The sequence below is a fragment of the Mytilus galloprovincialis genome, chromosome 8, assembly GCF_965363235.1.
Source record: "Mytilus galloprovincialis chromosome 8, xbMytGall1.hap1.1, whole genome shotgun sequence".
NCBI classification, from domain to species: domain Eukaryota; kingdom Metazoa; phylum Mollusca; class Bivalvia; order Mytilida; family Mytilidae; genus Mytilus; species Mytilus galloprovincialis.
This window is the reverse complement of record NC_134845.1, coordinates 49,642,052-49,704,586: the sequence shown is the minus strand read 5'-3', so window position 1 is coordinate 49,704,586 and position 62,535 is coordinate 49,642,052. Positions and strand designations below refer to the sequence as shown.

General features: G+C 31.9%; 1 protein-coding gene and 1 long non-coding RNA gene across 2 annotated transcripts; both read left to right on the top strand.

Annotated features, from left to right (window-relative positions):
* The first annotated feature begins 2,196 nt into the window (after positions 1-2,196).
* LOC143043349 (uncharacterized) lies at positions 2,197-17,704 on the top strand. The gene is made up of 5 exons (XR_012968328.1): positions 2,197-2,273; positions 2,868-2,989; positions 12,558-12,803; positions 15,595-15,631; positions 17,517-17,704. It is a non-coding gene; the product is annotated as an uncharacterized LOC143043349 (long non-coding RNA).
* A 3,138-nt stretch (positions 17,705-20,842) lies between these two features.
* On the top strand, positions 20,843-32,106 carry LOC143043348 (anoctamin-7-like). The gene is made up of 5 exons (XM_076215702.1): positions 20,843-20,988; positions 22,964-23,132; positions 28,074-28,203; positions 29,744-29,877; positions 31,921-32,106. The coding sequence occupies exons 1-5, from the start codon at positions 20,909-20,911 to the stop codon at positions 32,011-32,013; spliced, it is 606 nt and encodes a 201-aa protein (XP_076071817.1). The 5' UTR covers positions 20,843-20,908; the 3' UTR covers positions 32,014-32,106.
* The last annotated feature ends 30,429 nt before the right edge of the window (positions 32,107-62,535 follow it).

The window sequence follows — 62,535 nt, the reverse complement described above, 5'->3', positions numbered from 1 at the left end:
TTAAAGTTAATTAACTGTGTCATATCACATTTATTTGTTCAGTCTATATTCACTATATTCAGTTAAACCATTTCAATTGATATTTTATAGTATTTCTTTCTATCTTGTGATGTTAAATACTGTTATCACTAAGGATAAAAGTTGTTACCTTTTAAACATTTAAACCCGCTGCATTTGTTTTCATATCTCCTTCGGAACTTGATTTTCATTTGTCGTTCGTTGATGTGGTTTATAGGTGTTTCTGGTTATGTTTTTTCATAGATCAGACCTTTGTAAGTTTTGTCTTCATCATACGGAATCAAGCATAATACCTTCCGTCATGGCTTTAGTATCATACAATACATGAGAATAACATAACTATGCACTGCGTAGATACATGTACCAATGTTTTATTGATTAGATAAAAGAATAATGTTTGTGAAATGTTTTTATCAGAGAAACTGTTAATGTTAGTGGGTGTTGTTAATTCAATACTTTTCAGACTATTTGATTGTAGCAAGTAAAGCCCCGGTTACAACAGATCGTAAGATTTTTTGTCATGGAAGATCTATAAAATAGTTGTCATGGCACTGTCGTGCAAAAAGTCAAAATACTATTTCGAGTAGTCACATCAGCTACGTCATGTCCACGATGGTTCCATGAGACATTAAAAATATGTTATTGTACTGTTGTGTGATTGTCACAAGTCGTTAGGACGACAGTCGTGCAACAGTCGTGCAACAGTCGTGCGATAATCGTACGACAATCGTGAGTTGTTTTTTTTTCAAGTTTTCATGTATTGGGATGCGCTTGTTACTGTCGTACCACTGTCGTACGACTGTTGTGCAAATATGATGCGTGTGGCGACTCTCAGGAAAAGCTCTTGAAACATGCCAGGCTTCATCCGCATGAATCCAACAAAATCACCGGCAGATTCCTGTTCCAACTCTTGCATCAGTGTACTATACTGCCCCCAAACATCAGACGCCGTTCGATCCATGGCTTAACCCACCAACGTCGGGTGTTCCTATATTATTAACGGGCTCGAATCAACGCTAACATGACTCTGTTTTGCTCTTTTTAGAGTCCGGCAAGGCACCTATTCAACAGGGTCAAACATAATCGTTCTGAAGGAAAAGCCGTTTTCTTTAAACGGTAAACGGTATGTTCTTCCAAACATGCATTACCGCTGAATTGTATTCTTCTAAATAAAACGTAAATATGCTGCACGACGGAGGTACCACTGTCGTACGACAGACAATCAATGTTGTGCGGGCATCGTACGGAATTTGGTAATCATGAAAAAATCGTGCGATTGTATCACGAGTGTCTTCCGACAGTCGTGAGATATTCGTACGATTCTTCTGCGACGATTGTTTTATTTAAATTATTTATGTTGGTACCCACGACAATGTGTTTAGCGCACATTTGTCGCACGACTGTTGTAAGACTCTCTCACGACAGCAGTAATACGACAACAAATTGTAGAGAAAAAAAGGTGCATCTCCAATCGTATCACGACACAAAATTTCGTGCAATTGTCGTACGACGATCACAAATGACGCGGGATTTGAACAAATTTCATGTCGTAGAGCTGCATAGATGTGTCGTGGGTTCGTTGTAGCTAGGGTTTTTATGTTTCGTAGATTTTTTAGATAATTTAGTATTTACAAAGGTCTGTCGTTTCTGTAATATTTAAAAAAAATATATTCTAAAGCAATTTTCACATTTTACGAATGCCAAGATGTTTCCTAACAGTTGTTGTTCATTACTTTGATGTGTTTGAGCTATTTTGTGATTTTACTTTTTGCATAAAGCTATTTTGAATTGACTCGTAAAGAATTTTTACCACCTATTATTGCAATTCCGCAAGTAGAAAAATTAGATATACTATAGGTAAAGGGATTATCATACGCACTGGTCAATTACTATGTGACATTTTAAGTGAAAAAATAAAACAGTAAAAACGACCAAATCCAAAAAAAAAAAAAAAAACAGCGCGTAAAAAAGAACAGCTTAAAAATGACTCAGCAAACGCATATACACCAGGGGAATTTCAAAATAGCATGGAAAACAGCTATGATACTGGAAGTATTTCTCCTGTATAATAACTTCATGAATTAAATAAGATGATTCTTTTTCACATTGAAATAATTTAATTTTGTAAAGTTTAGTCAGTCATTTAACTTATTTTTCTTATTTATTAACTAGGGTAACACCATTCTTGACAGTCGTCTACGAAGCGTGTGACAATGTAATCACACCATTTTATGCTTTCATTATATGTGTCTGGGGTAAGTTTAATAATTGAATCTTTTTGCAAAGGCTGTTTGATTTAATGTTTTTATGAAGTAACTCCAGTACGTCGACTCAAAGATGAGATCAATATTCTTTTCGTTCTATCCAATAATATCGAGCATACAGTACCTGACTTATGATACTGTACTGTATGCAAGTACTTTTCTCAAATTGCTCAAAATATACAGAGACTTTGATAACAGTGATCTTACAACGCTCGAGTGAAAACCAAAATCAACAGTTAACTTTACAGTGTTTATATTATTGGTAATTACAGCTTGCGTACATTCAAACATTCAAAGAAAACCTATATAAAATATTTTGTCAAATAGTCAGTAGTGTAGTAATAAACGGAAAGAACAACGTGAGCTTTACTTAAGTAAACAAATCTACATGATGTTGATGCAGAATGTCTAATTAATTAAACTTAAACAAGATACGGCTGTCCTCGCGACAAATGACAAATTGTGTTGTACATTCAACATGTTCAAGAAAATTAGAAAAAAATAAGCAAACAAGTATTTCAATAAAATCAACCAAACAATCAATTAATTAATGAAAATAAAAGTCAGAAATGTCTTTTTCTTCAGGAACAATATTTCTTAATGTATGGAAGAGAAAAACTGCTTTATTAGCCTATAAATGGGCAGTGGATGGATTCGAAGTGACAGAAACAAACAGACCAGAGTTTAACGGAACAGAACGAAAAGAAGTAAGAGATATTTGTTTTACTCTGTTTACGTAATTAGTATGGAAATAAAACATAAATTCGACTATTGTCAGTTAGGCTTTTATTCCATATAAATTATACATCCAAAAGTCACTTATTTGCACTACAATAGTCAAAAAGTCTGAAAAGACCAGTTTTTGTCTGAATTTGCATGAATTTTTACTCGACATTCTTAATTTTTCTGAATAATTTTAAAAATTCTTGATATAGTATGAATTTGTCTAGTAAGGTTCTTGATTTTTCTTGACAAGTGTCTTGACAGTATGAACATTGTCTTAAAATTTCTCGACACTCCTGTTTCATCTGATAAGAGTCTGGATTAGTCTCGACCAAATCTTGACTATCTTAAATTTGTCTCGGTCTGTCTTGACATATTCTTGACATTCTTAATGATGACTGAATATGTCTTGACATATTCTTGACATTCTTAATAATGTCTGAATATGTCTCGACACATTCTTGACAGTCTTAAATATGTCTTGACACTATCTAAACAGTATAAATTTCGCCTGAAACGTGTACAGACTTATTCTGCACTGTTTATGACAATCTATTGCTATCATATACTCCTTTTTAATATGGCTAAACTAAACTTTGAAGAATCAAGGATTAAATTGGTATAGTAAGATACCCTTTTGGTGCAACTAAGTTGGAATACCCTGACTAATCCCCCATGAAGTTTAATTTTGATTTATTTTTATTAGACGTTTAATTAATTGTTTTCACATGGAATAATAAGTCGAAATGACTGACAAACAGCATTTAGATTTTTGCCATTCATAAAACTGCCAGTCAAATTTGCTCTACTAAAATAGGCAGTTTTAAAATGTGACCAGTTGTCTCTTTTGGACCCCATATTCATCTTTAGGGTTTGTGTGGGTACATTAAGAAGGGGGGGGGCTTTCGTGTATGTCAAAGAATTTGTTCTCATCTTGGTTCAAAAACCTTATTAATTTTTTAGAACAACCCAGAAACATTTTTTATTCAAATTTGAGTGTTGGAGTGTTGAGTGTTGAATTTTATAATTTTTAAACAAAAATAAATATTTGTGATAACTCCTTTCTAAAAAGAAAAAAAATGTTAAAATCTATATTATGCATGTCTGATTGAACCCATTATAAATACATTTTTGTTTTATTATTCCTGGAGTAGATAATCATTTTCTTTGAATCTTTGGGAATTGTTGAATTTATTTTTTTGTTAAAATAATTAACTTTTTAATTTTGATGAAAAAAATCCATTTTAATTCTATTTTTTTCATCAAAATGATGATTTTCATAATTTTCATCTATCAACAAATTTTTTAAATTATAGTGGCATGGTTGGTTAACTAATAAGTTATATGGCTGATTACATGTAAATCAGTAATTTTTATTTGATTGTTGCGTGTACTCTGGGTAGTGGAATACCTTAATTTTATGGGGAACATCCTGTCCATGTGTAATACTTAACATATATTCCAACAGATGTCATTACACAAATTCTTCTTCTCAGTGGTGTAGCTTACCTCCTGTTTATACCGAGGCAGGGGGTCAGCCCCGTAAGCTATCGAGGTTTTTACAATTTGAACAAGAAAAAATCGTTAAAAATAGTTGCTGTTCAATGTTATTTCATCATAATAATGTTAATTATATGCCTTACTATCTATACTCAAAGCTATGAAAATAACAAAATACGTGAAGTATCACATTAGACAACCAATGAAAAGTCAGTTTCCTGCTAGCAGTTACAGAAAGCAGGAACATATATATTGACATACTGTTCCCAGCAGAAAGCCAGCGCAAATGCCAAATGGCTCCCAATATATTTCCAAGCCGTAGTACACTCTAATATAGTTGGCTGTACCTAACTGTGACATGAGTTAACGTCATATCACAAGAAATCATGACCTTGCTCGGTGGATAGAAGAAATCTGTACAAAATGTTCAATACAGAAAAAACAAACGCAAATATTAAGGTTTATTTGTAATAAGTTTTGTGATGATCATTTATTTTGTCGTAGGTCACGAATCAACAAATTATAGATAATCACCACAAAATGACAGCTCGATTTAACAAACGAATTTTAGGATAAACTAGGAGAAAAACATATGCTTCATGTAAAGTGTAGCACGGCACTTGTTTTAGTGGTGTATTCCTTCGAAGGTCTTGAAATTATATATTGAATGATTTTTTACTTTTTTTATCATTCACGATGAACATGACAACCGGCGAATAACTAAGTAACATTTACTTGATTCTGAAGTCTTCATTATAAATGAACAGTATTTGGTTGATTTTTTTATATATAAAATGACATTATGTATTAACTAACAGACATATTTCTCTGGAATTAGTGATTCCTTTAAATATTTTAAATACTGCTTGTGAAAACGTACTATGAACTTAAAATAGCGAGAACAAAACTTGAGAACCACAACATATAAATTATTTTCTGTGCACTATGATATATAGATGCATATTTTGTTTTGTTTGTTACCAGAGTCAATGAACATAGTCGTAGGGGAACATGTCAACGGTTATATAAATGAGGGTTTGAATGCTTAGAATGGGATTATCAAATATTTATTTTTTAATCATTGTCGCCCATAATTTGATTTTCCTTTATTTTATAACTTTTTTAAATCCATATTCTTTTAAATTTAAATTAATTTCAGGGCCGATTTTTCTGTTTTCTTAAAACCTCACTCAGGCCCTCATATACTAGAAATTATTCTGACACAAATTTAAATAATATACCTAATTCAATGGTAAAGTGATTTGATCGGGTGACTCGTGAGTTGGATCCTCATCTATTCTATTCACTGTTTTCGCTTGCAATGGGGACAAAATAAATCTGTTGTCGATTTCCTTTATCTCAGACAAACTTGAATAACAGAAAACTACCGTAAAGGGGTTTTCCAAGTAGAGGAGGGAAAATTAATTCAAATGTTCCCATCAGTCTTGAATAATTCGTAAAGGGTATGAATCAATAACCGCGCCAACAAGACATAACAAGTTGCTATATTATTGTTTAGTAGCCAGTTTGCTGCAATAATCATTTAACAGAAAATACAGTGAAGGATTTCTTTCTTTTTTTTTTACCGGTTAGTTTCCTCGGTTGCCTCAACGTAAGCTACGCCCCTGCTTCTGTTAAATGAATGATTGTATATCATCATAATTTGCTATTTATATAATCCACATATTTGTATAATAATTATATACCGTATTAACATTGAATATTATGAATGTAGAATGAACTTTGTCTACAGTATGATTGGTTTTAATCATTTAATTTATAAGATTTAGGAACCAAAATAGGTAATTGTTTAAAAACCTACATTTAAATTGTTTTATATCAACACATCCACATTTAAATTATTTCATACATTAGATTTCATATATATAGCCATTTTTGCCTTTGTAAAAATATTTTAAGATACCCAAATTCTCAATTATTTTATATGCCCAACTTTCATACAACAGTATTTTATATAAAGAGAAATTAAGATTAAAGTTATATTATGAATATTGGTCATGATTTGTAAAACTCAGAACTGTCAAGTAAATTTAAGACACAATTGAAAATGTTCAGAATATGTCAAGCCATACTGAGAAAAAATAAGAATGTCAAGAATATGTCGAGAAATTTCAAGACAGTATTCAAATGTCAAGAATTTGTCAAGAAATTTTAAGACCAAATTCAGAATGTCGAGAATATGTCGAGTGAATTTCATACAAATTTAAAATAAATGAGAATTTGTCAAGAAAAATTAAGACACAAGTCATACTTTTGGAGAATGTCGAGTAAAAGTTCATGCAAATCAAGACAAAAACTGGTCTTTTCAGACTTCTAGACTTTTGTAGTGTTGCTACATAGGTGTTTATTTTTTCCCGTGTTTGTCCTAATGAGTTATCTAAATAGCATATACAGGCACTGTGAATATGGGTGTATACCCTCAATATGTCACTCAAATGTTTTGTTGACAAAATACAATAGCAATACAGGAATGGTACTGAAACTAGCGACAGCAGTTTCCAACATTTTGAAGTTAGATGAACAACTAAAGACGTTTAAATTGTTGGAATATGCACGCTCAGAATTTACGGGAAATGTTTTTTTTCAACATGTTTTGCCTTTATCTCACATTCATGATGATATTTTTTCCAAGGGATAGTTAGGAATGCTTTCCTTAAACAAAGAGAGTTCCAGTGTGAATGCAAATAAAACGAATTTTTAGATATAAATGAAGTATTTTATAGATGCATATTTTAAGATTTACTGACACGTTCAGAATACGTGTTTTTACTTATTTAATGAATTGTTCAGTACTTTAATTATTTCAATATGCTATAAGGCATATAACTCTGTCTCTATATATATAGCTAGCATACAGGTAAAACTATAAAATAAAACTGTTAAAACATGTAAAATTTAATGCATTCCATATATTAGTTTAAAATATAAATTAAAATTTATATTACACTCGTAAGTTATTTTGTTGCTCTTAATTGTAATAAGTGCATGGAAGATTCTACTGCGCCATAATTTGATCATCTAAACAGAATCACATGTATATACCACTATAATGATTTATTTATTGTTGTTTACACACGTAAAAAGTAGCAAAAAAGAACTAAACGTTATTCCGAGAGAGGCACAGTGTTTAAGAGCAACTTCAACCTGAGGCCTTCATTTAACAGTGTAATAACCTGATGGAATGAATTGCATACAGTACTTATATATTTTTCCGTACATAAACTAAAAAAAATGAAGTATAAAAAAATATGCCAACCTTTTATTTTAATTTTCACAACGCGTTTATTTTAAAAGTTTTCCAAATCCAATATATCCAATATATCCAAGAAAATGCCGGATTAAATGATTTCTGTTACACATTTTTTAAACAGAATCGATCACCTTTGTTTTACCAGCCAATTAATCTGCCACAGATAAAGGCAACAGTAGTATACCGATGTTCAAAACTCATCAATCGATAGGAAAAAAACCAAATCCGGGTTACAAACCAAAACCGAGGAAAACGCATTAAATATAAGAGAATGACGACACAACATTAAAATGTAACACACAGAGAAACGAACTAAGCATTAGACAAAATCCGATGAGAATAACACATATAACTCCAAAACTAAATACACGAATTTGGGATAGAAAAGTACCGTGACACGTCTTATAATAATGTGAATTCACACTCAAATATAACAGGAAACAAACGACACAAAAGAAACACAACGTTTAAATATAACACACACATAAACGAACTATAATATAACAATGACCATAGCCCTGACTTGGTACAGGACATTTTTTTAAAGAAAAAAATGGTGGGTTGAACCTGGTTATGTGGCTTGTTAAACCTCCCGCTTTAAGGGCAATGTTAAATATAACATTAAAATGACAACATAACATTACAGGACTAAAATACAAATTAATAGGAAAACATATTAGACAAAGCAACACACGAATAATAGCTAACAAAAGGCACTAGGTTTGAAATTCAATACGCCAGAAGCGCGCCTCGTCCACACAAGACTCAAATACCAGTTACAAAAGTTCGAAAGTCAAAACAAGGTCAAAGTTGTACAGCACCGAGGATCAACAGTTCAAAAAGGTTGTGCCAAATACGACTAGAGTTTCTGCTTGGGATAAGAACATCATTAGTATTTAAAACAATTTATGCTTTTGCAGTAAATTTTATAAAATGATAATATAAAAGATATACATGATAAAACTTAAGTATTAACTAATAACAGAAAACAAATAAAATTGAGAATTGAATGGAGAATGATCCAAAGAGACAACAACCCGAACAAAGAGCAGACAACAGCAGAAGGTCACAAACAGGTCTTCAATGCAACGAGAAATTCTTGCACCCGGAGGCGTCCTTCAGCTGGCCCCTTGACAAATATATACTAGTTCAGTGATAATGAACGCCTCACTAAACTCAAAATTATACACAAGAAACTAAAAGTAAAAATAATACAAGACTTACAAAGGTCAGAGATTCCTGACCTGGGACAGGCGCAAAAATGCGGCGGGGTTAAACATGTTTGTGAGATCTCAACCCTCCCCCTATACCCCTAGCCAATGCAGAAAAGTAAACGCATAACAATACGCACATTACAATTCAGGTCTAGAGAAGTCCGAGTCTGATGTTAGAAGATGTAACCAAAGAAAATAAACAAAATGATAATAATACATAAGTTACATCAGACAACTAGCAGTTAACTGACATGCCAGCTCCAGACTTCAATTAAACTGATTAAAAAATAATGTCTTCATCATATGAATATCAGGCACAATCCTACCGTGAGGGGTTTAGTATCATACAATCATAACATATGAGAACAACATAACCCGTGTCATGCCAACAACTGGTTTTTAAATAAATGTGCTTAGTTCAGATGCAAAGACCCTATTATTAAGTGAATCAATATTAACGGCAAAATATGCAATCTTTAATGACCTGACAACAGTATCGTAACTATATCCCTTCTTAATAAGTATTGTTAGCCCCTGAGGTGAATATTGACATTTTTGTGCTTTATAAAGAATATTTCCATAAAATATTGGATGTGGAATACCTGAACGTATAATAAGTATTGTTAGCTTCTGAGGTGAATATTGACATTTTTGTGCTTTATAAAGAATATTTCCATAAAATATTGGATGTGGAATACCTGAACGTATAAGAAGTCTGCATGTTGAGCTATATTTACGAATGATGTCCTTATACCGATGGTAAAATTAAGTAAATGTTTTGACTAGTTTGTGATATCGAAAACCTTGGTGTAATAATTTTTCAGTAGTAAATAAATTTCTCTCGTTAAAATGTAAAACATTTTACATACACGAGCGAATCGTACAAGTTGAGATATATAAACACTGTAAGATGGTGACAAGGGAACATCTTCATATAAACATGATAAAAAGGGATAAATACCGATAGGAAATGAAAAGTCATCTATTTTATCATAAATTTTAGTATTAAGCTTTCCGTTAATGATATATATATCACGATCGAGGAAAGAGCAGTGGTCATTGTTAGTATTAGCTTTATTTAAAGTAAGTTCAACAGGATAAATGTCTTAAGCATACAAGTCGTCATTTTTGAGAGCCAAAAATCATCCAAATATCTAAAAGTATTATTACATTTGTGTATCAGATGTTGTTTCGACGGGTCTATGCTGATTTTTGTCATAAATTGTAACTCATAGCAATACAAAAACAGGTCCGCAATCAGTGGCGCACGGTTAGTTCCCATTGGAATTCCGATAACCTGACGATATACGGAATCTCCAAAGCGAACACAAATGTTATCTAGTAAAAATTCAAATGCAAATATAGTATTAAAGCATGTCCAATTGACATAGTTTTTTTTGTTTATTACTAATAAAAAATGACCCAAAAGAGTTTGAACATATATATTCACATTCTGACTTTTTAAATGCCCATTTAATTAGGTGTGTGAATTTTTTCTTAATGAGAATGTGAGGCAATGTGGTATATATGATAGAAAAATCAAAACGTTGAACAGATTCAAAATCTCCAATATAAGCATGCAATTTATCAAGTACTTCCAACGAGTTTTTGACACTCCAAAAGTAAGTAATTCCACTATTTTCGCAGGCTTTGTGTGAACAATTTATTATTAGGTTTTTTATTGTACCAAGTGTACTGGTAAGAAGAATAGATAATTTAGTAGTGGAACAATTGCTTGAAGACAAAATAAATCTATATTTGTAAGGTGTTTTGTGTAGCTTGGGAAGCCAATACATAGTTGTGACTTTCATTGTTTTTGGTTATGCTTGTAAAGCGGTAGCTAAAAGTTTATGTTTGTTACAGATGTCGTTTTTGTCGAGCCTGCAACTTTTGTTGCAGAAAGCTCGACATAGGGATAGTGATCCGGCGGCGGCGGCTACGGCGGCGGCGTTAGCTCATTTCTTAAAAGCTTTATATTTTAAAAGGTGGAAGACCTGGATGCTTCATACTTTGTATATAGATGCTTCATGTTACGAAGTTTCCGTCAGTCACATGTCCAATGTCCTTGACCTCATTTTCATGGTTCAGTGACCACTTGAAAAAAAAGTTCAAATTTTTTGTAATGTTGAATTCTCTCTGTCATTATAAGTAATAGGATAACTATATTTGATATGTGCGTACCTTGCAAGGTCCTCGTGTCTGTCAGACAATTTTCACTTGACCTCAACCTCATTTCATGGATCAGTGAACAAGGTTAAGTTTTGGTGGTCAAGTCCATATCTCAGATACTATAAGCAATAGGGCTAGTATATTCGGTGTATGGAAGGACTGTAAGGTGTACATGTCCAACTGGCAGGTGTCATCTGACCTTGACCTCATTTTCATGGTTCAGTGGTTATAGTTAAATTTTTGTGTTTTGGTCTGTTTTTCTCATACCATATGCAATAGGTCTACTATATTTGTTGTATGGAATGATTGTTAAGTGTACATGTCTAGCGGGCAGATGTCATGTGACCTTGACCTCATTTTCATGGTTCAGTGGTCAAAGTTAAGTTTTTGAGTTTTGGTCTTTTTATCTAATGCTATATATGCCATAGGTCAACTATATTTGGTGTATGGAAATATTTTATGATCTTTATGTCAGTCGAGCAGGTTTTATTTAACCATGACCTCATTTTCACGGTTCATTGCACAGTGTTAAGTTTTTGTGTTTTGGTCTATTTTTCTTAAACTATAAGTAATGTGTCAACTATATATGTTGTATAGAAGCATTGTTAGCAGTACCTGTCTGCCTGGCATGGTTCATCTGACCTGGACCTCTTTTTCAAGGTTCATTGGTCTTTGTTTAGTTATCTTGGTTAATGTTAAGTTTATGTGACAGTTGTAATAAAGCTTAGCTTTATACTTAGGACTATCAACATAATATCAATGATTAGTATAGAAGGCGAGACATTTCAGCGTGTGCACTCTTGTCTGAAAATGAAGTCAGTTGGAATGTTGAGGAATTGGTGATTTCTTTTTATAGAACCTCAATGTAAAATGTACGTCAAACAATTATGTTATAACATGGTAAACCAATAAACCAACACAAAAAAGACACACCTGACTTCTTCAAGGCTTCAACGCAAAACAAAAATGGTAAAACACAGCAGAAAAAGCACAGAACAACATAGACACTTAACAGGGAAAAAATATACGTAGACTAAACTCATCATATTTAACATGATTGAAATTTATATTTGCACTAGACGCGCTTTTCGTCTATAAAAGATCCATCAGGGACCCTCGAATAAGAAGCACCAGATAAAGTACGAAGTTGAAGAAGAGCATTCTGGACGTTTCATATTAATAAACTCATCATAGGTACCAGGACTAACTGTCATATTCCTGACGTGGTACTGGACTATTTTTAGAAAACAATTGTGGTTATAACAAAGTGTTTTTGCTACAAATTAGTAATTCATTGTATTTCACTGCAGCAGATTGTTTTTTGTAATGTATCTATTCATTTATTCAATACTTTGATAATTCTTGTCTGTCTGTATTGCAAACTTTTTTTCTTTTTAGCATCCAGTGACGGGGAATGACCACTGGTATTATCCAATGAAGAAACGGCTTACAAAGTTCCTGCTGTCTGGGTTGATTTTATTCTTCATATTATGTATTGTTTTGGCAAGTGTGATTGGTATCCTTATTGGCAAGGCGTTTGTTCGTTTGAAATACTGTTCAAACGACACTGACCAATGCTGTGTGCTTGTTACAAAACTTGGTTCATTTCTGCTTAACCTGATATCAATTTTAATATTTGATAAGGTAAGTAAAATGGATAACAGAAAAAAAAAGACAGTGCATCGCATTTAACAGCACTTCGGTGTTGATTTGATTATTATTATGTTGTCATTTTAATAAATTCCCTGTATACAAAACTTTGAATACTTAGAAAAACTAAGAAGTGTCTTATTTAAGGAAGAGATTACCTAAGCCGTATTTGGCACAACTTTTTGGACTTTTTGATCCTCAATGTTCTTCAACTTTGTCCTTGTTTGGCTCTATAACTATTTTGAGATGAGCGTCACTGGTGAGTCTAATGTAGACTGAACGCGCGTCTGGCGTACTAAATTATAATCCTTGTACCTTTGATAACTATTAACCAAAGTTTCAGGTCAAAATAACAAGAGTAAGACACCTTTCTTAAACCTGTGTGCGTACTTATATGCGATTCAGACACAAAGGGTTTACTTTTTACAGTTTGGCTTTCCCTTTAATTAAATTGGACATGTTTGATTTATATATTAACTCAGTTTTGACTTAATCTAGAAAGTGTATTATATATACCGTATTTAACCCTTTACGACATCATGTTTTGTTGATGACTTCAACTTTGCTTCAGAAAATGTTTTTACCTACTCAGGACTATTGCAGGAATTGTTCCGTTGTTTGACAGCTTTTTTATTTTGTTAGTTTTTCTTGGCCTCATCTTTTAAAATTGACTTGTAGTTCGGTATAATTGTTGTTAAACTCCACTCAGACAAATTGAGGTAAGCTTTGTTCAGCGACTTGACGATTGCACTATTTACAAATCGTATTAACACATACTGTGGTTTCATTAAATTTTTGGTACTAATTTTTGTGGATTGCGAAAAAAATCATTGATATATGATAATGTGCATACACGCCTTTTTTATATCATGTATATTGTGTCCTTCGTGGAAAATTATAATTCGTGGTTTGCCTGACCTACTTTACAAGTAATAAACTAGTTCGAATACTTAGACCACTAGAGTACCGTGCCCCACATTTCAAATATTTCTGATTTCGGACAGTATACATTGTAGTTGAGTTACTCGTGTATCGTCTTTAATGTTGTTTTTTTTCATTTTGTTTGTTTTTAGTGTCTACTGTTTGGTCTTGCACGATCTTGCTTTGTATTACATTTTTTTTAATTATTTTTTTTATGTTAAAGTAAATATGAAAAAAATTAGATATTTCATTTCAATAATTCTCGATAAAAATCAACTGTACTGCGGTATGCACATGAGTTATTTTGCTTATATAAAGTTAAAATTGATAAAAAAAATCCGAGCTTGTTGGAAAATACAAAAAAAAAAACAATATAATTCCAAAAATAATTCCAATATTCTATTACTGTACGCGTCTTTTATTTAAATAAACCTAAATTTTAGTTTACCTGTGATAATATGCACGTCAGGAAAAATACGTCATTGTCCTGTGCCGTTGGTCCATACAGAATACGCAACGTTAAGACATCGTTTGTGGTGTCAATATGTGCAATAGTCACGTAGTGTTGTCATTTTAGCGGTAATTTTATCATTGCTATATACACTAGAGGTTTTGTTAACCAGAATACAAGGTCAACTCAACAGTTTTATCTTGAAATATCATATTCACAGTCAAGAATATAAATAGAGGTAGCAGTAGTATACCATATGTTGTTATCGAATAGTCCGTTTGTATGTATTTTGGCGTTTATTTATGTTTCTGCTGTTCCGTTGTTTTCCTCTTGTAGTTGATTCTTAACCTTTGTTTGAATTTGAAACCCGGACTTGAGTTGTGATAATGACTTTTGAACAATAGTATACTTTTTAATTGAAACTGCAGACATTTCGTTATTTTCTAAAAAAAAAAAAAAAAAAAAAAAAAAAAAGAAGTACGGATTCAACATGTAAAAATTTATCAGTTTACCAATATGCAGCACCTGACATAATTCCTAATAAATTTTAAGATTCGTCGTCCACATCCTACAGTTTTCTATGTTAAAAAGTAAAATTACTGATTTGTAGATTAAACGCGCGTCTGGCGTAAATATAAAATTTTGGTCCTGGTATCTACAATGATCTATGAAGAGTTAATTTACAACCATTGGGTCGATACCACTGCTGGTGGAGACTTATGTCCCCGAGGGTATCATCTGCCAAGTAGCCAGTACCTCCGTGTTGACTTGCGTTATCATTGATATGTTCATAATTATAAATGAACTGTTAACAAAACTTTGTTTTTTTTAAAACTAAGGCTTTTCCACCTCATGGAATAAAACTATGAGGAATTTTTGGTCCTCAGTGCTCTTCAACTTCGTACTTTATTTGGCCTTTCAAACATTTTTTGATTTGAGCGTCACTGATTAGTCTTTTGTAGACGAAACGCGCGTCTGGCGTAAATATTATATTTTGGTCCTAGTATATATATATATGATGAGTTTATTTACAACCACTGGGTCAATGCCACAGCTGATAGAGATTTATTTCCCCGAGGTATCATCAGCCCAGTAGTCAGCACTTTTGTGTGGACTTGAGTTATCATTGATATGTTCATAGTTATAAATTAACTGTTAACAAAACTTTTTTTGAAAAACTAAGGCTTTTCTACCTCAGGAATATATTACATTAGCCGTATTAGGCAACACTTTAAGGAATACTGCTCCTCAGTGCTCTTCAACTTCGCACTTTATTTGGCCTTTTAAACATATTTTGATTCGAGCGTCACCAATTAGTCTTTTGTAGACGAAACGCGCGTCTGGCGTAAATATTAAAATTTCGTCCTGGTATCTATGATGAGTCTATTTACACTTTGGCAAACTTCTTTGTAGATTTATGTCTTAGTTGCTAGAAGGCTGACAGACTGGGGTAAGCATTATTTGTTTTTATGAAATTACATATATATTACGTACCGATTGAATCAGAACATATCAAATTATTGATCCGTTTTGATCCTTTTTATAATAAGAATTTAAAATCATGTCATCTGATTTATTTGACAGCATACTATATTAAAAGCCTTAAATACACTATTTACGTTTTTGAATTTGAAATACATAATAAAGACTAAACTTTTAATAATTTGTTAGCACTTTATTTCGAGTTACTAGCTTTAAGTAACTATCGTTTTTGATGATGTTTGTCGCAAACACGTTATTTTTCATAAGTGTTGAAAGAAGTACGAAATTTTGATTTGAATCATTACTTATATATACCTTTTTACCAAATGTTAGCGGTAATATTGACTTACATCGACAATGAAGGTCGGTTGAAAACTAAATTTTACGATAAAAGAGATGACTTCAGCTTTCCAATTGTGAACTATCCATTTCTAAGTAGCAACATACCAGCAGCACCTGCATACGGGGTATACATATCCTAATTGATACGATATTCCCGTGCTTACATTTGTGCTTACATTTCCTATCATGATTTTCTTGATAGACGATGGCTACTCAAAGTAACTTATTAAACCAAGCGTTCCAAATGGTAAAGTTGAAATCCCTTCGTAAGGTTTACGGACGACATCACGAGTTGGTTGACCGTTTGTGGTATAAACGTTTAACAAATGATATCAGATATGTTCGTTATGTAGTAACTACAATTCCCTTCCCTTTCATGAATGTGACCTACCGAATTAGACTATTTACCAGCGTTGTCATCTTGTTTTCGATTTATGAGTTTGACTGTTCCTTTGGTATCTTTCGTTCATCTTTTTAAACTATATTTCTTTAAAAATTATTGCTAGAGGTGATGATTTTGGGTAAAATAAATAAATAAAATGGCAAATTAAAATTTGCTGGTTAAAGTTATTATTTAAAAGTTTTTACGTAATTGTGCTCAGTTGTAGAATAATGATTTAAAAGTATGTTTTAATTCATTAATAGCGAAATCAATGTTTTTCCATTATGAAAAATAGTATTCAAAGGTTTTTATATATATACTTTTAAATTACTCATAACTTAATTTACAGGAAATATTAAAATTTTCACCATTAAAAGATATAAAAGTGATATTTCGTTTGTAATGTTTTTCCACATGTATGGAAAAATTTCATGCCACATGCTTATAATTCTTTAAAAAAATGTTAAAATAACGGCTTTTTGAAAACGATACGCAGCAATTGAAAGTGTTCATCTGAGAAGTAGATGCATATAAATTATAGAAATATCAAACAGTAACACCTGACAAAAGACAATAAAAGACTATTGTTTTTTACCACAATGGTATGTATTGAAGGATTTTATTTATCCAACATCAAGGAGTCTTGTGATGATATTTTAACACGAAATAGTTTTAAATGTATAAGAACAAAGACTTGGTATATATTATGTCGAGGTATAATCCAAGTCTTCCCTTAAACAATTTCCTTGGACGCTTTCAACATAATTATGCTATACGTCAGAACAAGCATGTCAATTTATTCCATCACAGGGTATACTCAGACGTGTTATAATTTTGTCATCTGGAAGTGAATGTATTATTTGCCCATATGCATATCAATTAATTAGTCAAATAATGTCACATAATAAGAAAACAATAAATATCAAAACCAAGGAGTAAACAAAGACTCACAAACCAAAGGACATTGACACTAACAGTTATAAATAAGAAATAAGAAACAACACGAACTACACTATAAACCGGGAGTGAAATGAGGTGCCGGAAGGGTAAGCATTTCCTGCACCGTATATGGTACCCGTTGTGTTATTTCTTTGTCCTTAGAAATGATTTGCATTGTGTATATTTGCAGAGAATCACAGAACACAGACATCTTATGATGATGCCTTGATTGTAAGATTGTTTGCCTTCAAGTTTGTTAACAACTACGCATCCTGTTATTATTTAGCATTTGTCAAAGGCGTATGTATATTTTCCCCCAACATATCCACTTTTATTACATTGTCTTATATTCATCAAATTTAAATTGTTTACAAACCGTTTGAAGGTAAAAAAGAATGAAACACCGAATGAGTAAGAGTAAGAGCAAGAAAACACACGAAAAAGTTATGGCATTACATTTTGAAATATAATATATTAAAAAATAAGCCCTTTTTTCAGAAAATCAAGTGTTAAAAGTTTTTTTATTACTATTTTTTTTTTATCATATACACATACCTTCATGTTAGATTAACTGAATTGACTTGAATAGTAGGAACAACTGTAGACGAAACGAGCGTCTGGCGTACTAAATTATAATCCTGGTACCTTTGATAACTATTTTAAAATGCCTTATGCATAAAATCAGGCCGAATCTATCCAGGGTTATGTCAGCTATATTAGAAAACAAACCCATAACATAAGACTCATCAGTGACGCTCATATCAAAATATTAATAAAGCCAAACAAGTACAGATGGGTGCAGTCCTAATCTGTTATAGCAAGTTAACTTGATAACCAGTCTTTTGGACTGGTCAAAGTTAACCTGTGACTGGGTTTAGGACTGCTCTGACCTGTCCTAGGACCAAAATCTAGTTAACTTGAAAAGCGGACTTGGTCCTAGAACTGTTTTTGTGTCTGCCAAAAAGTTAACTTGGAAACAGGTCCGCTATTGATATAAGTTAACTTCGAACCAGTCCTGTCAAAAGTTTACAGAAGTTAACTTAGAAACCAGTCCTGCCGTAAAGTTAACATAAGTTAACTTCGAAACCAGTCCTGTCACAAAGTTAACATAAGTTAACTTTTGCTTTGATAAATCCGATCAAAACCAGACCTGTTCCCAAGTTAACTTTTGACTGGTCTGCTCAACACTAAGTTAACTTGTAACCAGGACCGCTCTACATCGACTTTTTAGAAATATTTTTTAATATCTTTGTTTCGTAGTTTAAACATCGACAATAAAGTAAAATTAATACTTCCGTTATATAAACAGGATTAAATAAAAATATTTGAAAATAAAGTACGCATAAAACGTTGCTTGTTTATACACAAATTAAATTATTTATCTGTGATCTGCCGAATCTATCAATTAAAAAAACCAAACGATCTTGGTTACAATGATAACGGGCACTGAATATATATTCCAATACCTATTATAATCAATCATATTTGCACTTAATATTATGTTTATCTATGCAACGACGTATATTAGATGTTTGTTATACGTCCTTGATCTATGTACTAGCCACAATCAGCAATATTTTAATTTCAGGAGAGAAACTATTATACAAAATGAAAGCATCACCTAGAACACATGATTACAAAATTTTGTCTGCATAAATTAAAAGTCCCAGCATGTCCTTCTTTTGTACAATCTATATACCATGTATACCCGCATAGTAAATCAGCCATATTTTTTATGTCGGGTATCAATGTATTATAATACAATGGACAGCTATATTGCAAAACAATAACAACATGAACAACAAATTTTTGTTCGCATAAATTTAGGGTGCCAGCAAGTCCTCCTTTTATTCAAAATAATGAAACTACCAAAATTTCAGTAGTTTTGATACCTCATGTTAACTTGTACAACAAAATGATTTGACCCATTGACCAAAACTGACCATATGTGCACTTTAATTTGTAAATCTATATACCATGTATACCCGCATAGTAAATCAGACATATTTTTTTTGGTGTAAGGATTCAATGTTCAATACAATGGACAGCAATATTGCAATACAATAACAACAAATTTTTGATCGCACACATTTAGGGTGCTAGAATGTCCTCCTTTTATTCAAAATATTGATACGTTACAAAATTACAGTAGTTTTTGATACCTCATGCTGACTTGTACAACAAAATTAGTTGACCACGTCCACCAAAACTGACCATATGTGCACTTTAATTTGTTAATTTATATACCATGTATACCTGCATAGTAAATCAGCCATATTTTAGTGTTAGGATTCAATGTACAATACAATGGACAGCAATATTGCAATACAATAACAACAAATTTTTGTTCGCATAAATTGAGGGTGCCAGCATGTCCTCCTTTTATTCAAAATATTGATATGTAACAAAATTTTAGTAGTTTTGATACCTCATGCTAACTTGTACAAAATTATTTGACCGCATTGACCAAAACTGACAATATGAGCAATTTAATTTGTAAATCTATATAGTATAGTAAATAAGTCATATTTTTCATGTCGGGATTCAATGAATAATACAATGGACAGTAATATTGCAATATAATAACAACAAATTTTTGTTCGCATAAATTTAGAGTGCCAGCATGTCCTCCTTTTATTCAAAATATTGATACGTTACAAAATTTCAGTAGTTTTTATACCTCATGTGGACTTGTACAACAAAATTATTTGAGCGCATTGACCAAAACTGACCATATGTGCACTTTAATTTGTAAATCTATATACCTGAATAGTAGATAAGCCATATTTTTTTATGTCAGGATTCAATGTATAATACAATGGACAGTCATTGACAGTAATATTGCGAAACAATAACAACAAATTTTTGTTCGCATACTTTTAGGGTGCTAGAATGTCCTCTTTTTATTCAAAATATTGATACATAACAAAATTTCAGTCGTTTTGATACCTCATGCTGACTTGTACAACAAAATTATATGACCGCTTCCACCAAAACTGACCATATGTGCACTTTCATTTGTTAAACTATGTACCATGTATACCCGCATAGTAAATCAGCCATAATTTTGTGTAAGGATTCAATGTTGAAGAACTGAGGATCCAAAATTCCAAAAAATTGTGCCAAATACGGCTAAGGTAATCTATGACTGGGATTAGAAAATCCTTAGTATTTCTAAAAATTTGAAGTTTTGTAAACCAGAAATTTTAAAAAAATGACCACATGATTGATATTCATGCTTACGCCGAAATGTTGACTACTGGGCTGGTGATACCCTCGGGGACGAAACGTCCACCAGTAGTGGCATCGACCAAGTGGTGTAAATAGTTATCAATGGTACCAGCATTATAATATAGTACGGCAGACGCGCGTTTCGTTTACATTAGACTCATCAGTGACGCTCATATCAAATTATTGACTGAGGTAAAATCATAATTGATCTTTTGAGTTAAGTTATTGAAGTAAAATTATACTTAAGTTGATCATCATTCAATTGTACTATATTTACAGAGAATATGGGAGAACGGTATATTTGGATTGGGCGAACAATACATTGATAATTGTGAACCTAATGGAAACTGTATGTCAGATCTTTTCCTCCAGATTCTGATTCTAATCAGCGTCAAACCGCTGACTAGATTTGTGTTTGGTACTGTTTGGGTGTTAGTATTCGTATTTTTGAATAATTTTAAAAAAATCGGTAGCCTAAGCGGAACTATTGATATAGTTTATTGTAACAGTAAAAAAGTCCTAGACATGTTAATTTAGGTTGATAACTATGAAGGTCTTGTCGAATACGACTTTTGAAATCCAAGAAATAGGGTTCAGGTACAAGATGTTTGTGTGAAGTTTGTGATTTTATCATATTCAGGAGAAACAACTATGATACATCAGTGATATTTGGGTAAAAGTAGCTTAAACATTTGATAAATCTATGTTCTCAATAACTATTGTGTCCACCTTTTTAATCGTGGTATATGTATAATTCAATTTTTGGCATAGTCAATTCATATTTTCAAATTATGTAATTACGTCGACGTCAGCCCTTAAAGTAAGTTTAGTACTTGTTATGCAGTTGTGTCAGTTCATTTTTGACGTTTGTTTTGTGAGTCTGGTCATACATTGTGTTATGCCTTACTATATTTTGGCTGAATTCTAGTTTGTCGATACATTTTACATATGTCTGATCGTTATCCCGATCGACTAACAAGTGGTTTATCTACAATGTAATTGTGCTACGTTGTTTGTTTTCAAGTGTGTTTACTGTTTGGGTACATATTTTTGCCTTACATTATAGTTATTCAATTTTTTATGTTAAAACAAAGTTTGAATACAAAAAACACAACATAGTACGAAATTAGAAATAATAATATCCTTACAAACACAATTCCTTTTTAAATTCTTGTCACGTTACGTAAAGACATAACATATCAACATTTTAAACTCAGTTTGAATTCAATATGTTTGTTCGTGTAAAAGAAACAGATTCATTTATAAATTTAACAGTGATACTGTGCGTCACGTTATGGGGCGTTTATCTATTCATGTAACGCACAATGTGTTCTTCGTTTGTGGTGTCCTGGCGTGAAATAGTAAATTCAGGGGAGGTGCACGTTGATATTCTGCGGATTACATGTTGTAATGAACCATTCCATAATTTATTTATATATTTCTCTGTGCTGTGCTGATTGTTCGTTTTTTTTTGTTTTTTTTTTGTATTCATGTAACGTATAGTTGTCATTTCAGCTCTATTTTTTTGTTGAATACCAAGGTTTCTGTTGTTCTGTTGTTTTCAACTTATAGTTGATGTGGATTTCTCAGTTAAAAAGTGTAACCCGCATTTATTTTCGTCTAATCGATTTGTGCCTATTGATCAACGGTATTTTATTGTTGTCTTTATTAAGGAACATCTTATTATTTGTTTAAAATTTTTCGGTCACTTTTGGTCCCCTAAACTAACCTTCAAAGTCAATGAACTATTACTGACTTTGAAGTATAGTTTAAGGGACTAAATATTGTAGGTCAATGAAAGTTAGTTTTAAAAAGTCACTATAGGTATAATGCCCGGATAAGATTGAATTAATCACTCTATCTTTTTTTTTGTGTGTAGAATAAAAAAAATTCAAGGAATATGACATGTGATAAGACCAATATACCGTTTTTGCAAGTGTTTAACATAGTCAATGTTTTTTTGGCAGTTTTTAAAACTTTCAAAATTTTAAACATATAGTTTTCAAACAGCATGTATATATGAAAGAAAAGTCCTTAGTGTTGAATAACAATTTTCTATTTGTAACTCCATCTTAGCAAAAGGCACTATCATAATTTTAAAATGATATAAGTAACTGAACGTATTATTTAAATGCATGTTGATTCAATTAAACTCTTTTCAATTTGATAGAGATGTTTTGTTCGGAAATAATTTTACCATTACTCTGCTGTTTTAAGATGATAACTTTTTTGGTGGTTATGTGTTGTTCAATCTTCGATATGCAATGGAGTGTTTTGTCGACCGGTTCATTTTCTGTCATTTTTTTGTTTGTGTCTTGTCATATAAGAAAAACAACACTTTACAATATTAACAATGCGTAAAAATTATTTAATTATTTTCAAGATGTCAAGTTTTGTTTACCCTAGGTGGGTCAAACGTGTTTGGAGAAAGATTCATCATCGCTCTCGTAAAAGAAAGGTGGGAGAAGTTCAAGAAAAATTAACCTTTATCCAGAAAGAGGCTCTTAAACCTGAACTTGGTGAATTCTCATTGGAAGAGCATACAGAGAAAATCATACAATATGGATTCCTTATGGTTTGTAAAACAAAATGTTTTCTGTAGGATATTTATCAATGTTTTGAAAGAAGTCTATTTTTTCTCTGGCAACGTTCAGTCTTTTTTTTTGACGGTTGATAAAGGCAGGGGTCTCCACTTGCACAAAAACTACACCAAATGTTGATTTTCTTGCCACACAATCATCTGGTACTGATGATTACGACTGATTTATAATTTTGTGTTTAAACAAGAAGCAATATTAAGTACAACTGGTTAAAAGTGGATTCTATCCTGAGTTCCATTAAAAGAAATCTGCTACAATGCAGTGCATTGGGTGACCGTAAACAGTTCTATATGTACACCAATTGTTTTTCAAATTACAGGTTTTACAGTATATTAAACACATCTTAAGTAATGCCGGCGTCACACATTGGCGTATAGACCGGCGTGCACCAAAGTACAGAGAAAATGGACAAAGTCGGTATACGTTAGTTGCACGCCATGCCAGAGGAACGCTAAACAATCGTCTAACGCGCGTTTCATAAGTATGAAGTACGTCGAAATACAAAGGTAAACGCTTGGCGAACGCTACTACTCGAGGATATTTGTATGCGGCATAAAAATGTTCATCCAGCTCAAGCATGTGTGTCAAGCGCGTGTCTAGCTACATGCACGTTATACACACGTCACCAGCGAGTAAAACGCGCTTCAAAACGTTTGAGACACTTTTAGAGCATGCTGTATACGCTTCGGGATCGTGCAACTTTCATTAAAACGTATGCGGATTTATTTTACCAAACACCCAATAATAGAACGTCCAGGAAACGCCCGGGACGCGTCGCAAATACGTTCAAGAAACATTTTTCCTTCGTAGCGTGAAATCCATCTACGTTAGACAAACGACAGGCATACGCAACCATACGTTTCTTAAACGCCCAATAAACGCTTAGGTAAGCTCCTCGTACGCGCAATACACGCTTAAAGCTCGTTGTGCACACGTTACGGATATGATTGACAGGTTGAATGCATCCAAAATTACCAGCGTATTGGCAGCGTTCCTGATTTTTTAACACGCCAAGCATACGTCAGAGCTATACGCTGATGTGTGACGCCGGTATAAACATAACATTAAATAGTTCATATTTTACGATTAAGTTTTTTATTGCATTTAAACTTAATACTGAAAAAAGGTAAACATACAAATTAATCTCTCCAAAGGCTTCACCATATTTGAAACGCGATGTTGATTAAAGACTTGTGAAATGCATACTAAATATACACAGGGCATTTCAGTAGTATATAAACATGAACTATTTATAGTGTTTTTGGGGGAAACACACGTCAGTTAACTTAAAAATATCCTTATTTAAAAGCATACACCTTAAAAAGTCGTAACGTCGAGATAAACATTATTCAGGATGAGAGTAAGTTAACAATTTAAATGATTTATCACCAGGCGGATCCTGTTTTTGCGATCAACTGGCTTAGCGGATCTGCAATTTTGAGAGCTACTGGAATCATTAGTGTGTACTAGTATTTGAAAGTTACTAGTAACATCGAATTCATTCATCTCACACAGCAGAAATTACCCATTTGTTAAACTACAGTTCGGAATAAGACCTAAAATGCCCAGTATTACTTTACCAAAGACATCCTCATTATCTTTGAACATTAATTTTCATACCGGGTTGAATTAAACATGTGCATTTTAACAACACCAAACTAGTCAATCCAACACCTGGCTGACTTTTACCTGACAGATTGTCCCTTTTATCATTAATTCAAGAAATCTTCGATTTATCTTGGCCATCAGTTTTATGCAGTCGGAGTAACAAATGAGAACCACAGGTCTTTTGCAGGAAAATAGCAAGAAGCGTTTGAATTCGGAATCACTATTCCGAGAATGGAGAGACAACCGGGCCATCAAATTCTTACTGCAGTTCACAAATCTCAAATGGATTTGCTTTGCATATATATGTAACGTTAATAACAGAAATAATATTAAAAAGACGATGTGTGTGCTTGCCAATGAAACAACTTTTTATAAGAAACCAAACTGACACAGAATTAACAAATTGCATATTACTTCAGATGTTGATTTTTTTATGGAAATGCAAGAATCATCAAAAAGTAAAATCACAAACATACTGAACTAAGAGGAAAATCAATTCGGAAAGTCCATAATCACATTGCAAAATCAAATAACAAAACGCATCAAAAAACGACTGGACAAGAACTGTCATTTTCCTGACTTAATACAGGCATTTTCAAATGTAGAAAATGGTGGATTAAACCTGGTTCTATAGTGCTAACCCTCTCACTTTAATGATAGTCTCATCAAATTCCGTTATATTTACAACATTGATGCGTTAAATAAATAGACACAATAAATAAAATGGTCAAAATATGGGTACATTAGTCATCATCGTATAACAATTTTAAAAGGAACAAATTAACAGAACACAAAAACATCTACTATCTACGAACACATTGATTGATTTGAGTGTCTGACGTCAGAAAATTGTATACGTCATATAAATTTGTCGTTCAATGTGCATACAAACAATTTTAAAATTTACATAGGCAATGTTAGCGTACAGGGTTAAAAAATCAAAAGTATGTAAGAATAAATTTCAGAAATAGACCGAGATTTAAACTAGTCCAAAAGTTATATATATAGAATTTATAAGAATCCACAAATAGTTAATTTCACTACGCGATCGAATGATTTTGACGCTTGTGGTTCAACGTATATAGTAATTCATAATGGAAATATATCATAATGACATATAATAGAACAATATCATACTGGCGGGATCTTTAAAATTACATAGTTATACTGACGGGATCTTTTAAAGTACAGAGTCACGTTATAAGAACAAAAGAAATACAAAAAGTCGCATATACAAAACAAACCACCAAAAAAAGAAAGCCAATACAAACACATGGACGAGATGTATAAGTACCGAGCCACGTTAAACGAATATCACATAAAGCAATTCAACAGTAAAAGTAATATTAATAATAAAACAAAGACAAATGAAAGAACAATAAAACACGTTGTTAAGATGATAAAAAACATCAGTACGCAGAATCTAAACATCAAGACCATCGTGTATTATTTGAGAAGTTGATACGGAATATTTATTAACAAGGTATTGGTACCTTCCGATGATCTTTTTAGAAAAAGGACGAGACGTTCTTTGACATACCCCTGGTTCATCAACTTTCTACTCAAACACTGATGACGTTTTACAAAGTCAGAGCAGGATTTGCAAGCTCTTGAATATCGAATAAGTTGGGAAATATATATCCCATATGAATTTTATTTCTTGAAAAGCTGCATAATGACAATTCTGACAAAAGTCGTTGCCGAAATATATTTTTTTTTTTAAATAAGAGGTTGTGTTCATATATGCATATACTTCATAAGAAAGGGGGCGTAGATGAATATGTGTGCGTGCTTACAGCCACAATGATTTATTACAGTGTGCACAGAAGAGGCGAAGCAAAATTGCATTGTATGTTTTTAACTTACATTACCACCATTACTAGCCTTTCAAGTTTTATTCGTGTCAATTGGCAGATTATTGTCAAACATCCAAAATTGTGCAAGATCTTTCCAAACCCCCTGTCGGAGCTTTTTGGTGACCAAAGAGTCTGAATGAATTTTTTTTTAGACCTGATGTCGCCTCTTATAAAAGCTCTTTAATTGCAGAATGGTGCAAGTAATTAGTTATGATGTCCAAACTCACCTACTTAATACCCAGACATTTACATGTCACTCCACTAGCTCTATATGCACTTTGTAATGCAATGTAACGGGCAAAACACATAATATAGTATACCTTCTTCAGTGTTGATGTTGCATGCGTCACAAAAGACAGAAAAGCCAATCATCGACCCCGACGAGGTTTGTCAAGTGCCGGGAAACTTTTTTGATAGGAAAGTTAAGGATGGTTTCTCTAGGTGGCTTTATTTAAATAAAATAGAATGAGTACATATCATCAATCATGTCAATTGTTTTCTATAGATCAGGCTTCAGTTCATGAACGGAATCTTAGAGTGTAAAGAAATATATTCCTCTTCCTATCTCTATACCTTTGTAATTTTGTTTGTGAGAATAAAGATATACATATATATATATATATATATATATATATATATATATATATATATATATATATATATAACTCGTCTAAACATCAACCCAACAATATTAGATCTGTAAAGAGAAAAAAAAATAAAAAAAGTTGCGAAACCAAATTTACAGTGGGTTGATGTTTAGACGAGTTGTATGTACATAATGTACACAGCCATGTATCACCATCATTGATGGCGATCCGATGGATAAATCTGTTGTAGAGTTGTCACTGACTCAGACGTACTTATATATATATATACAACTCGTCTAAACATCAACCCAACAATGTTAGATCTGTAGAACTGTTGTAATTTTAGACGAGTTGTATGTACATTATGTACACAGCCATGTATCACCATCATTGCTGACTCAGACGTACTTATATATATATATATATATATATATATACAATATATATATATATATACATACATCAAAATTGAAAACAATTACCAGCGTATTGATTCGTGATTATTTGAACAACGATCAAAATGATTATTTCAGTTTGAATATAGCATTTCAAGATAAGACTCATTTAAAATCTTTCTGTTTAGGAATATCAGTTATCATAAAAAAAAATAACGCTTGTTCGTGATTTTAAACTTTGGCGGAATTGTATACTCTTTTAGACTTGCATATACATGTACTAAGTAGGTATAACTATATATACTCATTTGCGATTACTGTTCTCCCTAACATCTTAAAAATATCTTGTTCAATTTTCATTCTTTATTGACTGCGTTTAGAAACCTGGAATATTGATCATTTCATGTGTGTACTGCTAAATAAATTAAATCTAATATTCGATACACAGTTCAGAATTTTTTTTCTTCCAGTTGTTTGCAGCAGCACTGCCGATAGCACCACTGATTGTACTGATCACGAATTTTATTGACAAATGGTTGGATGCAAGGAGAATGCTTTGGTGGTATAGAAGACCATTGGCAACGATAGCACAGGATACAGGTGATAAATATACATCAGTCATTAACAACTTTTCTTAGTAGGTACATTATTTTATATACCTATATGGAGAAATTTTTATTCAGAACAATAGGTCGTTTTTTTTTAGAATCAACCCGGACGATACCATGTTTCAATGAAGTATGCTTCAATGCATACAATATAGACCAATGTGAGGTAATTAATTTCTTTGATGAAAATACAAACTTTAATTTACTTAACAATTTAATTCGTTTGACAGTTTGTTGTTGCCAAAGGAGCAATTTTGTGTTTTAAAGTTCAATCTTAAATTATTTTTTTTTTAGGAAAATCGTCATTAAGCCTCATTTTAACTTCAAATAATGTGAAGCTTTATCAACTACTGCTCAAATACTGAGACATCATGCGAGATGAATTTCAATGTTAAGTTTTCCATAATACTTAAATCAAAGCCAGAGTGAACATATTCGTGTGTGAGATTTTTAAATTCTTATTGGTTCACACAATTGATATTGATTCGTATGACATGTACACGCATCACGATTACGAGCACTACTCGGGCCAGCTCTTAGCTACTTTATACATGTATATATAACTTTAAGTCTATCAAATGATAAATCAAATATTTTTATGTTCTCTTGAATAACATACAGGGACTTCACTATGTGATTGGCTTGGATGGGTAAGGGGTGTATTATTATGTTATATCCTGACACTGTATAACTATTCAAAAGAAAACTAATTTGAATATTTCATTCGGTTCGATAAAATAAGAAAAAAAGAATTCTGCGATATAAACAAATGATAAATGTCACTGCAAATTATAGAAAAAAAAATAGCACCCCCTTGCAATAAACTAAGTTTGTTTAAAAAATGTACTTACAAAATGACTGTCATTTGTCATACACCGTTATCGGATGGTAACAACTCATTTTTATTTACCTCATGCAGTTAAAGATACATATTTATGGTGTCTAGAATATGATTGATGAGGTTTATATTTAGATTACCTAGAGAGTTTTATTTTACATTCTAAATTCCATAAGGCGTATTTAAACCTGATCATACAAGAAAGAAAAATCCCACGTTAGTGTGGTTGGTAAAATAGGATACAAATTTTGCTAGTCTTTGTGGAATTTTTTTAACGGTATATAATGTATATAAAAAAAGTACTTCCTAGTTTCAGGATTGCCCAAAGAAAGACCTTTCTACGGTCGGTCGTTAAAACTTGACACCCCTCGTAGTGTTCTACGACAAAAAAAATCTTAGAATATGCATAATCTATGACAGAATATGAACATTATTTCACATAAAAATATTCAAGTTTACTACATGTAGTAAACGAACTGCTACTGTGCTGTTATTCTGTGAAAAGTTATTAAAGAAACGTGAGCTTAATATATACCTTTGTAATTTTGTGGATAAGAGTATTTATCTCCACATTTTTTGTGGCTTCTTTTTATCCCGTTTAAGCAAGATTTTCTCTAAATGCACAGTATTTGAATATGTAAAACTAGTGATAAAGAGATATCAGCAGACCCTTACAACAACATTTCTTTTGTAGGAACGTGGTATATAATACTAAAATTTGTAAACATTTGTGGAGTGATTTCTAATGGTTTCCTCATCGGTTTTACCTCCTCATGGTGCCGACATTGGGATGTTTATGAAAGGCTGTGGATAGTTGTAGGATTTGAGGTTGGTTACGTTTTTACTGATTCATATTCAAGATATTCTATTTTCAAGTTTAAGAAGGATATTTGACTGTTACATTACATTTCTCATTGAATAGTTTGTGTTTCCTTTATTAACTATATAACTATTCTCGCTTGTACAGTTAAAAAGGACATTTTTCAGATTGAATATATTTATTTACATATTCTGTTGTAGCGACAGCTTTTTGTAATAAAGTGTAGATAATATTTCCTTCTACTGCTAATGTTCATTTGTTAAAAAAAAACAAAAAAAACACGAAGTATGTTTATGGACAATTTAAACACAATGGGATGGCTGCGATAACATTTCTTGTCAGATCATTTAATAAGAAATGCAAGTCGTTTAACACTTGTTTGTTATTTGTTTTGCTAACATCATGAACATAATATTCTTGGAAATATTGATGTGAATTATTGGAATGAAGACTGGAACTTGCAATAAGCGGCGGGTTAAACTAATTATGTGAAAAAAGTTGACAATTGAAACATACTTGCAAAACGTCTTTTTTAATTAACATTACCTAGATTTTACAATCAACTTGATAAATTGGCTGTCCGAAACAATATATCAGTTTCTTATCTCACTTGCGACAGATTTTCATAGTTATATTAGATCTAAGATACCAGAATTGTCTCAACCTGTCTTGTTCCCGATTAAAACTTGATTAGGTTACTACACAATCGTGTTTTATTTTGAACTAATTGTGCTTATCTTTTAATGTTTCTGGCGTATTTGGCAAAACTATTTTGAATTTTGGATTTTCAATGCTCTACAGCTTTGAACTTGTTTGGCTTTAGAAATATTATGATATGCGCGTCACTGGTGAGTCTTGTGTAGACGAAACGCGCGTCTGGCGTACTAAAAATATAATCATGGTACCTTTGATAACTATTTGTTAAATCCTAAGTCATATCTGACTTCTTCATATTTTTATATCAGTTCTCGATCTGATTTCTTGGTTGAAAAAAAAAATCTTTTTTTAAATTGCAAGGACCTTAGAAAATTTGTCAACTATGTATGATACTAGTATCAGTAACTTCTTATTGAGGAGAACAAATAATAATCTGATCCACTGCTGTAAAATTTAGTAGATAACAGACCATTTATTAGCAGTCATTTCAGATATTTTCATTCTAGGTTAATCTGTTTAATAGTAATATAACACATATTTACTCATCAACTTTATGCATTTTTGTCTAAAATGTCACTGATCAGTACTCATGATCAAATGAGTTCAAGAAATTTTCTGAATAGTTCTGGAAGTGCTGTATCTGAATACGGCTGGACATTTTGTGCTGTATTTGAATTATTTTTTGTTTGTTTTTTAGCATTTTCAGATTAGTGTTAAACAAAATAAAAATGTTTCAGACAAACTCGATTTACTAGTGATTATTTTTTTTTATTGACAAACGGAATATTAAGAAATCCAACAACATGCCACCATTTGTAAATGTCAACTGGAATAATTTAACATGATTTTTCAAACCAAGAATATATTTGAAGACGATATGATGTATAAGATTTTGACCGGAATTTCTAACCAAAAGTCATCTTCCAATAAATAATTTACGATCATGAGAATTTGTTTGGTTTAAAAATTTTAAAAGGATTCAATTTTACCAAAAACGCTATACATTACAACGTTTGTTTTTTTAAGATTTAAAACATAACGTTCATTATTGTACCCCTATTTTGTCATCAATACCTTTGTTTGTTCACATATCGCTGTCAACACATTGGAATTATATGAAATTGTCAACCAACTGAGATGTCTACCTTGCAATAAAACCCGTTGTTTGATGTGTTTTAGTTTTTAATTTTGCCCTTTTATAAAGGACTTTCCGTTTTGAGTTTTCCCTGATTTTCTTTTTTATTTTACCTTTTACATAATATTCATAACTGCTACATTAAAAAATAAAAAAGATAAAATAAAATAATCAACCTCTTCATTGAAATTTATGCAGGGCTAAAACATGCAATATGCACATTGATATTGTTACAGATTTGCGTTTTATTTTGTTTCAGCATATAGTTCTTGCTTTCAAATTATTGTTTGACTACCTTATACCAGATGTGTCTCCTGATGAACGATTAATGTCAACAAAGGTATTTGAATAATCATCTTTGTAATGCATTTGAATAAGATTGACTAAAACTTTAAAAGCCATTTATATTGCAAACGCTGATTCATACAACGTTGACAGCAAACATGCAATGTTCATGTTTTGTCTAATATTTCTTTTTATGTTCTAGCTTCGTAAATTTAATATTTGATACTTGTCATGTTTTATTATTTCACCGACTGAATTAAATATGTTTTATCGCTATCTAAATTTCTGTCATTATAAATGGGTTCTACTAGGGATATTTTTCAGTATAGTCGACTTAATTTCCATTTTCAATAGACAAAATATTATGTAAGTCGATATAGTGATGACACCGTCACATTAATATATAAAACAAAAGCCTTTCAAAGTCATGAAATTTTCAAAATTTCAATCAAGTGTTGACAAAAGATACATAGACTTATGTCAATTCATTTATTTTCATGATAGTTTTTGACGACATAAGGATATTTGTATTTCCATTAATTTTTAAATGGAAATGGGGGAATTTGTCAAAGAAATAACAAACCGACCATACAACAGACAACAGCAGAAAGTCATCGATAGGTTTTCAATGCAGCGAGAAATTCACACACCCGAAGGCGTCCTACAGCTGGCCCCGAAATAAATATATGTACTAGTTCGGTGATAATGAATGGCATTGAATCCACATATTAATTCAATTATTCAAATAGAATTCTGAGTGTATGATCATATGTCATTTTGTATTTTGCGTTTATTCACTGAAAATAATCTGAGACATTCCATCTTAAAATTAAATGCAGCCTTTTTCAGCTTTGATAAACATTTTGTAATGCTTACCTGATACATAACAATGCTATGAGATATTTTTGGTAGTTATATACTAATAAAATAAAATGAAAGTGAGACTATATACATTAAAGCAATTCTTTATAGTACTAAAAGTAAAGTATGTCTTGTTTTATAAAAGCGAATATTTCGGCAATTATTTAACCAAGATTTTCTTTATACAGGATATGCATGACATATCGATAACAATAAAGAAAGACAAAGAACAATTAGCTTGTATAAACGGTTCAACTAACCCTCAAGCACAAGACAGTACACTTCAGACAATACCAGAAGCTAACCAGATAGAACAGACACAAGTAAAAAAGCTACTTCATAGGTATTTCAATTTCATTAAGCATTTTTCTCACGACTATAACATGTCTAGGAAATCTATGATTCTTGTTTTTTATTATATTTTTGATGAACCACTCAACAAATGATTTGAACTTATCTTTAATTAACCCTCCTCTGCAATGATGAAAATATTTCAGCAACCATTACATGCAATACGTTGAGAGACACCTTGCTTCTTTGTGAATAATCATGTCGTAATTTGTTTTGGGGAACGCTTCATGTAGTTGCAATATGACACATTCTATTTAGGAGTCCACTTTCCCATGAAAAAGGTTTAGTGTAGTTATGATAGATTGCCATAAATTTAATTACACCTTCAAAAGCAGGTTTATGTCCATTAATGCTTTACTTATATTATCTGTTACTTTGATTTCAAGATCATTGTCGAAACAGAAGAAAAGACACAGAGTGGACCGAGAAAATACTGATGAGGAAGTATATAATGATCGCTCACGGCATTTAAGGAAAAGGAACAAGAAAAAGAAACTTCACCAACGACAGGAAGATAAAGTGGATGGTAATGTTATAGTTTAATATCTTTTATTTTTAATTAAAAATGTTTTTTTACCAATACATATATATTCATATTCATGTAGTATAATGGTTGCTTGTTAATTCCATCTAATGGTATTTTAGATATTGAAAATTAACACTATCAAAATACCTATTTCTGAAAAATATATCTTTAACACGATATGAATGATGAATCATTCTGGATCAGATTTTAATACATGCTGTTACAACTTTTTATTTTTTATAGAGTTGAAGTACCATATCTCTTGCCTTTTTTATATCTATGTTAGGTATTGTTTGCTTTCGCAACATCTCTATATTTTTTAAGTTTTATCGCTGGCATGTATCTGTTATTTGAGTGTGTGTGTTTGTGTTTATTGAAGTGGCCTGTATTGTTTCTCTTATATATTTCATGAACATTATTGACCCTTTTGTCATTTTCACGTTATTATTATTGTGTGATAACTGTTAATGCATTGTATTTATAGATGACATTGAACACCCAACCTGTGTTAAAAAACTCTACTACCAATCTGATGCAAGATACTACACCACTAGACATCAAGATAGGTAGTTCATGTATACGATGTATGCGTATATGCTTTTTATTTGTTTAAAAAAATGTAGATGTATTAATTGTAAATCTAGCAGTTAGTAATTAGTGTACGGTTATACAATCTATTTCACGATTTGTCAAATTGTTTATATGTTAAACTTTAGTGAATTTATAATCTTTCACATTAGTTCTTAGAAAGGCACAATTTATAACATTTCTCTTTCATATCAAATCAACATATATGAGGGAAAGAACATACATATTTCCTCTCGTTTTACTATTTGGGTTACATATCAAAAAGTATTTTGGGTATTTATACATCGTCAAACAGTTTGTGATGTGGTATGATTGATTGCCGATCAGACAACTATCCACCAGATTTCAAGAGACCAGGCTTTAAACTGTAATATGTCACTTTACAGACTTCAACCATTTGCCATAAAACATACTGTTATGTAAACTGTAAAGAGTCCCGACGGGTTCAACAAGTCAAAACAACAATAAAAAAAAGTAATGTCAGACAGATACTTACAACAATCACTCAATCAATCATTTTTATACATTATAAGAAAAAGGTCACTCGTAAATTCTTTTTATGTAATTTTCAAATCTTATTCTAGAGAAAAATTTTGAATCATAATAAAGGCAACAGTAGTATACCGCTGTTCAAAACTCATAAATCCATGGACAAAAAACTAAATCGGGGTAACAAACTAAAACCGAGGGAAACGCATTAAATATAAGAGGAGAACAACGACACAACACCGAAACGCAACACACACAGAAACGGACCAAGCATCAGACAAAATACCACGAGAATAACAAATATAACATCAAAACCAAATACATGAATTTGGGATAGACAAGTACCATGCCACGTCTTATCTTAATATCTCAAAAATAAGAAAAAACAAACGACACAACATTAAAATGCAACACACACAGAAACGAACAATAATATAACAATGGCCATCTTCCTGACTTGGTACAGGACATTTTTAAAGGGGAATAAAAATGGTGGGTTGAACCTGGTTTTGTGGCATGCCAAACCTCGCACTTTAATGGCAAAGTTAAATATAACATTGAAATGACAACATAATATTACAGGACTACAATACAAATAAATAGGAGAACATATTAGACAAAGAAAAACATGATTAATAGATAATAAAAAGCATTAGGTTTAAATTCCACACAAGACTCATCAGTGACGCCCAGATATAAAAGATCGAAAGTGAAAAAAGTACAAAGTTGTACAGCACTGAAGACTCTCTGTTCTTAATCAGGTTGATTGTCTGCTCTGGTTTTTTTATAAATGTATACTTGATTCAAAACATTTTATCAATAAGAATTAAGGTAAGGTTTGCATGAAACCTGAATTTTTTTTCTCAGGGATATTATATCAATATGATACATCATTTTGTTCCCGGAGGACTACCCAATCATTTAATGAAAAAAAATCGAACATCGCCCGTCCCGTTTTTTTCAGGTGAAAAGCTCAAAATTCCGATTTTTTACGATTTTTAGGTAAAATTGTATTTGAATTCTACTGAAATAATAATGTATGCGAGTGACTGTAAAAACTAAAACTAAATAAAACATGTATAAATAATTGTGGTCCATTCATTAATAATAAATTTTAATTTAAAATATCTAAAAAAATCCTAAAAACAAGATTTTTTTATTTTTTGGGTTAAAAAAAACGTTGCCATGGCAACAAATAACCAAAAATATCCCTTTTCCGGGTCCACCGTTTTTGTAAAAAACAGTGAACTTAAGGAATTAACTATTTGCATTTTAATGAGCTAATAAAATTGGTATGTCTCCGAACTCGTTTTTACGGAAATGGCCGTTATATGTGTTTATCTGTTATTTCTGTAAAACACAAAAAAACACACTTTTTGTTGATCTGCAAAGAACAAAGTCATCTTTAATAGCATCTTTTTTTAAAGGATCATTTTGTCTTGTAACACTTTGGGATTGACCATAATAAATGAGAGAAAACAGTGATTAACTTAGGGATGACATCAAAAGATCAGTGTAGTATAAAAAACTTAATTCAAATAGTTTTTTTTTTTGGGGGGGGGATAAAAGTTGCTGCAAGTTTTGGTAATTTGACATCGATTTTACATATATCCATATCGGTTAATCAATTTTCCTAAATTAAGTTATGAGGGGGAGGGGGGGGGGGGGTCAGTGAACAAACTATGTGAATTAAAATTTTTCTTTTATCCTACATTAAACTTTTGATGTAGTCTCTTATCTTTTATGCCCACAACTATCAATCGGAAGGGGAGGTGTTTAACTTTTGTCATACTTGTGTATTAATACATGTACAAGACTCTGATTTTGAAGGAAACACTTATATTCTTTCAGTGCTTCAAACTAATATTTTAAATCTTAGAAAAGCATTCAAATTGCCATTAAAAGTAATGAAAATTGCTTCATTGTCCCATGTTGGATGAAAAGACATCAGTTTTGACTATAGTAAAGTCATTTACATCAGCCGTGTTTATTCCATTCATTTAAATCTAGACATCAACAAATGCTATTCAAATACGATCAAACATTTATGACTAAGCAGGGGAAAGCCTTGCGGGAGAAATATAAGATTACTGGTTTTATTTGTCCAATTGTTACACATGATGTTCAGACTTGGGGTCTTTGACCAAACAAACAAACTACGTGCTCCTTATACATGATGAAAGACGCCATCGGATACAGACGATGGTCTTGGAATACAAATGACCAGCCGTATATGTATCGTTGATATTTAAAATAAGAAATGCAGTTATGTAGACCTGTAATATGAAAATCTTCCACATTTCAATAAATTAAAATCAGTTCAATGAAATTCACAGGAGTAACGGCACTGTAGTTGAGGAATCCCCATCGTCAATTGGCGATTTAATGTTCGCAAAAGCAATTTTACTGTCCACGCGTAGGGGAGACAGTAACACGGAAATTTGCGACCGTCAAATCAAAATTGATTGTGGCTACTCTTCAACCACAGTTATGTTATTCTGATTATAATGCATTACACAAAGAAATAATACGTTAGAGCTTGGAATAAATGAATAATGTGTCCATGGGACACTGATGATGCCCCCTCTTACATAAACATGAAACATTATAAAGCATTACGTATAAATTTTATAACATTTGGTAAAAGCAAACTAAAGTTGGAGAACAGAAACGAAAAATTCAGAAAACGACCTCATAAAAATACTTCAAGCGTCGTCACTACTTTATTATGATCTCTTATATAAGGAGAAATGCTAAAAACTAACAATTTCCCGGATTGTATAGTGATTCCGTATGTAGAGACACATTACCATCCTTGTTTTTAGATAAATTGATTCAAAGTTGACTGATATGCATAGAAGTTTGTTTGATTAGAGGTTGTAAAATGTCCAGTGGCAAATACTTCAGGCATGTTAAGGACGACACAGTACAATAGCTTAATGCATCCATAAAAAATTACTATAAGAAACAGTTGTAAAAGTGATTGATAAAAATAAAATCAATTCGAATGATGTAAACGTGTTGGTTGTGTGCGTCTTTGCGGAAAAGACCAAGTTCAACATTCTGTCATTCGTAAAAATTATGCAATAAAAATATCTGAGAATATATATATGCATTACTCTATAAGTAAAAAGACATGGCACATTATGTAAATTTTTAAACTAAATTGAATAAAAGTGTCACAAAAATGTGCCGTTTTTCATTCAATCCTGCGTGTCTATAATTTGTATTTATACTGTATAAAAAATCGGAAACGGCGTGCATCAGACTTACAAATTCAAAAACAAGACAGCTTAACAGTCAGTGAAAAAGTTACCGGGGTTCTTGAAGCAGAATAAACCACACTTCTATCTTGTTAAAGGACAAGACGGGGACAAGCCATAAAAACACTAGAAACTAGACCGATTTCTATTGAAATCAGCTTTCCATGCATTAGTTTTTTTTAGGTTTAATGGCGGGAGACAAGAGAAAGGGGACGGGAGAATGGAGAAAGGTATCTTCTGTCCGACCATTCATAAATCTAGAACTGTAAAAGGGACGACATCAAAATTCAAATTCAAATTCAAATCTATTCTGGGGTTTTGTGGCAAAAAGCATTGTGCATAAGTTTTATATCAGTTGGTTAAGGAAGACTAAAGTTAGAGAATGGGAACCAATTTTGTAAAAACGGACGTACACTATATGATACGTACATTCGGATCAATGTACAAACAGACAAGGATATAACTCAATGCCTCTTTGCTACGGCGGGGGCATAAAAATGTACATTTATGAAATAAAATAAAACTCCGCGAAACTTCATGAATTGTTTTTGCACAAAGACGTTTTGGCTAAACGTGATGTCATATAAATGAAAACTAACACACTGAAGGTCATAACGTTACTTGTACGATTCAAATTTTGATAAAATTACATCAAAACGACGATTTTGAGTTATCTCCCTGTGTACGCAAACCTTACCTTAATATTGAATTCTAGCCTTGAGATATTTAGTCTCCTAATTAATAAGTCTATCAATCAATCAATCAAACAATGAAAAGTCTGACCTTGATGTATAATGTAGTATTTAAAGAAATTATGCAGAAATATGTATACTGTTTATTTTAACAGACAAATATATTTCAAAGTGAAAGACCATCGGTACAGTCTCACTGTCAAAAGACCAAGAAATGAGACAATCATAGAACTTGAAGATAGCAGACACGGATCAAAACATTCCGTTGATTCCAAGGCTTAAGTCGTTGTTATATCAATTGTTTGCTTATTGAAGTACAATTTTAATACGTTTGTTACATATACAGCTCTTTCATATTTTGACTTGTTGCGATTAAAAAAATATTTTTATTAATAGCTTCCCCCTTTTCAATGTGCCTTGTTTGGTATTGTAATTATTTAATATGTTACTTTTTTAATTTATTTGACCAATGTCGTGTTTTGTGTCCTAACCTAAAAGAATCATTTATTATCGGTATAAGATATCTCTGTAATTGTCTTACCTGTACTTGCACTGATCGTGTCTTTTTTGATATTGTAACATGTGGATTATTGAGTATTGACTCAGATGGCTGGTGATGCAGCATACCATCTTACACTTATACTGTCTCGCTTATTTTTGACGTCCCTGCTATTTCAGGTTTGTTTTCGCTACTATAATCTTTCTAGTCGTTTTATGATATTTTTTTCATTGATAAAATTATGTCGCCTTAGATTAAACAATGTCAGAATTCAGCTCGAATTAATCAGACAATTAGGTCAACGACAACACGTTTTTGTGGTTGATTGTACATACATACTGCATATTATATACAATTTCTCTCTATAAATTAAAACGATGTAAATGTTAATACGAGGGTGTCAAAATTAAAACACACTGTTAAAACTCAGAACCCATCTGCACCAGGAATGCTCAAAGTTATATAGGAATCGATGCATCAATATCGAGTTACATCAACGGTCATATGACCAAAGGAAAAAAATAGTACGGTGACTTATAACGGTGAAAGAAAGGTAAAAGAAAAATATGCTCACCCTTGCATGATGATCTTTTTTTTGTATTTTTTTTAAAGACAAATACAAAGTGTAAAACGTGTTTGTTTTAACATAAACAGTAGATCGCCAGCCAACTGGACTGTGTTAAGAAAATTGAAGCATGGAAGTAAAAATACGAAACCATGAAAAAAAAATCGTTCACATATGGGATTTAACATACGAGATATCCGTGTTGTAGATTTAGAGGTATTTGTAATAGAGTTTGCCTAGCTACGCGTCGCTTTGTTATTCAAATTTGCGACAGCTTCATTTTCCTATTACGAAGGCCAGGCTTAAAATATATTACAATTATCTGAATTAAAATCCCACATATTAAAATAAATTCCACCTCAGTAAATACTATTGTCTCGAATCGCTATAAAGGAAAACGTCGACGGAGTTGTTACATCGTCTATATCAATTATAAAATCTGACGTCATATGTATATTGCCGATGTCAAACATTACACAAAACACTAGACAAATGTAGCACTAATAGTACATTTCTAATAATTCAATTATTGCAAACAGAAGATTTCTTTTAAAGGACTGCATATCAACACAATAACAAATTCAAAATGGTGGCCTTCCTCAGTTACGGACTTGCAACGTTTAAGATAACACTTTAAATCATCCGTAAAAATCATATTAAGATTATTGTATCAATAATAGTGCATTTTATATTTACTATACGTTAAGCTAAAGTTATTGTGAGGCGTAACAGGCATTTGTTATGGACGCTTAAACATGTTCAAAACCAAAACCGTAAATAACTAGAATTTCCAATTCAAAACGGAAAGAACCTTATCAAATGGCGAAATCAAAAGCACCAACACACCAAACGAAAAGAACTTGAACATTCCTGCACCATTTGATATCTGTGTTCGGGAGTTGTCTCATTGAAATAATACTTAAGATTGTGCATTAACTGTTATTTTATTTGGATGACAGATAAAGACAACGATTTGAAATTAAAAAAAAAAATATTGCGTCAGTTCAGAATCGCATAATAAGACATATTCTATACAAACTATATAATTAAGTGTTCACGCTACGAAAATAGAAACATCTTTGGCGAACCTAGCTTTTAAAAGCTTGTACTAATACTTTTTTTTATGTTGCACGACACGACGCTAATGATGTTTTATACATTCTGATGACTTGCAACATCTTTGCGATTTTAAAATATTTATTCAGTGTTTTTAAACAAATGTTTATTTTGATATACGGAAGCCAACTGTAAACACAATATTGCTATTAAAAGTAGAAATACGGAAGCAACTTTTATACATAACTTAGGATGTAAAGTACTTGAATTTTAAGCTTCTCGTTGTTGGTCTACCTTTATAAATATTCACAAATACATTTGCAAAGGCTTTGTTACGTTTCTATTCACAATTCAATTGCTATCAACATGTTAAAAATATTATTGAAAGAAATTCCTATAAGATGTATGAGAAAGATTACAGGATGAATGGCTGTTAACGCCCAGGTGCATGTCCAATGCATTTTTTTAACGATTTGAATTGAATATGAATATATTTTATACTAGGATAACACACTCAACTTGAACGTCTATCATTTTCATTTACAATGATATAATTTGACTTTCAATGTTTAACCTTGATCATCAATAGAAATTCAGAAACTACAACATGTACAAGGGAGATGATTTATTTCAAAATATTTGCAATTGCATGTACATCCGTATTCGATTCCTTCATTAACTTATCTTTGCCATATTCATAGTGTAGACAATTTAAAGTAAACACAGAACTCTGATATTTTGCCAATAGAAACGATCAAATAATGGTAAATATGAATTAGCCCGCTCACTAATTTTGTGCCAACTTTTAATCCGCCAATTGGTAGAGATCAAAAGCACACACACGAAAAAAAAATACATATTAATTTGCTCCTTTTAACAAATAATTAAGAAATTGTATGCAAATTGATGAATGTGTCATGGAAAATTTTGAAATATTTATTTCCTTCACCTTTAGTAGCAATATACCAACTCCACCTGCATATGGGATATATATTTTCCACCTTATGAAGTATTCAAGAGCGTGCAGGTTCTCCTCAGACGTCACCAGTGTTTGAGCATAGAGTTGATGAACCCAGGTAATGTCAAAGAAAATATTTTCTAAAAAAGGTCATCGGCAGATACCGTAAACACGTTGATAAATATGCCGTATCAACTTTACTAATAATACACAATGGACTAGAAGTATAACATCTAGGTAATGGTGTCGTTTATCATCTTATAAAATTAAGTGTTATAGTGTTGTATTATTTGTCTTTTGAATCATTTCTTTGATTGTTTAGTCAATTTTCGTTCATATACATTTGACATGGCTCGTATACATCCCTTCATTGTGTAATTTTACTGTTAATTTTTGTATATTTGTCTTTAATTTGCCTAATATTTGCTTTGTTTATATACATAAAGGCAACAAAACTTTGAACGTTTTGAAAAACTAAGGATTTTCTTATCGCAGGCATAAATTACCTTAGCCGTATTTGTCACAACTTTTTGGAATTTTGGATCCTCAATGCTCTTTAACTTTGTACTTGTTTGGGTTTATAAATATTTTTGATTTGAGCGTCACTGACGAGTCTTATGTAGACGAAACGCGCGTCTTGCGTACTAAATTATAATCCTGGTACCTTTGATAACTACTTGAAGACTACTTTAGATGTTTATGCTAATGCACAGATTGAGTTCGTGTTTCTCAAACTGTTTAATGTACTGATGCATTGTGTTGATAGTTTAAATGAGTTTGTCAGTTCTTCTTTCATAATAGTTGAATGTCTTATTAGTAGCTTCTGTCTCAGTGTCACACATATGCTAAGTAACTTCTAAGTGATCTAGGTTGTAATATTTCTTTTTCGAAGTGTGCAAGTTAAATTATGTCTCTCTGATACGGGTGCTCCATGACCGGAGGAAATAACTAAGAGAAGACAATCTAGAACTCTCTGAATATTTAAAACAGTTATTCAGTATTCACACTCTATTTCATGGCTATTGATTTATACTGTTCAAACAGCTGCAGTAAATGAAGGGCATACGATACAGTTTGATCTCATAATGAAATTGTGATGACAGTTTGCAAATAGGCTATTCTTATACCTGCTTAAATCAAATGTGTAATAAAAAATATACCTTCATGTGCTACTTTTTGAGTAAAATGAGGAACGTATTTTCCTTCCGACAGAAATGCTTAACCTTTTTTTTTTAAGTTAAACACAAGCTGTTTTTTCATAAATAATCTATAGTTGTTTCTCTTTTATATAAGTTTTCTTAAAGTTTATGATTTGTTTGGTTTAAAAATAACTAAAATGTATCAAATGTACATGAATGTGAAAAAAGCGTCATTTTGTATTTATCATATTTAAAAAAAAATGCATTATTGAATTTTTCATGAAAATTGGTACAGATAATCTTCATACGTATTAAAAACGAATGTCATTTTAAAAAAAGACCAGTCTATGAACTCGTTTGAAAGTTAAACCATTTAAATAAGAAATTGAAACCGTTCGAACAATTAATCTTTTCCTATAGGTCACAGTTTGACATCGCGAAAATAACATTTTACGTATGCAACGGCATCACTTCCACTGTAACTGTATCGTTTCCCCTAATGTATGTAGCTGTACACAGTTATGAAAAAGACTTACAATTGACACTCATAGTTTTTAAACATCATCTTTTCTTTCCTTTCCAACAAATAAGGCTCAATATTTGAGTTATGCATGTGTATATGTATGGAAAGAGAATCTTCCATAGATTTTTTATAGTTATAATTATGTTGAAATTTAGTCTCATTTTTGTGTAGGCGTTGCAGCAATCTTCATTTATTTGATTTAAAATATTGCAAAAAGGGAGTAAAAATGTCACAAAAGTCTCCAAAACTTGGTCCCAAGAAAAATTCCAATAAGTAAGAGTGACTAAATAGTGTATTGACGATTTAAAGATCAATGTGAGTTTTTAATAAAAAAAAAACAACATTCATTTATAATTACAATGGATGTTGTCTACATAAGAAAATGCCAGTACCAAGTCAGTAATATGAGCTTTTGAGCTCTTGTGTTTGCCCTTCGATTAGGCACTTTCCGTTTTGAGTGTAGTATTGTTTATGATCTGCTTTGCATGTTGCTTTATTAATATTTTGAATAATTAAGTTGTTGAGTTGCCGTCTGCATGAATAACATCCAACTTTTTATCGGAGGTCAAAAGCGAATAACTATAAAAATGAACTCGCAGAAATAGTAAGAAAAAAGTAAAATCACAAAAATACTGAAAATCAATTCTGAAAGTCCATAATCACATGGCAAAATCAAATAACAAAACGTATCAAAAACGAATGGACAAGAACTGTCATATTCCTGACTTGGTACAGGCATTTTCAAATGTAGAAAATGGTGGATTAAACCTGGTTCTATAGCGCTAACCCTCTCACTTAATGACAGTCTCATCAAATTCCGTTATATTTACATTGATGCGTTAAATAAACAGACACAATAAATAAAATAGTCAAAATATGGGTACATCAGTCAAGAACCACACGATTTGTAACTAGCTTCAATAAAGGCAATAGTAGTATACCACTTTTCGAAAATCGTATATCCACAAATCTGGATTAAAAACTAAAACCGATAGAAACACATCAGCTGTTAGAGTAGAACTGAAGTGAACAAAAAAACAAACGACAATGCAACACACACTGAAACGAAGCATAAGATAACAACTGCCATCTTCCTGACTTGGTACTGGACGTTTTAAAGAAAAGGGGATTGCATCTGGTTGTGTGGATAGTCAAACCCCGCACCTTTATGGTTTTGTTAAATATTTAACACTATAATGACATCATAACATGACAAAGATACAGTAAAAATAAAAGCAAAAACATTAAGGACAGAGAAATACACCATAAATTAAACAAAAGAGGCCTTATAAAGAAGACAAGGAGGTCAATTAGTGCTACTTATCATCCTAAAATCATGTTTTGTATAATATTAACTGTTTGTAGGAAGATGTGATATATATTTGATCATTTATTGGTCAATGCTTTATTATATCATGATGCGGCTTGGTTTGGATTTTTCAAAGAAATTTTGCCCGAAGCACTAGTACTGTAGATGTCGTCTTACAATACACCAGATTTTTTCTCAAACTATTTCACTGATTATGACAAAATTTGATAGGAATGCTTGAAATAACCAGTATTACATAAGAAAAAGTGTCATTCAGATTATTCAACACAATTTCTGCTTGAAGTGTTATAACACCAAATCATGGTACGTCACATCCAGTTGCATACGAAAATAGGTCGAAAAAATCCCTTGAATTTGATAGTTGTATGTTATTATCTTACATTTTATTGCAGTTAAACTCATCGGAGTACGCACAGAATGTACGCTGAAAATCAATATAGTTTTATAAATATTTTAATAGCCTAAAGTACTATCAATAAATTATGCAGAACCCTATCCGTTTCGTAGATATAGATTGTTATCTAACAAGAAGTTTATTATTGGGTTGCTATTTCGGAAATGATTTAGTACACCATTGTTATATTATGTTGTTGTTTCTGATCTATCCCTATATGTCATCCCGTCTTTTCGTATAGCTTATGTTACATGGTTCATTTTATTAGTTGTTATTTTTTATGTTATATTATATGTTTGTTGTTATTGTGTTCCGTTTTAGACACACAAAAAGGTAATTGTATTTCTTTATAGATTTTGCGACTTTTTGGTTGTTTTGTTTGTTTCTTTTACCATTGGTTGAATAATCATTCAACTCGACGACAATTTTGCTATGAGAACGTTAAATCAATTCGGAAATGGTGCTGCATTTTTTCCTCATCAACATTTTTTCCGAATCAGTATCATATTGTCTTAATTATGTCAAAAACCAGTATTCAGACAATTCCAGAGAGACTACACAAACTACGAACAAGAACGTGTAAAGGTGAATATCAGTATTAATAGAAAATGTCAAAACAAAAGTTTTAAAGAATCTTCATTGTTGTCAAAGAAGGTAACATGTACGGTTGTTTTGATATTTGAAATAAGCGCACAATGCATTCATAATTTGTCGTTTCAGTATCTGATGCATCCTGGATAATATTTCCAAAAGTGTACACCAACACTTTGTGATTTGTTTAAAACGTTCCAAACAATTGAAATTAAAACCAATGACGTAACGTTTTGGTGTTCGAACAATGTGATTGCCCATAGTTGGCTAGATTCTGAAACGGTGAATTACTTCATTATATATATAATAAACATGAAGAACAATCAAGACTTTGCTAGTATATCTACTATTTTATATAAATAAGTGTTTGAAAATATAAAATTATCTCTTGTATTTTTTTCATGTTCTCATGTTCTTTTTGAACGTAAAACCAAATTCACCCAGTGAAATAACAAATACGATAACCCTGATATGATCAAGAGTATACATTGTTAAACAATGTGCAATAAAAGTAGGAAAATATACTAATACTGACGATAACCATTGTTTATACAAGGTTCAGAACTGAAGTAAACCAATCAGTTGTATCGGCATCACATCTCTGCATAGTCTTTCCAAACAGGCGACAAAGTTTGGTCAGATAGGAAAAAGAAAACGCTCTACAGTCAATGGTATTTCCACACGCCTTCGCACATTCAACTTTCGCAATTAAACCATTACTGTGTATAACTTCAGATTTCAGCGGCTGACTTGAAATGGCTAAAGAGTTGAATGCTGTTCTATAGCGCTGATAAGTTGGAACACTTTTGACTTCTCCATTTTCTTCTACAATGTAAATCTGAGTTTAAAATTGAGAATGGAAATAGGGAATGTGTCAAAGCGACAACATACTGACCATAGAGCAGACAACATATTGTTTATTCAACTAAAATTACAAAAACAAGTGTGAACAAGCGCTTAGAAGAATTGGTGCAAAGAGTTAAATATTATTCTCCGTTGAGAAAGCGTGCCTACCCAATCTCCGTAAAGCGCTCGTTTCCTTTCCGGATACTCAGTATACTACGCGCGTCATATATAGGTAAAACGCTACTATTTGTTCTGCCAAAAATGGATGAAATATTTCGAAAGTCTCTGCAAATAATTTCTACAAAATTTTTAAATGGGTTTAAAAATGTATATTGTTAATATATAAAAAAGATGTGGTATGATTGCCAATGAGACGACTATCCCCAAAAGACCAACATGACACCACACTACAAACCATTAAAAGTCTGAAATGGCCTATATCTGTACTCGACTGTATTGATTTTTACTCGACCAGTCTGAATTCGTCTGAGATTTACTTGATAATACTCGACTGTAGTCTGAACCATACTTAACAGTCTGAATGTGTACTTGACCAGTACTTAACCATTTTATACGAGTCTGAACCGTACTCGACATAGTCTGAACCGTACTCGACCTAGTCTGAACCATACTCGACCCAGTCTGAACCATACTCGACCAAGTCTTAACCAACCTAGACCTATTCTTTGTATCTATCAACTGAATTTTATCAATTTAGGATTTTTTTTTAATAAAAATGAAATTTGAACAACAACTTGAAATTAAAAATGTGTTCAATACAGTATTGAAATTAAAATTTCACAATAATCAATCATAATATAACTTCAACTCAATATTAATCAACACTTACATAATAATATATATCAACTATTAAAATATAAATAAAACAAGCTGATCAAATAATCTAAAAAAATGAATTGCGACTAATATTTTCAATATTATTCAAAATGTTATGAATATTTCGGAAGTATTTTATGGTAACTGGACTATAGTATAGATTTATGGTGTCAGTTGAGTTCAGGTAATAATGCAGTGAATGTTTTTTTATTAAGATATATATAAAATAGTATATAAAACAACTTAATAATTTTTTAAGAAATGAGAGCTTAATTGTTTTGTTTTATTAAACCAAGAATTTAATATAATCATGATAATAGAATTTTCATAGCAATCCTTGATAATCTTTTAAAAAAGGAAATGAATTCCAAAGTAACAGTAAAAAAAAAATTTCAATTAATTTAAGTATTTTATTGTCAAATTAACATGGCATACATAAAGCACTTTAATATGTTCTAATTACCTCAGTACATGTGTGTTGAACAGGTAAAAAGAAAGCCCTATTTTCTTAAATTTGTGTATTATACTTATCTAGTACATACATGTATATTCGAAAGGCCTTGTTATTTAATTTAAACAGGATGTTGCAATTTTTAATCAATGTTATTTAGAATTTAATACCTCTGACCAGGTGTGATCTTCTTTATGAGTTTGCCCCAAAGCAGAGGTTATACTTTATATTTCACCACTAATCAGAAAAACAATTTTATTTATTTATTCATTTAATTTTATCTCTTTTTGATATAAGTTATATATAATATATTTTATTTTATCTTGAATATAATCAGAGATATATTTCTTTTATACGATTAATTTTTTTTATAAATTTTGTCGGCTGTTGTTATATATGTCAGTTAAAAAGAAATTTATTTTAACAGTTACAAAAGTAGAGGTTTTTTGGTCTAGTATGGTTCAGACTGGTCGAGTATTGTTCAGACCTTTGGTTAAGTATGGTTTAGACTGGAAAAAATGGTCGAGTACATGTCGAGAATGGGTTAAGACTGTTTCAGACTGGTCGAGTAATAGTTCAGACTATTTTCAACGGCAAAGATAAGGGTCAAGTACGATTCAGTACAGTCAAGTATGGTTCAGACTGGGGTCGAGTAATGTCAAGTAAAAGTCAGACCAATTCAGACTGGTCGAGTAAAAATCAGTACAGTCGAGTACATATATAGGCCATTTAAGACTTTAATGGTTTGTAGTGCCAACATTAACAACTATAGGTCACCGTACGGCCTTCAACTACACTAGTAGATATATAAATAAAATTTAATTTCGAAATGCTCTTAAAGTCCTTTAAACGTGACGTTACGTTACTGTTAGTTACATTCATCCATGATTATCACAAAGATATGAAACCGGTTGGAGAAAAATATAGAGAATTAAAGGACTTTAAAATCATTTCGAAATTTAATTTAATTTATATATATACGTCAGTTTTAATCTAGCGGCGTACTACAGTACATGATATATAGGGCATGGAGATGTTATTTTTACAGATCAGCTAAATTATCTATAGTAAAGGATCCTACAAATTAATGTAAGATACAATCACAGAAAATAATTATATTTATAAGTACGTCTGAGCCAGTGACAACTCTACAACAGATTTATATCATGTACTGTAGTACGCCGCTAGATTAAAGCTGACGTTGAAAGGTAACACATGGCCAGCGAAAGCTTTATTTTTATGAAGCCCAGGTGGTCGTGTGGTCTAGCGGGACGGCTACAGTGCAGGCGATTTGGTGTCACGATATTGCAGTAGCATGGGTTCGAATCCCGGCGAGGGAAGAACAAAAAATTTGCGAAAGCAAATTTACAGGTCTAACATTGTTGGGTTGATGTTTAGACGAGTTGCATATACATAATGCACACAGACATGTATCACCATCACTGCTGGTGATCCATGGACAAATCTGTTGTAGAGTTGTCACTGGCTCAGACCCACTTATATAAGAATATTGTACCCTTACATACAATCACCGTTCTCCTAAGTTGACTGTTTTCACCTACCTTGGTTACACAAAAAAGTCAACCTAATGCCAGAAAAAGGGAATATTACCGTGTTCCCTTAAATGTAATGATATGAAGTTAGTACGGAACGGATGTGAGCTCTGCGCTGGAGATTGATGATTACCTAGTAAGTTTTCAGTTATGTGTAACAATCATTATATATACCTTGTACTTTATAAAGAGATTTCTCAAGACATTGAAAGACATCATATCAAACTTTGATATAATATGAAAAAGGCTACATGTGATTTGTACGCAGCTATGTCCGATCACAATGTTGACGGTAGTTATGATGCCTTGTGTCAAGAGGGTGTGTTCATCTGCAAAATTAGAATATTCTCTTAACTAGCATATATTATGTTTAGAGGCGAACTGATGCCTGCCCTTTTAATGCGGAATTTTCCCGATGCGTTGAAGACCCATTGTTTGCCTCGTGCTAATTCCTGTTCTTAGGTCGCCTTGATGCCACTCTTTGAAAAAATCACCGTTTAATTTTTTTAAAAGGAAATATCAATACTGCAAACAAATTGGTTAATAGCAGAGCTTTTGATAGCTCCTATCAAGTATATAATCAGAAGTGTGATTCATACCATCACATTTTTGCATAGACATTTGAGTCTAATTTTGATTGCTGTAAATTGACCTCTTAAACTTGTTTGGTAGTTTTATTTCGTTTGTTTTGCATCTTAATACGCATATTGTTTTGGGGGTAATGATTATACAAATATTAAACATGTTTCTGAAAAGATAATATCAGCCTAAATTGAAACCGTACCAATCATGGGGGTAATACGATATATAGATATTTTATATCTTCCGCCACAACTTTGTGACACGTTCCCAATACACGGTGTATTACATTGTGATTCACAGAGAGGTCGTGTTCTTGCAAGATCTAAGTTTGTTTCATTGCCACAAAGGCACCATTGCCGATCCTGTAAAAGACAATAATGAAACTTGAATAAAAACGTTGAAAGGAATTAATCTTATGTTGTGAAAACTCTCAAACTTATAATATATTTTAAGTACTTGCATTTGTTTAATAAGTGTATTAATGCTTCATTAGATATTTATTATAATAACATTTTGAGTTTGATCAGCTCACCGATGTTTGCATTAGGTTAGGAATTATTACACATTTTTCCATAGTGCATAACTGATGAGGAATACATTTTCGAAATACGCCTCTGGCGCAGCCCCGTAAATGCCTTAAATACCCTAAAAGCGAAAATATCACTCGAATATATGTTTGTAATGCGCAGTTGAAACCACATCTAGCAAGGAATTCCGTTCTTACCGCAGATTATTATTAGCTTTTTGTGAGTTTTGTTATAAGTGCGAATTCGAATTAATCATAGTCACCTTACAAGCTTCAATGATGAGCACCATCCATACCGTAAATCAATTCAATCAAAGACCTTTTGATGGCCTTACAATTACTTTTGGGTGATAAACAGACATAGTTTTTTTTTTAATAAATTTTACTTTTAATTTGCTCTTTGCATCTGTATAAACAGTGAATTTGTGTCTTTAATGAATATCCATGTCCGTGATTTTTATCAAATTGTCCACAGTATGTATATGACCAATAGTTTTTGAACAAGTTTAATGCAATTCTTATCATGAACAATTACGACTAAAATGCTTTAGTTCTTCAAATGCAGATGGGACAAAAATCAAAAGGCAATTCCAAAGGGAAAATATAAGAGACAGCTACTGGCGGTCAAGTATATTTTCTTTATCATTGAAATACAACAAAAAGAACTCTCTGATAAATTTTAAATTTTCTACTTTTTGAGGAAAATTCAACAGTAAAATCAATTAAATTGTAATAAGAAAAAAGTTAAATTACAAAAATACTGAACTCAGAGGAAAATCAATTCGGAAAGTCCATAATCACATGGCAAAATCAAATAACAAAACTCATCAAAAACGAATGGACAAGAACTGCCATATTCCTGACGGCTTCTCATCAATACTTCATCAATAATAGATAAAAAAAGATTTGCCAGGATTCTTCGTTTCTTCTTCAAAAATACAAAAACACAAACTAATGTCCATGAAAATTCAATGAATTTATTTGTCTTGGATAAAAAAAACGTTGCTAAATGAAAGTTTTAAATACATTATACGATACTTAATTTGTTTGATAGTTTTATCTCAGATTGGTAAGTTTTATATGTTTCAGGTGTACCTCGAATTATACTTCATAACATATTTTTTTTTAATCATGCCTACAGAGGATGCTAAAAAGAGACACCTAATTTCCCTTGTACATGTTGTATATTCCTACAATTTTTTTTCTGATTATAAAAAAAAGCACAGCCAAAGATGTTTCGTTTCACTTAGAATTCGTTAACACCGAGTCTCATCAAAATCATTCAAACATTTGAAAAATAGATTAAAATAATAAAATATACATACGTTTGACATCAATGCGGCATATTTAAACCCATCATCTGCGCATCCATGTAAACAGAAGTCTATTGTCAAGTTTGTATAAAATACGCCTCCATATGCATAAGGAAACTTTTTGACATTAATATAATCTACAAAACAACCTACGTAATCTGCAGGTCCTGAAAAAATTAACTGTCATATATACTTAATCATATGCTTTTTGAATCTATTGTTTTAGTAAATAAAATAGAAATAGGAGGATGCAAATAACTGGAATAAACATGATATTCAATACTTGACAAATAAATAGTACATCATATACACATTGATCTCTAATTTAATGTTTAAAGACCTACAATTACTTCAACTGTAAATAATAACTAATTGCTGCACACCATTATACCCTATAATTGTTCGGTCTTTATTTTCTACGTTCTTTTTTATATAATGTGTTTTGCCTGTTGATCATTTTTAATGGCTTTGTCCGTTCATTAATTGGCTTATGAGACTGAATGTCCTTTTTATATCTGTTGTCTCTCTTTTCATCAATTAATCCATACATCAATCAGTTGAACCTCACAAGTGAGCTTCAGGTACAAGTCTTGAAATTCTCGAGAGTGTAAATGATAACATACAAGTTATTTCACAGACGAGATTATTAAAATTGATCACGATGAATGCATCCTATGAATTCCAATCATTATGTTATAAAATATGATTTACCACAGCACTAATGTCTGCCGTTGACAAACGAAAATTAAAATAGTTATTGATAAATTTCTTGCCTTGCGCAGGCGCAATAAGGTATTGCGTGTTTAAAACTTGTTCGTATTTACACCCTTCCACTTTTAAGCCTTTGTATAGGAATAAACAAAAGGAAATGGACTTTGAAATAGGAACATGGTTTCAGGTAACCAGTTAAGACGGTCAATCTGTATTATTTGCTAAGATAAAAATATATAATTCACTAAAACTTACCAAGAGAAAAGTATGAAGTCTGAAATAAAAAGAGAAAGAAGAAATACAAATGAAGTATTTTCTTCTAGCATTATTTTTTTGATTTATTGACCGGTAGACCTTGGTTAAGGAAGATAAGTCTTTAAATCAGTTTGAAAAAATCAAGTTCGTCAATTTATTTTAAGCATTTATCTGAAACATATTGCAAATAAGCTTTGTAACCAAGAAGCTTAGAAATAGTTTTTCAAAATTAATGACACAAATTTAATAAGAGTTATTTCCCTTAACCTAGGTCTATCTCCTTTAGACAACCTCACGAATATATATATTAAATGAACGCAATTGATGACATACGTTTCAAAGTTATAAGCATTACGAAATATCTTTTTTTTAAACGTACATTCCATACAACAGGGTATAATGAAGAATGTATTATACAAGGACAAATTTGTCAGTAAATCTATCTATCTTTTTTCTACAGACACAAACCAATTTGCATAACTAAATTTGATTAAATTTCTCTTTTACAATTCTTGTCGGAACGAAGGACTTCATAATATTTTTACATTCTGAATATAAAGAGCTCCGGTATTGAATAATGTATTATAGTACTATATCATTTATTTAGTAGTAAATACAGCAGTTTTGAATATTTGATGACCAGTTTGCTGTTCAATCCGTATTGGTTCTTTATCACACTCTTCCCGTTTTTCACAGCCCACTCAAATTTTTCATCTTAAAGTTTGACAGTAGTAATTCCGAATAATTAAACATGAAGTTAATGTTATAATTTGTACAAGCTTCGAAAGGTTTTTTTGCCATAATTGGTCATCAATGAAACTGTCATAAGGGCGTGACGTCATATATCGAATTATGTCTTTGTTTGGCATTGGCCGTGACAACCATCGAGCTGTTATGTTTTTTTTAAAACACCGAATGAATCATTATAAAAAAGGACTCTATGAAATACCATACAAAAACAGTTAATACATTACTGTAGATTTACATATATTCGTTTGAGACCAATTTTTGTTGATTTCTTGGGTACGAGGGAACAACAGAATAACATAACCACGAATATTAAAAGTTGTCTTTAAACTACGAAAACTGGTACCCTCAAAAATCAATTAATCCACAGCTAGCAAACAGGACGCAAACCTTTGATGAATAATTAAGCTATTAAAGTTTTTAAGGACAAAAGTAAAAGAAAAATATCCATTGTTAGTTTTACTTAATTTTTGTACTCCTGTTCTTTTTTCGGTATCTTTAATTTTTATTTATTTTTTTGTGTATCACTTTTGCTTACCTGTAAATGACTGTTTTCAAACTGAAGGATCAAAATCAACAGTTCAATGAGTATAAACATGACAGATTCAACACCTAAAAGAAGAAAAAAAAAACATAGTTTTTAATAACTCTAATATATGATTTTCATATTAAAGAAAACGTTGATATGATTGGTCGAGCGGACTTCCCGTAGATGTGTTGATGTTATTTATTTTTTGATAGACGCCGTTAACCGAACTTCTTTTTTTAACCAATGTAAAAAAGATGGCGGCGATAATAACACAATCCAGCTCCCGTTACACTATTCATCCTCAAATTACATTAAAAGAGGGACAGTCAAACTCATAAATCTAAAACAAACTGACAACGCCATGGCTAAAAATAAAAAAGACAAACAGAAAAACAATAGTACACACGACACAACATAGAAAACCAAAGAATAAACAACACGAACCCCACCAAAAACTAGGGGTGATCTCAGGTGCTCCGGAAGGGTAAGCAGATCCTGCTCCACATGTGGCACCCGTCGTGTTGCTTAAGTGATTACAAATCCGGTAAATAGTCTAATTCGGTAGGTCATATTCATGAAAGGGAAGGGGATTGTAGTTACGACGTAAGGAACATATCCGATATCATTTGTGAAACGGTTATTCCATAACGGTCAACCAACTCGTGATGGCGTCCGTAAAATTTACGAAGGGATGATTTCAACTTCACCATTTGGAACTCTTGGTTTAATAGCTTCCTTGTGAGCAGCAAACCTCTATCAAGAAAATCATGATAGGAAATGCAAGCACGGGAATATCGTATCAATTGGGAGATATATACCCCGTATGCAGGTGCTGCTGGAATGTTGCTACTTAGAAATGGAAAGTTCACAATTGGAAAGCTGAAATCATCTCTTTTGTCGTAAAGTTTTGTTTTCAACCGACCCTCATTGTCAATTTCTAGATGTAAGTCAAGATATGAAGCCGACTTAACTGTATCTGTAGTATCCTTTATCTCTAGTTCGATTGGATAGATGCGTTCCACATAGTCACCAAATTTTGAATTGTTTAGTGAAAGAACATCATCTATATAGCGGAAAGTAGAGTTAAAGGATATTGCTAACTTCTTATCTTTCTTCCTAAGAAGTTCCTGCATGAAGTCAGTCTCATAATAATAAAGAAACAAGTCGGCGAGTAGAGGGGCACAGTTTGTTCCCATTGGAATGCCGACAGTCTGTTGAAAAACACGTCCTCCGAACGTAACAAATATGTTGTCAATCAAGAAATCAAGCATCTTGATAATATCAGTTTCAGAGAATTTTTTGTTTGAATCAGAGTGATTCTTTACAAAGTAGGATTTATCCCTCCCTAAGACAAGATACTTGTATCTACGTTGGCCATTCTTTTTTATGAAGCAAAGTAATATCAACTCTTTCAATTTGTCTTTTAGTTTGGAATGTGGAATACTTGTGTACAGGGTAGAAAAGTCAAATGTTTTAATACTGTTACAAGATGAAAGAGAGTTAGATTGTATGTACTCTAAAAGATCTTTTGAATTTTTAAGTATCCACATCTGATTCACGCCACCTCTAGAATAGGCAGTTTCACAATAACTTTGAAGCCCGTCTTTGATTGGTGATAAAATAGATGTTAATAATATAGAAAGAGGTTTCGTGGAGCACTTGGAAGACCCAGCAATATACCGTTGTTTGTAAGGACACTTATGTAGTTTAGGTATCCAATACAGTGATGGAAGATCCAGTTCTTCATCTTTGGTTGAAATTCCAAAGGAACATAGAACAGACCTATGATTATCCAGGATTTCCTCTTTGGTAAGTGTCGTGAGGGTATATGTTGAGTTACCAAGTGAATTGTCAATACCTAATTCGTTTATCAAGCAGTTGATGTAGTGACTTTTACACACAAAAACGATGTTATTTGGGGCTTTATCTGCAGGGACAACAACATATTTGTCATGGAGGTCGGATAGGTGTTTTGCAACATTTGGGTCTTTAAAGATTGACGTAGCATGGGCATTGATGGACCCATTCAGTTTCTTAATTCTGGGACGATGATCTGAATGAGTCGTGTTTGAGATATTTGTCATGTCTGGTGATGAGGGGACACCTGCCGTATCAGACGACACCGTGTCCATGGTGACGTCTGTTTCGGACCTTTTTATACTGGGCGACGTCCGAGCCAGTTTCCTGTTTAATCTTCGTAAGTTCATGCAATTGTAGTTTTGCTACTGGGCGGATGATGTCCTCGGGGACAAAATGTCCACCAGCAGAGACATCGACCCAGTGGTAATAAAAGAGGGACGAAAGATACCAAAGGGACAGTCAAACTCATAAATCTGAAACAAACTGACAACGCCATGGCTAAAAATAAAAAAGACAAACAGAAAAACAATAGTACACACGACACAACATAGAAAACCAAAGAATAAACAACACGAACCCCACCAAAAACTAGGGGTGATCTCAGGTGCTCCGGAAGGGTAAGCAGATCCTGCTCCACATGTGGCACCCGTCGTGTTGCTTAAGTGATTACAAATCCGGTAAATAGTCTAATTCGGTAGGTCATTAATCGTTTAATCAAAAAATAAACACGAAACATTCATTTCAATGACAAAAAAATAGCTTTTGTAGTTAATTTTAGAGATATACATAGAGAATGTGGCGATGTTAAACATGTAAATGTGATCCTAACCCTCAATCTAACCTGGGACAGTGGTGTTATAGTACAACATAGGAACGAAATATAAAATTCAATTGAAAAAATGTTTTACTCATCAGATGGAAAAAAAATACAAATTCTACAAATAAATGAACTTGGTGGGTACTAGTACATCCCAACAACAAAAATGACTCTAAACCTGCTTGTTCCTCGTTATAGAACAAGTCCATTTTGTGCTTCCATCTTTTCGACATCCCTTAAGAAGATAAACAAAATACAGGTTTAATATATCTTGTCTAAAATTGGAATGGACTGAATAGAAAATGTGTCAAAAAGACAATTTATATCTTTTACAAAAATTAGTTATATTATCCTTTTATAAATTATCAAGTGACATATATCCACTTCTTTTTTTTATATTACAGAAAAGATTCTTAAAAAGAAATATTGAAATGAAATAAAATAGAATAAAAGAGTCGGAGAAAAGATAGTAATTTTTTGTTTGTTTGGTTAAAACTTTTATCATGATGTAATGTCAGCTTGTTGCAAGTAAACGAATGCATTTTCGTTAAAACTCAATGAAGTATGAATCTACAATGTATCTTGGGATCTTGCAATTCGTATTTTGATTGGCTGAATATTGTCTTATATTTGACTTTGTATTTTTCCAAAGGTTTACAATATTTGCATACACTTTCAAAATTGTATCCAAACCACACCATTTCTTTTTAAGTTATGACATATATTTGAAATATTTATACATGTCATAATTAATTTAATAATCGAGTTTTTATTTTTTATTCTTTGAAGTCATCTAAAAAGAAGTTTTAAAAATAATTTCCTATAAAATGCAACGACAGGGGTGGTAAACTCGGTTCTTATGGTGTTTCTATGTGAAATCGTTTTAAATTTCCAGGTGTATCTACGTACACAATGTACACTGATAAAAAGGGTTATAATTTGATAGGGTCTATAATCATCTAGCTTTGTTAAATGTAATATTACTATTTATTTTGTCACTCAATAAAGATCGCCTGAGTTAGAATAAAAGTCACGAACAGATTCGTAAATGCAAATTCGTTCCGGTCCTTGGGTTAAATATAATCGACTTATCCGTAAAAACAATGCATTTTCAGTGTACAATTGTTAAATTTGGAACAAGAGCGTACACGAGTACCACAAATATATTTTAAACAGTAATTTAAAAAGTATTTCCTTACAACAAACAACACATTGAAATATCTTTGTTGTACTAGCGACCGCTAAAAGTGAAAAAATGCTCAAATAGACACAAACACTTCTGATTTTCAATTTTTAAGAAAAAAAGAGGGGTATTTGATTATTTTTACACACGATAAAAGAAAATTTATATTATTTTTTTTAAGATGAGACACTATACGTTTTAGAAATAGTCATGTTTCTATGATATTATGCATTCTAATTTTAACAAAAATAGGGGGCCAGTTGCAATGGCTTATCGTACATGTACCTTCACCTTTGATGGAGTAAACATTTTTGCGGTAACCAACAAATAAATGCATGCACCAGACCAATTAAATGAAACAAATATACAATTTACCTGTGATAGATATTATAGAAATAATTCCTTATCTCCTTTTGAAAGAATTATAAGAATTATATTTGTTTGTGAGTGAATTGGTCCAGTTCATACACCAATGAATTTCTTTTAAGGCGTTTAATCCTATATTATACGATTATATGATTGACTGCCGAAAATTAAATAAAATGATTAAATTGCGATTAAATATACACGTTCTGATTACAGATGTGAGTACTTAAAAGAAAAAAGTCTACAAATAGATTTTCTGATGAGGTTCGTAACCTTTGATGGCAAATAAATCAAAATGGTATGATTGTTAAGTCTGGCTTTTATCCTGCTATACAATTTTAATAACTCATTGACTAGTTTTATCTATACTATTAAACGAGAAGACCTCATTTTGGGTGTCGCTTCTCTTCTTTCCACAATAAAGTAATCGTCATGCCTCTATGTCCTATAGGTACAGTGCATAGTCGCATTTGTCATCCATTTTTATGATTATTCAGATTGAGTTATTTTGGGAGAAAAACAAGAAAAAACGCATTAGGATATTGATTCCGTCATTGGGTGAAATTTTAAGTCATAATAGACTTCCGGTTTGCGTTTTTCTGTATTCTTTGAACATACATATACTACGAATTAAGTGTATTTTCTATCTGCTATCTTTGTCAAGTTTACTATTCACGGCGGTCACAGGGTAAACTAAAAAGAGAGAGAGTCTATATAATATAGAAATGACCGCAGTGGATCGATTAGTAACCTGAGAATAGAAAGTAAAAAGCAAATACACTTTATTTATAGTAATGAATGTTCATTGTATACAGTTAAGCGCTAAAAGTATGCATGTGTTATTAATGTTAATACAAATAATTTTTTTTTAGCAGGGCTAGGAAAACAATTGTCCTGTTTCAAAGCACCTGACTTTTGATACCTTTTCTGAAATTCTCCATCAATTAAATCTTTTACAAAAATTCATTATAACAAAAAAAAAAGAAGGTGTGGTATGATTGCCAATGAGACAACTCTCCACAAGAGACCAAAATGACACAGAATTTAACAACTATAGGTCACCGTACGGCCTTCAACAATGAGCAAAGCCCATACCACAAAGTCAGCTATAAAAGGCCCCGAAATGTAATGTAAAACAATTCAAACGAGAAAACTAACGGCCTTATTTATGTACAAAAAAAATGAACGAAAATAAATATTCAAGGCTTAGACATAAACCTACGACAACCACTGAATCACAGGCTCCTGACTTGAATGTTCTTAATATACTAAATGTATTTGCATATTGAAATTAATAGAAAACAAAAAAATGGGAATTTGGAAAACAAAGGAAGTACCAATGACTTTTGATACTTTTCCTGAAATTCTCAAGTCATTAAGTCTTTTACAAAATTTTTCCTACAACACTGTACATACTTTCAACCACGCTCTGATTGCCCGCGATTTCGCGGGTGTGTTTTAGTATAACTGATTTGTTAATTCTATACTAGTGATTATAATTATTCTGGCGTTTTCGAGACTCTCTTTTTAATGCAAAACTTATACCAAAACGTTTAATTGTACAAAGTATGTGTTGAAGGTGATTCAAATAAAAATAACAGTTCGAAATTATGTGCGTCCCAGGCGCTTTTTTTCTTCATCAGAAACAATAAAAACCAAAATATTCAAAAGTAAAGATTTAATCGTCCCTAAACATTTCAAACTCTGCATGGCTAAAAGATTCCAACAGAAAGTATCTTTATTAAAAAGGTAATTAAAGTGAAAGTAAAAGTAGTGTGATATTACATCATTAAAAGACACTCTCTAAAATGTCAATTGAAATGGCTTACTTCAAATACTTCTTTAGCAGAATCATAGCCTAAAATAAATCATTGCATATTATCTAATTTTTCTTTAACAATGTAATTAGTACCCACCATTTTTATCTCAGTTGTACAAAAATACCTTCATCGTAGACTGTTTACCTTAGGGTTTATGTTTTCTGATATGAAATGAGCAGAATCTGTTGTAACTATACTGCTAACAAATTGAAAGCATTTTCCTGTATGCTATAATAAGTTTTATCAAATGTACCTTGCTTATCATGTATACGCCAGACAGTGGTTCATCTACATTAGACTCATCAGTTACGATCAGATCCAAAAATTTTGATAGTCAAAAAGGACAAAGGTACAGAGCATTGAGAACCAAAATTTCAAAAAGTTGTGCCAAATACGGCTAAAGTAATCTATGCCTGATTTTACAATCGCAAGTCAACGTCCTTCTGTATGCACATTTATCAATAAAATATCACAATGTTTGCCGATGGTCAGTTTTGTGAGTCTTGTCACAATTATATCAACTTTAGCTTTATGTCTTACATAATGTTACTTATATATGAACTAGACGTGTTTAAACATCGCCCAAAGATGTATATATGTTATTATCGGTTTGACTTTTAAATTCACTAAAAGAGTTAAAAGAATTGGATATAAAATCTGCATACATGTAATAAAAAAGGATAATGTATGACATTATCAGTTTGACATATAAATTCATTACAAAAGTTATAGAATTTGATATACAATCTGCATAATAAATAAACATTGCATACCTTCCATGCAAGGTTGTACATGTAGTCTAAACATAGATCTTTAGTTGATAAAAGCATAGCTACAATGTATTTGTTTAGTGACCAAGGGTTTGATATTTTTCTCTGTTTATTGTCACTGGAGCCTCATCCGTTTTACTATGAAGTTTTGGAAATAGTTATTTACATATACATATTCATGAATCTACAATCTGTCGATACCTGTAACTTGGCATTGCACCAGGTCATGTTTTTCTCTGGCTGTTTATGACGTCTTTACACTAAATCCATCAGATGTTGGATGTGTACGGATTGATTGTTTAGTCTTAGATGCATGATTTTTTTATTAGTTATTAGTGGCTTTTGAAATAGCTGTCAGATAACTGCGAGTACTATAAGATCTCTTCATTGTGTCTTTTTGTGCCGGCCACGTCCACTTGTATTTCTGTCCATCTGATGAGTTAAGCATTTTTTAACTTATAGTTCGTTCTTATGTTGTACTGTTATACCACTGTCCCAGGCCACATTATTTATGAATGTGCCTGCCCCAAGATGGGAGCCTGTAAATCAGTGGTTGTCGTTTGTTTATGTGTTACATATTTGTTTTTCGTTCACTTTTTTACATTAATAAGGTCGTTAGTTTTATCGTTTGAATTGTTTTACACTGTCTTATCGGGGCCTCTTATAGCTGATTCTTCGGGGCTTTGCTCATGATTAAAGGCCGTACGGTGACCTATAGTTGTTAATGTTTGTGTCATTTTGGTCTTTTGTGGATATTTTAATCGCAATCATACCACATCTTCTTTTTTATACATACAAGAATTGAAAGTTGAATGCATTACTATTTGTCAGGGTTGTGCGTTGCATTTTCAAAATGTATATGCCGCGACCCTCTAAGAGTTTTTACTGACATTGAAGCTTACAGTATGTAATCAAAACATCTTTTCGAAACGTACCAAAAATACACAATAAAAATAAATGTAAAATAAATAAATAATCAGAAATGCATTGCTATCGCTAAATCTCAGAACTCACCTGCAAGATCTTACCGTATATAGTTGATAGAAATACTATGTCCAAATAACAGAATTTTTCTTAATCTCCACAAATATAAGACACTTCTACCAAATCAGAATCCATCTATTAAAATGCCTGCATTAGAATGCATATGGTGGTAGGCGTATAAAAAATACATCATGCAAATCGATGACGGCTTTATTAATTTTCGTCGCGTATTTTATATCAAACCAATAGGATTTTGACAGTGACATAATGCTTCAGTAAAGAAAGGATGCACATTTCAAATCGAGTTTTTGTCGGTGGTAAGATTGAAGAGGATGTTCATGAAAAAACCAGGCAGTGGAAGGCAAATGACATATTTTGTTTTCAAAATTTTCATCTATTTCATATCACAAATTCATTCTTTCTCAAAGTTAAATTTTGTCTTTTTATTCACTGCAACAAATAAAGAGAAAAAAAATTACATATAAATCACTGAAAATCCATTGAAAAGGGGAAATAACTCTTCATTTTGTACACAATTTTGTTGCATTGTTAGTGAACTTTAACATAATTTTCTGAGCCATCCACTGTTGATTCAAAAATATCTTTGACATATA

What these genes read in the sequence shown, in the direction of transcription:
- LOC143043348 (XM_076215702.1), top strand. Translation starts at nt 20,909, where the DNA reads ATGTCAGATCTTTTCCTCCAGATTCTGATTCTAATCAGCGTCAAACCG. An exon ending in TACAATATGGATTCCTTATG is followed by an intron (nt 23,133 to 28,073) that starts GTTTGTAAAACA and finishes TTTTTCTTCCAG; the next exon opens with TTGTTTGCAGCAGCACTGCC. An exon ending in AACGATAGCACAGGATACAG is followed by an intron (nt 28,204 to 29,743) that starts GTGATAAATATA and finishes TTTCTTTTGTAG; the next exon opens with GAACGTGGTATATAATACTA.